Source organism: Engystomops pustulosus, chromosome 9, assembly GCF_040894005.1.
Source record: "Engystomops pustulosus chromosome 9, aEngPut4.maternal, whole genome shotgun sequence".
Lineage (NCBI taxonomy): Eukaryota > Metazoa > Chordata > Amphibia > Anura > Leptodactylidae > Engystomops > Engystomops pustulosus.
In genome coordinates this window covers 89896128-89960806 of record NC_092419.1, presented here as the reverse complement: position 1 = coordinate 89960806, position 64679 = coordinate 89896128, and the positions used below count along the sequence as shown (strand labels likewise).

Below are 64679 nucleotides of genomic sequence, written 5' to 3'. Positions count from 1 at the left end.
CCTCTGTAATCACCGTACACACACAGCACTGCTACATGCACATGACACACACCTCTCAGCTCTGTACACCTCCCCTCTGTAATCACAGTACACACACAGCACTGCTACATACACATGACATACACCTCTCAGCTGTGTACACATCCCCTGTATAATCACAGTACACACACAGCACTGCTACATACACATGATACACACCTCTCAGCTGTGTACACCTCCCCTCTCTAATCACAGTACACACACAGCACTGCTACATACACATGACACACACCTCTCAGCTGTGTACACATCCCCTCTGTAATCACAGTACACACACAGCACTGGTTTATACACATGACACACACCTCTCAGCTGTGTACACATCCCCTCTGTAATCACAGTACACACACAGCACTGCTACATACACATGACACACACCTCTCAGCTCTGTACACATCTTCTCTGTAATCACAGTACGCACACAGCACTGCTACGTTCATATGACACACACCTCTCAGCTCTGTACACATCCTCTCTGTAATCACAGTACACACACAGCACTGGTACACACACAACACTGCTACATACACATGACACACACCTCTCAGCTGTGTACACATCCCCTCTATAATCACAGTACACACACAGCACTGCTACATACACATGACATACACCTCTCACCTGTGCACACATCCCCTCTGTAATCACAGTACACACACAGCACTGCTACATACACATGACATACACCTCTCACCTGTGTACACCTCCCCTCTGTAATCACAGTACACACACAGCACTGCTACATGCACATGACACACACCTCTCAGCTGTGTACACATCCCCTCTGTAATCATGGTACACACAGCACTGCTACATACACATGACACACACCTCTCAGCTGTGTACACATCCCCTCTGTAATCACAGTACACACACAGCACTGCTACATACACATGACACACACCTCTCAGACCTGTACACATCTTCTCTGTAATCACAGTACACACACAGCACTGCTACATTCATATGACACACACCTCTCAGCTGTGTACACCTCCCCTCTGTAATCACAGTACACACACAGCACTGCTACATACACATGACACACACCTCTCAGCTGTGTACACCTCCCCTCTGTAATCACCGTACACACACAGTACTGCTACATGCACATGACATACACCTCTCAGTGTGTACACATTCCCTCTGTGCTGTGTGTACTGTGATTACAGAGGGGATGTGTACACAGCTGAGAGGTGTGTCATGTGTATGTAGCAGTGCTGTGTGTGTACTGTGATTACAGAGGGGATGTGTACACAGCTGTGAGGTGTGTGTCATGTGTATGTAGCAGAGCTGTGTGTGTACTGTGATTACAGAGGGGATGTGTACAGAGCTGAGAGGTGTGTGTCATGTGCATGTAGCAGTGCTGTGTGTGTACTGTGATTACAGAGGGGATGTGTACACAGCTGAGAGGTGTATGTAGCAGTGCTGTGTGCACTGTGATTACAGAGGGGATGTGTACAGAGCTGAGAGGTGTGTGCCATGTGCATGTAGCAGTGCTGTGTGTGTACTGTGATTACAGAGGGGATGTGTACACAGCTGAGAGGTGTGTGTCATGTGTATGTAGCTGTGCTGTGTGTGTACCAGTGCTGTGTGTGTACCATGATTACAGAGGGGATGTGTACAGAGCTGAGAGGTGTGTGTCATGTGCATGTAGCAGTGCTGTGTGTGTACTGTGATTACAGAGGGGATGTGTACACAGTTGTGAGGTGTGTGTCATGTGCATGTAGCAGTGCTGTGTGTACTGTGATTGCAGAGGGGAGGTGTACACAGCTGAGAGGTGTGTGTCATGTGTATGTAGCAGTGCTGTGTGTACTGTGATTACAGAGGGGAGGTGTACACAGCTGAGAGGTGTGTGTCATGTGTATGTAGCAGTGCTGTGTGTACTGTGATTACAGAGGGGATGTGTACACAGGTGAGAGGTGTGTGTCATGTGAATGTAGCAGTGCTGTGTGTACTGTGATTACAGCTACATTCACATGACACACACCTCTCAGCTGTGTACACATCTCCTCTGTAATCACAGTACACACACAGCACTGCTACATACACATGACACACACCTCTCAGCTGTGTACACATCCCCTCTGTACTCACAGTACACACAGCACTGCTACATACACATGACACACACCTCTCAGCTGTGTACACATCCCTTCTGTAATCACAGTACACACACAGCACTGCTACATACACATGACATACACCTCTCAGCTGTGTACACATCCCCTCTGTAATCACAGTACACACAGCACTGCTACATACACATGACACACACCTCTCAGCTGTGTACACCTCCCCTCTGTAATCACAGTACACACACAGCACTGCTACATGCACGTGACACACACCTCTCAGCTGTGTACACATCCCCTCTGTAATCACAGTACACACAGCACTGCTACATACACATGACACACACCTCTCAGCTGTGTACACATCCCTTCTGTAATCACAGTACACACACAGCACTGCTACATGCACATGCCATACACCTCTCAGCTGTGTACACATCCCCTCTGTAATCACAGTACACACAGCACTGCTACATACACATGACACACACCTCTCAGCTGTGTACACATCCCTTCTGTAATCACAGTACACACACAGCACTGCTACATGCACATGCCATACACCTCTCAGCTGTGTACACATTCGCTCTGTAATCACACAGTACACACAGCACTGCTACATACACATGACACACACCTCTCAGCTGTGTACACCTCCCCTCTGTAATCACAGTACACACAGCACTGCTACATGCACATGACATACACCTCTCAGCTGTGTACACATCCCCTCTGTAATCACAGTACACACACAGCACTGCTACATGCACATGACACACACCTCTCAGCTGTGTACACATCCCCTCTGTAATCACAGTACACACACAGCACTGCTACATGCACATGACACACACCTCTCAGCTGTGTACACATCCCCTCTGTAATCACAGTACACACAGCACTGCTACATACACATGACACACACATGTGTACACAGCACAGAGGGAATGTGTACACACTGAGAGGTGTATGTCATGTGTATGTAGCAGTGCTGTGTGTACTGTGATTACAGAGGGGATGTGTACACAGCTGAGAGGTGTATGTCATGTGTATGTAGCAGTGCTGTGTGTACTGTGATTACAGAGGGGATGTGTACACAGCTGAAAGGTGTGTGTCATGTGTATGTAGCCGTGCTGTGTGTACTGTGATTACAGAGGGGATGTGTACACAGTTGAGAGGTGTATGGCATGTGCATGTAGCAGTGCTGTGTGTGTACTGTGATTACAGAGGGGATGTGTACACAGCTGAGAGGTGTGTGTCATGTGTATGTAGCAGTGCTGTGTGTGTACTGTGATTACAGAGGGGATGTGTACACAGCTGAGAGGTGTGTGTCATGTGTATGTAGCAGTGCTGTGTGTGTACTGTGATTACAGAGGGGATGTGTACACAGCTGAGAGGTGTGTGTGTCATGTGTATGTAGCAGTGCTGTGTGTGTACTGTGATTAGGGGGGATGTATACACAGCTGAGAGGTGTATGTCATGTGCATGTAGCAGTGCTGTGTGTGTGTGTACTGTGATTAGGGGGGATGTGTACACATCTGAGAGGTGTATGTCATGTGCATGTAGCAGTGCTGTGTGTGTACTGTGATTACAGAGGGGAGGTGTACACAGTTGAGAGGTGTGTGTCAAGTGTATGTAGCAGTGCTGTGTGTGTACTGTGATTATACAGGGGATGTGTACACAGCTGAGAGGTGTGTGTCATGTGCATGTAGCAGTGCTGTGTGTACTGTGATTATACAGGGGATGTGTACACAGCTGAGAGGTGTATGTCATGTGTATGTAGCAGTGCTGTGTGTACTATGATTACAAAGGGGATGTGTACACAGCTGAGAGGTGTGTGTCATGTGTATGTAGCAGTGCTGTGTGTGTACTGTGATTACAGAAGGGATGTGTACACAGCAGAGAGGTGTGTGTCATGTGCATGTAGCAGTGCTGTGTGTGTACTGTGATTACAGAGCGGATGTGTACACAGCTAAGAGGTGTGTGTCATTTGTATGTAGCAGTGCTGTGTGTACTGTGATTACAGAAGGGATGTGTACACAGCAGAGAGGTGTGTGTCATGTGCATGTAGCAGTGCTGTGTGTGTACTGTGATTACAGAGCGGATGTGTACACAGCTGAGAGGTGTATGTCATGTGTATGTAGTAGTGCTGTGTGTGTACTTTGATTACAGAGGGGAGGTGTACACAGCTGGGAGGTGTATGGCATGTGTATGTAGCAGTGCTGTGTGTGTACTGTGATTACAGAGGGGATGTGTACAGAGCAGAGAGGTGTGTGTCATGTGCATGTAGCAGTGCTGTGTGTGTACTGTGATTACAGAGATATATTATAAGTATAGATAAGTAAACCGTTTTATTTCAGGTTTGGCCACGCCACCCGAATGTATTGCCAGCGGAACAGCCAATCTGTCAGTTTAATTCCCATAGCAGCTATGATTGGGCATAGGAGTCCCCCTGGCCTATCATAGCTATGGCGAGCAGGAAGGGGCATCAACTTGCCAGATTTTTCGGGTTGCATCAGTATTTTTAAAGGGAACCTACCACCACGAATCTACCTATAAAGGTAGATCGGGTTGTAGGTGGATGTATGGGACGTGAGGATAGCCCTTTTTAGAGCTAATCCTCACGTCCCCGCTAGCGCAGCATAAACTTTATTGCCCTAATATGTAAATTTAATTAAGCGGCTACCGGGGCGTGGAGTAGCCGGACACGAGGCTACACGGCGCGGCTACTCCACGCCCCAGTAGCTGCTTTCCCCCGCCTACCCTGTGATCTTTGGCGCGCAGCTCCTGGCAGCTGCGCGCCCTCGTCTGAGAAGCCGGAGTTCTGCGCATGCGCAGTAACTCCGGCCTCGTTCCCGAGATCGCGCATCTTCGGGCGCGTTCTCGGGAACGAGGCCGGAGTTACTGCGCATGCGCAGAACTCCGGCTTCTCGGACGAGGGCGCGCAGCTGCCAGGAGCTGCGCGCCGAAGATCACAGGGTAGGCGGGGGAAAGCAGCTACTGGGGCGTGGAGTAGCCGCGCCGTGTAGCAGCCGCGCCGTGTAGCCTCGTGTCCGGCTACTCCACGCCCCGGTAGCCGCTTAAACTTTATTGCCCTAATATGTAAATTTAATTAAGCGGCTACCGGGGCGTGGAGTAGCCGGACACGAGGCTACACGGCGCGGCTACTCCACGCCCCAGTAGCTGCTTTCCCCCGCCTACCCTGTGATCTTCGGCGCGCAGCTCCTGGCAGCTGCGCGCCCTCGTCCGAGAAGCCGGAGTTCTGCGCATGCGCAGTAACTCCGGCCTCGTTCCCGAGAACGCGCCCGAAGATGCGCGATCTCGGGAACGAGGCCGGAGTTACTACGCATGCGCAGAACTCCGGCTTCTCAGACGAGGGCGCGCAGCTGCCAGGAGCTGCGCGCCAAAGATCACAGGGTAGGCGGGGGAAAGCAGCTACTGGGGCGTGGAGTAGCCGCGCCGTGTAGCCTCGTGTCCGGCTACTCCACGCCCCGGTAGCCGCTTAATTAAATTTACATATTAGGGCAATAAAGTTTATGCTGCGCTAGCGGGGACGTGAGGATTAGCTCTAAAAAGGGCTATCCTCACGTCCCATACATCCACCTACCACCCGATCTACCTTTATAGGTAGATTCGTGGTGGTAGGTGCCCTTTAAAAAAGATCCCTTCCTTGGTTAAATTTGATAGACACGCCACATGTATCACAGCTTTTAGGGCCAGTTTTCTTAAAGGACATCGATCACCAGATCAAGGATTGGAACTGGTGTGTGCCCGCTGCGGCAAGATCTTCTCTTTTATTATCTTGTGCCCTGTATTTTTCTAAAAAAAAGGCTTTTAAAATTATGCAAACGAGCCAGAGGGTGTCTATGCTCCATAGGAGTTAATGTATCCTGGAGCCCCCCAGGCTCATTTGCATAATTTTTAAAGCCCTTTTTTCTTAAAAACAAGGGCCTTAGAAGCTAGAAGAACAGCAGATCCTGCCAGAGGAGTACACACCAGTATGTACCATATACTTGGTTTACATTCCTTGATCTGGTAGTAGATGTCCTTTAAGGTTTGACGCATTTCTTCAGGTGTACATCGCCTTACAGCAACTCCACAGCAAGTGGGCATGGTGGGGGTTCGTGCCAGGTGATGGAGAGGCAGGACCTGGTGTAGAATTGCCCAAAAGTGCAGTCGGACTATGGATTTATCAACAGAGACGCCGTGGGAAGTGCAAAGTTTAATTGGATGTGAATGCACAATGCACTTGTGTCATGTAAGAGAGTTCATACCAAGCACAATCCCATGATGAATTGGACTGCACTTGGATGCTTGTGGGCGCGAGACCCAAGTCACTGCCTACTTATGCCTGAATTCACCATCTCAGTGCAGAAGTTCTCTTTATTACTCCGGCAATAAACAATGCAGGGTTAATGGCATTGGTCTGATGGTAGGAGACCTGCTAACAAGGGAGGAGAGTTACCAGTCAATTGTGTTATCTCCACAGTATTTTATTAAATCTAGTCATTATGCAAATGATTTGACAAAGCTATAAGACATGATACATCCAAAACCTTTAGTGTTAATGTGGCAGGAAATACAGCCCCGCAAACCTGGACTAAGGGCTCGTACCCACAACGAGGTATTTTCTACAGCTACAACATCTCCATTCACTTTCCCAATCGTCATTGCACGTGAGCAGCCGTCATAAGGACATAAACCACGATCCCTTATAACTGCAGGTCAATTTTAGCATATATATCTGCACGTATAATGGTGTGGTTGTGTTTGAGCTTATGCCTCATTCACACAGCCGGTGAGGGACGTATATACATTGGATATATGTCCTCCATAGACCGGCAATGGGGGCACGGCCCGTACAGTTCCATATCAGGGAGGACACGTTTCTCTTTGGTGAGCGGCGCTCATCCCCTTCTCCTCTCCCCGGCACAGACGTGTTACCGCCGTACTACAATAAGACAGGCACAGCCTTAGGTTGTACAGAATGCAGCAATTTTACATTTTAAAATGAAAAAATTAAAATGTTACCTTTTTTTTTTTTTAATCTCCCTAGGGTACTTAACCATTAGCGGAGGGTCCTCATCTTTTTGACCTATTGTATTTGACCATAGGTGTTTGTTCCATCAAACTGCCTCTATAGGGGAAATTTATCAGTATTTACACCAGAAATTCTTGCACACTGCAAAAAATTGTGATTATTCTGGCAGCCCCCTTCACGCTATGCGAGGATGAAGGGGCGTAGCAGCCCGCGAGATGGGCCAGCGTGAGGCGTTCCAAATATCTGCGAATATTCACAGCTCAATGTTTGCAGATTTTTACTCACAAGTACACCATCATGAGATCTAAGACTTATAATGTATCCGTCAGGGCAGCGGGTTTTATCATACGCCACCGCACGCTATATGTTGTAAAGCTCGTCCTGTTGTCATACATCATACTATAAAATAAATTGCTTTAAATCTAGTAGTCTGTGGAGAGTGTTAGTTGCTGCTAGTAGATGACCAAAAATAAAATACATAATACATCCTAGGAGTTGAATGCAGTAGTATTTTCATGCCATAGTAGTGCAACATGACACAAAGTACCTGGACTCCTAGATTTCTTAATCTACGGGATGGCAGATTATTTGTTAGTGGTCAGGAGAGGAGGGTCCTGGAATCACTCCTTCAGTTCTATTCACACATGAGCCTCCGAGCCCTATATTCCCAGAACTACTGGGAATTCCTTTAATCGGACATTTTTTTTCTAATCCGGATACATGTGGTCATTTTGTGATAATTTTTTGGTAATATAGCTGTATGAGGGCTTGTTTTTTTTAACAGTATAAGCTGAAAGTAAATCCATCATCAAAATCCATCATGATAAACCAGGGGCAATCACAGATCCAGGTAGCGCGACTACAGTGATCTTCTTATATTTGTTATCCATGGCCTCCTCCTTTCTAAAAATGTTTAAAATACCGCTAATGATCCTAAAGGGATCTGCAGAGTGTTAGCAGAGCCCCTCCATGTTGCAGATTCACAGGCTGTTACACAGTCCCCCCCCCCTGCTTCCCAGTGTAACAGCATATAAAGCATAGCCTCTCAGGTTCATTAGTCTAATTCTAAAAGTTAATTTTAGAAGGAAGAAGGCAATGGATAACAAATATAAGAAGATCTACCTGTAGGTGGCCTTAGTTTATCATGCTTGATTTTGATGGTAGATTTTCTTTAAAGGGCATCTACCACCAGGATGAAGGACTGCATGCAAATGAGCCTGAGGGGCTCCAGGCTCCATAGGTATTAATGGAGCCTGGAGCCCCTCAGGCTTCTTTTCCATACAAGTCTTTCATCCTGGTGGTAGATGCCTTTTAAGTTACAACTGATGCGGTTTCAGCCCATATAAAATATGTACAATAAATTCTTAAATGGGGTAATTGAAAACCCAGTGACAAGCTAACATTTTTTTAATGTTTTAGCCACGTGGTATAAATAAGTTAACTTTATCCAATGCCTCATTACCGAGCAGAAATACCCCCTAAAAAAATGTCATGATGTAAGTCTGATTTAACCTTTCTGTCCCATCCCTGTGTATTAGTATCATGTCGTATTATTTACCATCAAATGCCAACATGACAATTTAAACAGTATCTTATTGCTTCCTGTTCTCCCACAGCATTCAATCGTATCGGCCCCCTGAGTACACCAATATAGTTGAAAGCAAGAGGGCTCCTCAATACAGGAAGAATCATGGGGCCAGCAAGGGGACTTCAAAAGATAATCGGGCCCTGTTCACACCTTCTCATTCTTCCTGCAGTTCCAATCAGTCAAGGATGTGTCATCTCAAGATGTCTGGAACCGTAGGAAGATTTAAGTCCCGTCTGGTGAACTCAGTCCTGGGGTGACAGCCTGGGTGCCCACAGAAAGGGCTCCGAGTGCCATCCGTGCCATAGGTTCGCCACCACTTGCCTAAGATCTTATGATCATCTCTTCAGGAGGTATCCCCCCACATCCCTAGATGATGTGTTAGGATATAGGAGGATCATGGATGTTGATCCACACCAGGAGATTGACTTAACATTAAATGGGTTGTCCTGAGGTTGCAAAACCATAGCTGATTTCTTCTAAAGACAGCACCACATCTGACCATAGATAGTGCGTAGTATAGCAGCTTCGCTCCATTCATCTCTATACAGCTGAGCAACAATACCGGCACAAACCACGGTCTGGCGTGGTGCTATTTTTGGAAGAAAGCAGCCATGTTTTTCAACCTCTAGGAACTCCTTTAACTACATACCTACAGATCGTTGCCATAAGAGCACATAGGGCATTAGAAGTAAAGGACCAACCTAACGATGAGTGTTGCTGTTGTGTTCTGTGTAGTACAAGCAGCCTGGCGATGATGGTAGCAATTCTACACTACACCAAAAACTGATAGGATACCAAGATATGACGCCAAACTAAAAAAAAACTAATTTGCGGAAAGCATAGCTGCCTAGAAGTTACTATTAAGTCACTCAGTTTTTGGGTTATAAAATGGCAAGATTGGCCAATAAAACCACATTGTACATATTAAAAACTGCTAAAAGGTCTCAAGATTTGAATGAATCCTTATTCTGGGCACCAGCGACATGACCCAGGTCCACCTAGACTTTGGGTTGTAGAATACTTTGTGCCAGTCTATGTCTGGATGGAAATGCTGAATCCATACAATACGACCCTTTCCGTTTTACTTATGTAAACTCTGAGTGATCATTTCACTGCCATCGTGGGCAAAAGAGTCAAAGTCCAGACTGACGTCCTGGCTGTTGCGCTCGTGGGCATTGTCAAAGCTGTTTTTACCGTGCAGTTGCTTTAGGTGTTTCCGTAATACGGGTTTGTGCGCAAAGACCATATCGCAGTAGTTGCATTTGTGGGGCTTGTCTCCGCTGTGCAGGTTGAGGTGGTCCTGTAAGGAGCATTTCTGGGAGAAAGTCTTACCACATATCTTACACTGGAAGGGCTTGATGCCCGCGTGTACCCGCATGTGCCTGTGCAGGTTGCCTTTCTGCGTGAATGTTTTCCCGCATAATAAACACATAAACAGCTTGTGCATTTTTAAGTGGTTGGCGTAGTTTTCCAAGTGGCGAAACACTCGCGTACACTTGGGACACTGGTGATGCCACTGCAGCGTTTTGTCTAAAATCCTGTTGTTTGGACCAAATGTTTCCTTAGGCGACGGTCCCATATTGTCGCTGCTGTTGTCGGACACTGTGTAGTTGTGGATAGGATTGTTGTCCGCCTCTCCGGCTCGGTTTTCCACGGTGGAATTGATAAGGGAGTGCTGAGGCTCCAAGGAGTGCAGAGACGTCTGGTCAGAAGACATGAACTGGCTTTGGGTTACTTTGGCTTTGTCACCGGACATGTCACCGATGGACTCGACTTTGACAATCTGGATGTCATCTGTATCCGAGCTATCGTCAGAGTTGGTGGTCACTGGGGAGTCTGGTTGTAGGGCATCCCCCATCTCCTCCTCAGGTTCCACAACCTCTGGAGCTTCTATGGTTTCGTCTTCTTCAGTTTTCCGCTCGGGGTCTTGTCTGGGTTTGATAAACTTCCACAAGGCCTGAGTACATCTTTCTACCACGTGACTCATCTGCAGGAAGCTGGCGGCCGTCAGGTAGTTCACAAGCTCCATCTCTGGGAACTCCAGGACACCGGTGTAACAGGACAGAAGAAGGTGCTTCCCCGCTTCGGAGTTCTGTAATATGGAGATGTGGACCTCCTGGGTGTTACTGAGGAGAAACTGATCCCTGAGATAAGGGGAACCGGCGGCAAACACCACCTTATGCCCCGGGACCTCCACCTCATCAATGTACACCGTGACATCACAGAACTTGTTCTGCTCCCTCAGCCCATTCATCCTCCCCAGCATGGAGTCCCCGTGGTTATCCAGCGTGAAGTGAAGCATTTCCGTTCTCTCACACATCCTTGTTCTCGTACTTCTAAACCCTGTCCGAGAGTCCAGACATCATCCAAAGAAACGGACTTCTGAAAAGCAAGCAGAATGGTCAAAACACTGCAAAATACTTTATGGTACTCAGAGCATTCTATAGATAAATACCCGGTGCCCTCTGGTCCTGGGGTAATTCTATAGATAAATACCCGGTGTCCTCTGGTCCTGGGGTAATTCTATAGATAAATACCCAGTGTCCTCTGGTCCTGGGGTAATTCTATAGATAAATACCCAGTGTCCTCTGGTCCTGGGGTAATTCTATAGATAAATACCCAGTGTCCTCTGGTCCTGGGGTAATTCTATAGATAAATACCCAGTGTCCTCTGGTCCTGGGGTAATTCTATAGATAAATACCCAGTGTCCTCTGGTCCTGGGGTAATTCTATAGATAAATACCCAGTGTCCTCTGGTCCTGGGGTAATTCTATAGATAAATACCCAGTGTCCTCTGGTCCTGGGGTAATTCTATAGATAAATACCCAGTGTCCTCTGGTCCTGGGGTAATTCTATAGATAAATACCCAGTGTCCTCTGGTCCTGGGGTAATTCTATAGATAAATACCCAGTGTCCTCTGGTCCTGGGGTAATTCTATAGATAAATACCCAGTGTCCTCTGGTCCTGGGGTAATTCTATAGATAAATACCCAGTGTCCTCTGGTCCTGGGGTAATTCTATAGATAAATACCCAGTGTCCTCTGGTCCTGGGGTAATTCTATAGATAAATACCCAGTGTCCTCTGGTCCTGGGGTAATTCTATAGATAAATACCCAGTGTCCTCTGGTCCTGGGGTAATTCTATAGATAAATACCCAGTGTCCTCTGGTCCTGGGGTAATTCTATAGATAAATACCCAGTGTCCTCTGGTCCTGGGGTAATTCTATAGATAAATACCCAGTGTCCTCTGGTCCTGGGGTAATTCTATAGATAAATACACAGTGTCCTCTGGTCCTGGGGTAATTCTATAGATAAATACACAGTGTCCTCTGGTCCTGGGGTAATTCTATAGATAAATACCCAGTGTCCTCTGGTCCTGGGGTAATTCTATAGATAAATACCCGGTGCCCTCTGGTCCTGGGATAATTCTATAGATAAATACCCGGTGCCCTCTGATCCTGGGGTAATTCTATAGATAAATCCCCGGCGCCCTCTGGTTCTGGGGTAATTCTATACATAAATCCCCGGCGCCCTCTGGTCCTGGGGTAATTCTATACATAAATCCCCGGTGCCCTCTGGTCCTGGGGTAATTCTATACATAAATCCCCGATGCCCTCTGGTCCTGGGGTAATTCTATACATAAATCCCCGGTGCCCTCTGGTCCTGGGGTAATTCTATAGATAAATACCCGGTGCCCTCTGGTCCTGGGGTAATTCTATACATAAATCCCCGGTGCCCTCTGGTCCTGGGGTAATTCTATACATAAATCCCCGGCGCCCTCTGGTCCTGGGGTAATTCTATACATAAATCCCCGGCGCCCTCTGGTTCTGGGGTAATTCTATATATAAATACCCGTTGCCCTCTGGTTCTGGGGTAATTCTATACATAAATACCCGTTGCCCTCTGGTTCTGGGGTAATTCTATACATAAATCCCCGGCGCCCTCTGGTTCTGGGGTAATTCTATACATAAATACCCGGTGCCCTCTGGTTCTGAGATAATTCTATAGATAAATACCCGGTGTCCACTGGTTCTGGGGTAATTCTATACAAAAATACCCAGTGCCCTCTGGTTCTGAGATAATTCTATAGATAAATACCCGGTGCCAAAGAGGAGTTACCCGTGCCCTGTGTGTCCTCCTCCTCCCCAGGCTGCAGACACACGGAGACCTCTTCCTGCCTGTCTCCTGTCCTCCAGGACAAGGTATGAGCCTCCCCCTGTGAGCAGCGCCCCCTCCCCGGTAACGTCTCTCACCTGTAACAAGGCTCCGCACACAGATCACCCCCGGGCCGGACACTACATCCACACACTGGCCGCGCCCACTATGACGTACACACACGGGGGAGACACCGGATCTCGGGGAGACACGGGACCTGCGAACGGTTTTCAAGGCGGAAAGGACCTGTGGTGACGTCACGAGCATGTGACCAGTCATGTGTTTGTGGGAGGAGCCAGACTCTATCGCGCGTGTCATGTAAATACGAACAGAAAAAACCTTGGACCTTCTGCCATAAGACTTGTACGTGCAGCACATGGAGAGATCCGAATTGTAAGATCAACACCACAAAACCATAGTTTCATCTTATATGGAAAAAATGTAAATGAATCTCCAAAATAAAATTGCATTTATGTTACAATAATTTACTATTTGAAGTCATTTGAAATTTTGAAGCAAAAATTCTATATGAAGGGCAGAAAGGAGCAACAGGACCTTGTACAGGGGGGTATTGGAGGCCCCAATAGAAGACACAGAAAGCAGAATAATAATCTTCATCTCATTCTCTTTTATTAAGTGCAGCGATAAATAACTTTGTAACACCCTAGAAAATAAAGGCATTCCCCGTGAAAGGTTAAAGGTTACAGGATTATATTTATTGATCGCCTATATACTAAATTCTCACAATAAAGATCATTTTAACCCTTTAATTTACAATTTTACTCAGTTGTATTGCTGTTTTAGCTCTTATCACTCCCGAGGCTGCTCAGTGCAAAATCCAAGAATGGGGGGAAGGGGGGGGCTATTTAAGCAGACAAATTGGGGCTCATTTACTTACCCGGCCGTGGAGTTCACTGAAAGTGCATTGTCCGACGATAATGCGTTTTTTAACAGACTGCTTAAAAACGGATCAAATACGGGTTCAAAATGCCATCTGTGGCATCACCCTAAGGGTGATGTCAGACGTGCTGTCTTGGCTGCGTTTGCAAACGCAGACCAAGCTGCACCCACAGGGGCGGGCCGCGGTCTGATCGCATCGCCGTTTCTATGGAAACGCCTGCGATCGGGAACGAGCTGCCGGTGTTTTGCGTTAATTTAAACGTCCTAAAAACGCCATGTGTGACATCACCCTAAGGGCGGTGACACACATGGACATTTTAGGCCGTTTTTAGTAGTGCGTTTTCCGATCGGAAAAAAACGCATGTGTTTTTGACCAGTTTGAATTAAGATAATTGGTCAAACCTGTCAAAAATGCATGAATGCAGTTCATTAAAAAACGCATCCGTTTTTGACCCGTTTTAATTAAAATTAGAAAACCGGTCAAAAACAGATACGTTTTCAAAAAACGCATTGGTTTTTTTAACGGACTGGTTAAAAAGGGCCCAAAAACAATAATAATGAACCTAGGTGTCACAGCAATAAAACAGAAACCAACTGATAAATTAGATGAATGAATAGATAGATATCTTCCTTCCACACATGGGTCACATGATCACAGTTTACGTTCTGTTGCTATGCACACAACTTGAGGTTGTTAAGCAGAGGTCACATGACCAGGAAATCGGATTCTCGTGCGGTGACAGTGATGATGCTGGAAGTCTCTGCACAGGAGGAAGTGATTTCCTGCAGGAGACATTGCTGTCACTTCTCCCCCTGATCACCATGGCTGAAGGGGGCGCTCTGCCAGCGCTGGAGTGGAGCCGGTTTGAATCTGCTATTATAAATGGCTTCAGACAACTGAGAGATCGATATCTGCACAGAGTGAGGGGAGAGGGGACACTGGAGGATGGGAGTGATAGTCTGGAGCAGGGCGGCAGTGACAGCCTCCGCGACATGTTACCGGTAGGTACCTCTGCATAGACAATGTATATAGATTTACATGATGGGGATAAGATCACTGGCATCGAGCTGCTATAACTGAAGCTATTAGCAGCACAGCTATCCCAGCCCACTCCCCCTTGTACATGCATGCTCGGCTACCTGTAGGATTGCATGTTTAGTGTATCCGAGGGGCATCAGCTGCTTAGCACCATATTCAGAGCTGGAAAAAAACGTCTCTTTCTATATTGGAGTGGCCACCTGGGTGCACTGCAGGCACAGCTCTCATTCACTTCAATAGACTTTGCCCTGAAAACCCCTTTAACTACTCCTTTAGTAAGTTCTTCTCATTTTCCTCCTGAAATCAGTCTTAAGAGAGAGGTTGGAGACCTCATACAAGGACTGATTCGCTCTGATGTGGTAGGTCCTTGAATCACGGATTGTGAAATGTCACAGATATGATTACAGTTCATATCACTATGATGGAAGGAGTCCTGTCCTGGACACTGAGGTCGATCTGTGAAACAAAAACCACGTGAATCACGGACTGACCACGACAGTGTGACCCTGCCTGAGATCTGAGGGTACTGCAGATACACTCATTTATGAGACTGCACCAGCGATGGATCAAGATGGTCATGGGCCCTGAGCTGTATCCAAATTGTGGGGCTCCACATGTAAAATTTTTTAAATGGCATTTATTTCCTGCCTGTGATGCTAGAATCAAGTTACTTTGGAAGGAGGAAGGGAGCTTTCAGTCCGCTTTCAGTTCTGCAGTTTGAGGACCTTTGGAGAGCCTTCAAAAGGAAATTGAAATAGCTTTTTTACACATGTGTGTTGAGAGCAGGAACAAAAGTATGAGGATTTCATGACAGGAGGCCCCTGTCTCTTTATTATATTTAAAAGCCAGATTTATATTTAGTCATTGGCCCCCTAGAAGCTTTGGGCCCCGGTGTTGCAGCCCAAACCGCCCATATTATAATCCGCTCCTGCGCCCTATCTAAATTCAGTTTTATCACACTTTTTCAACTCTTCCATATAATACTTTGGATTTCTCTGCATTTATTTTTATAAGAATGAAGCTGACTTTAATAATACTGTCCTCTCTATGTCTGCTTAGGTTGACATGCAGCTGTATATCCTGACATTTCTTACACCAGAAGACTTGTGTAAGCTGGGGATGACAAATAAATACTGGCATTCATTCGTACAAGACCGGCTACTGTGGAAGTACTTTCTGCTGCGAGATCATCCGACATGGTCCTCCATTGATTGTCACAGCTTGCCAGATCTAGACGTCCTGAACTCCTGCTTATGTGAATCGCCCAATGGGAAGGAGTGTAATTATATGTCCATGTGAGTAATGTGATGATGAGTCTAGTATGAGCAGAACTTGGACATGTGGGAGTACAGTGGGGCATCATATACTGTAAGTAGGAACTATAGTACAGGGCATGTATGTGATCTATAGGGAGTTTACATCAGAATGATATTGAGGTCATATCCATAGGATATGTCATGAGCGTCATATTAATGGAGAAACAAAACTCATGGATCTGCTGCCTCTGGCATTTAACTCCCAATAGAACTCACTCTCAGAGCTGTCTCAGTCCTGCAGTTTCCACAATTGGACATTACATTCCAGCCGAAATATATTTATGTCTTATCTAATAGTCAATAGCATCAGCTTTTCCCTGCTCTCACAATGCTGCCCTCTGCATTTATATATATATATATTTAAATATATATATATATATATATATATATATATATATATATATATATTCAGTCCTTATAGCACCCCCACTGTATCAGAGACAGAAAAAAGGAGGGAGCAGGAGTTATATTCTCCCGCTACAGCTCCTCCTATTCAGCAGAGCTCAGACATGTAAACAAAGAATCAGGGAGAGTCTGCACACAGCACAAAAGTAAGTAGCAGGACTGTTGAATCACTTGATGAACATACAGGGATTATCCACAAGGCAGTAAAGGCACATGGTCATCATATATAACAGAACGGCTAACCTCTATAATGTTTAAACCCTTAATGACAAGGCATGAAAAGGCTATAATGACTGGGCATTATAGCCCTGCAATCACCGCAGGAGCAGGAAAAACTGCAGTGACATCATTCAGCGACCTACATCACCCATTGTCAAAAGACAAGAAGCGGTCAGGAATGAGTTCATTTGAGACCTTTTTGCCTTTAAATAAAGACCAGTTCTCATCTCTTTCCATCAGTTTTTGCATCAGATGAATATGAATGTTCTTGCGGGATATATGCAAGCCTCTGTATTTGTGGCTAGCATACGCCCCCATGTTGTTTTATGGGCATGGATGTGGTTTCCATGGCCCGTGTATGAACTGATTGCCTCAGCACAGGTGACACACGGGCTGCACCTCAGGCCCCTTGTTTGCAGCCTGTAAAACACACAAATTTGTGTGCAATAAACCTTATTGTAAGCCAAAACCATGAATGGTTGAACACATAAGCAAGTGCAAGTCTTTCCATTATTATTATTATTTATAGAGCACCATTATATGTGTATCTGAGGATGCCTACATTTGTCTCACAATAACTGATGCAAACAACTGAAGATACAACTGAGAAGTGAACCGAACCTAACTGTATTGCCTTTTCTCTGGTTTTAGGTTGTTTAGATTGTGAGCCCCATGGGGACAGGGACCAATTTGTCATGCATTGTGCATCATTGCGTAATCTGTAGGCGCTATATAAATAAAGAATTATTATTATTATTATTTTAGCTACTTGAGAAGCTGCCCGAAAACCAGAAGGTCCATGCGGTCCAGGAATCCCATTTATGGAGCAGTGACCTCGTTCCTGCAGTCTCTTGTCATGCAGGGAGAGCCCCGCTTTGCTATGTTTGGTCCTGGTCTGGAGCAGCTGGATGACTCCTTGGTCACGCGGATGATGACCTCCCCAGATCTTAGACCTGTTGTCAGCATAGTGCAGAGGCAGATTGATGGTAAGTGGGGTCACTTATTTTATCCTGTGATGGAGGTGCAGATCCGCACATCCTCAATGAACAATGATGTCAATGGAGATCAAATACTATATTTATGTCTTCTGCTCTTCCACACAGGGGTTGGGTCTGGCGTCACATTTCAACTGAAAGAAGACAAATTTAATATTTTAACCCTGTATTCCACAACACGGTAAGTGATCAAAAAACCCATCTTAATTAGTTCCTTTCTCTTTGTGCAGTGACAGTATTCAGGGGCAGCTGAAGGCTAGGACCAGTGTAGCCGGCTTGATTGTGACTATGTTGCAAAAGTCAAGGGGGCCTTTGGTCCTAAAGTAGTCCTCATCCGCACCCAACCGGCCAGCAAGATGAAACAAGAAAGTAGGGAAGCCACATGACTATGAAAGTTCCCCCTTGGGTGCTCCCAGTGTAGGTGACAAATCCCTCGTAAATGCTAATGATAATGGAAGCGGCAGACCAGGGACACATGAAGATCTTGAAAATAACTCGGAGGACTAGCATGACTGTGAATTGGCTGGTGGTGGCAGTAGAAGTCCTTGGCTTGCAGGAACCTCCGCCTGGATCAGTGGTCAGCTTGGCTAGTGAGCCTGGTTGGCTCTGCTGCATCAGCAGCACGGCAGCAGACTCTGTAGCACAGTCTCAGGAGGGAGACACAAAATCCAAAAGGAGAAAGTCATCTCAGGAATCAGACTGTGTCAAAAGACTCAGAGTGCTAGATAGAGCCCATATTTATAGGTTTACTCTGTCTAAACACTCTGGGGTGCCAGACAATGAACTGCCCGCTAAGCATCAGGAAGATACAGTTAGTACATATTTAATGTAAATAGAACATTTAAAGGGGTTGGCCACTTTTCAATAAATAAGTTCCATTAGACATATCTCTGCATGAATATGTACATTTGCATCCTTTGAGAGCTTCAGCCTTTCCCTGTTATCACTATGTTGCCCTCTGCATATCGACAAAACTTCTTGTTTCTCACTCCTCCCATCCGTCACCCACTGTGCCTCTTTCTCTCACAGCCTGCCTCACTGACAGACACAGGAAGAGGGGAGGGAGCAGGATGAGTCATAACTCTCCTGCTTCAGCCCCTCCTATTCATCAGAGCCTAAATATGTAAAGAAAGATGTGCAGAGATTACAAGTCAGTAAATACACATGGGCAACTTATATAAAAAAAAGTGGCCAACCTCTTTAACCCTTGGTGATAACAGACATACAAATATATAACAATGAGCTTGTAATGCTCTTTTCCCACCACTTGGTGGCAGTGTTGTTCTATGCAGCCTAATGAGGGGAATTACTATACAATTAAGAGGATTGTGATTGCTAATGAGGCCCAATATACCTGAATTACCTGGGTTGATGAAGCTAATGGGGTGATCAGTCATGCTAGAATTCTAGCGATAAATTTAATAATGGCCCAACTTCAGACTACTTGTAGTGGCCATGACAGGTGATTGCAGTTGAACTATTTACTTAAAAGGAAGAAGCTGCAGTACCTACTTCTACCACTACATAGAGATTGGAACTGTGTTCTCTGTGTCATTTCCAGTGGCATCAACATGAGCAGTCGTCTTCCCTTAACATTCTCTGTCTGTTTTACAGCTTTGTCCCTATATACAATGATAGCGAGAATGTGGCCAGGGAGAAGTTGGACCGCTATATCTCAGCACTTACACCCTTTAAGCTTCACATTTTAACCTATTTTTAAATGTGCTGCATTATATACTTTTTGCTGTGTCGGATAATCAAAGCTGTGACTAACATTTTCTAATAAAAATATTTTTATAAAAATCATTTTCTTTTAAGTTCGGAACGTGATAGAGCTCGAGCGGAACAGAATGCGTCTGTCAACAAGATGTTTATCTCGGAGGGTATGGAACATGGAGAGCTGAAACCTGTGTACAGCCTCATCCCGCAAGTAAAGGAAGTGTGCAAAGTGGTGGACGGATTCATCTATGTGGCCAATGCTGAATCTCATAAAAGTAAGTAAAGGACACGTCTCTGGAACTCCATAGTAATAGATGAGAGACCTCCAGTCTGCCAGAGCAAAGCTCCATTTATGAAAAAATAAAAAAAGTTCAGTATTTTTAAAGAAGGGGAGCAAAAACTGCAAATGCAAAAATGAAAAAGGGCATCAGCGGGATGGGGTTAAAATAATACCAATGAGGCTGAAGGGTTACCAGAGCTCTTCTATACTGCAACTTCACAGGCTGCTACACTGTCTCACTCTCCCCCTGCTTCCTCAGCACTTCCCTCTGCCTCATGTAATCTCACTGCAGCAAAGGATGTTTCAGCACTAAGTGGGAGGGGGAAGAGCTGCTCTACAGTGTAACAGCCTGAGAACCTGAAGCCCAAAGGGGCTCTGGCAATACCCCCAGTAGCCTTTCAGGCTTGGTAGCATAATTTTAAAAGTTAAGTTGATTTTAGAAGGAAGGAGGTCAAGGATAACAAATTCATGATTACCATAGTCACGGTGCCTGGATCTATAAATAAGCGTCCCTGGTTTATCCTGATGGATTTTGATGGTAGATTTCCTTTAGATGGACACCTGGCAGTACCTTGTCCTGTAGTGGCCACCGCAGACGACATGATTGACTACATGGTGAAGATCATCTGTAATAGTTGTTGAATTTCTTAGAAAGTGACTGTGTTTTAGATGAGGGAGACAATTCTGTGCTGACATTTGTCTCTGTTTTTGTGCAGGACACAATCGTGGAGAAGAGGTGGCTCAAATCCAGGCCATGATGGATCCTCTTCTAGGGGCGCAGAGGAGACCTATGTTGGTTTTATCTTGTGTGACAAATCCTGAAGACAAGAGGATCCCCTGTGTCTACATTGCTCATGAGTTGTGTCTGAACAATCTAAGTCGACAGTGGATGGTGAGAGTTGTTGTTGTATTGATGTAGATTATTAACAGACATCTGCTACATGACATTAAAGGAAACCTACCACTTGTAGTGGCAGGTTTCTGATGGAAATACCGGGCACAAGCTCAGGGTGAGCTGGTGCCGGAGCTTATTTTCATTAGTGTTTTAAACCGCGGTATCGCGGTTTAAAACACTTTTTAAACTTTATAGCCGGCGCAGGGAGGTACGCGCTCGGCGCTTACCATGCGCGCGGCTCTCCTTCACTTCCTCTGTAGCCGCGCGCATGGTAAGCGCCGAGCGCGTACCTGCCTGCGCCGGCTATAAAGTTTAAAAAGTGTTTTAAACCGCGATACCGCAGTTTAAAACACTAACCAAAATAAGCTCCGGCACCAGCTCAGCCTGAGCTGGTGCCCGGTATTTCCATCAGAAACCTGCCACTACAAGTGGTAGGTTTCCTTTAATGACTTATCCTTAGCATCGGTCATTAAGATCTGATTATTAGGGTGTCTGACACCAATCAGTAGTTTAAAGAGATCACAACTTTCAGATGAGACTTGCAATTACTTCACTGCTTTCCAAGCACAGCACCGAGCAGTGTATAGAGGCTGTCCCTGGTATTGCTGCTCAGTCCCATTCATTTATATAGGACTGAGATTCAACCTGGCCACGTGATTGACAAACATAACATTGTAGTAGGATAAGAGCAGCACTTTAAGCAGATGAGTGGTGGGGGGTCACATTGATATTTTAATTTCTATAGTCCTGCATTATTGGCTTTGCCCAATGGAGGTATTGGGATGAAAATAATTGACTGGGAATTTCTTTATATAGACTTATGGACTGTGTTTTTTTATATTTAGATCCCTTAAAATATAAAAAATAAGACCATCCCATGTGTATTCACCATTTTCATCTCAATGTAAAAAAATTTCATCCTTTACAGGTGCAGAATACGGTGGCCTCAACACTGTCCGGGTTATCAGAAGGCGTCGCATGGATTCTGGCTGAAGTTGGAAAAAAAATGTGAATTTTGTCCAATTATTTGTGCTGCACTTTTACTTATGGATCCACAGTGAGGCTTACACTAACTTTTGGCCACCCTTGATCCATATTAAACTCTTGGCCTCCCTGCTCTGCTGCCTTTACGTTTCCCTATGGGAGGCAGGGTTGCAGACAACCTTGTATTTTTCGGACTATAAGGTACACCTGAGTATAAGGCGCACCATCAATAAATGCCTGCTAAAATGTCTAGGTTCATATATAAGGCGCACTGGACTATAAGGCGCACCTGATTATAAGGATGAATGACCAGCAGGTGGCAGACCTGTGCACAGTTCAAGGCAGCTGTTGTCTGTAAGTAAGTTTCATATAAAAGGCGCACTGGACTATAAGGCGCATAAGACTTTTTGTGCGCCTTATAGTTAGAAAAATACGGTAAATGTACAATTGTATCAGGATACATAGGAATATGTGTGTTGTTGCATTTGTCTGTTTTATAGATATTCTCTGAATGAAATGTATGATGTATTATCAAGATTTTTTTAAAGCTAATTTTGTATATTAAAACAAATTTTTACCAAATTGAAACACATTTTCTCGATTTTTGCAGATGTTCAACCATAGAAATCCATCTCTTGAATCTCTCAACAGAGAGATGTTGATGTATTGATGTTTAAGATATTTCATAGACATGTACAGTGGGTACGGGAATTATTCAGACCCCTTTAAGTTTTTCACTCGTTGTTTCATTGAAGCCAATTGGTAAGATCAAAAAAGTTATTTTTAGTCAATGATGTACACTCTGCACCCTTCTTGACAGAGAAAAATAGAGATGTAGATATTTTTGCTAATTCTAATAAAAGAAAAGCTGAAATATCACATAAGTCATAAGTATTCAGACCCTTTGCTGTGATACTCACATTAAACTCACATGCTGTCCATTTCCTTCTGATCTTCCTTGAGATGGTTGAACTCCTTCATTGGAGTCCAGCTGTGTTTAAATAAACTCATTGACCTTGCTTAGGAAAGGTACACACCTGTCTATATAAGACCTCACAGCTCACAGTGCATGTCAGAACACATGAGAATCATGAGGTCTAAGGAACTGCCCAAGAAGCTTAGAGACAGAATTGTGGCAAGGCACAGGTCTGGCCAAGGTTACAAAAGAATTTCTGCTGTAGTAAAGGTTTCTAAGAGCACAGTGGTCTCTATAATCCTTAAATGGAAGAAGTTTGGGATGACCACAACTCTTTTTCGACCTGGACCTCTAACCAAACTACACAATCGTGGGAGAAGAGCCTAAAGATCACTGTAGCTGAGCTCCAGAGATGCAGGAGGGAAATGAGAAAAAGTTCCACTATCACTGCAGCCTCCACTAGTCGGGGCTTTATAGCTGAGTCTATCGACAGAAGCCTCTCATAAGTGCAAGATATATGAAAGCCGCATACATTGTGCAAGAAAATTACATGAAGGACTTCCAGACTATGAGAAATAAGATTCTCTGGTCTGATGAATAGAAGATTGAACTGTTTGGTGTTAATTCTAAGCAGTATGTGTGGAGAAAACCAGGCACTGCTCATCACCTGCCAAATACAATCCCAGCAGTGACACATGGTGGTGGCAGCATCATGCTATGGGGGCAGAGACAGGACAACTGGTTGTAATTGAAGGAAAGACAAATGCGGCCAAGTACAGAGATATCCTGGATGAAAACCTCTTCCAGATGCTCAGGACCTCAGACTGGACTGAACCTTCCAACAAGACAATGACCCTAAGCACACAGCTAAAATAACACAGCAGGGGCTTCAGAACATCTCTGTGACCATTCCTGACTGGTCCAGCCAGATCCCGGACCTAAACCCAATTGAGTATCTCTGGAGAGACTTGAAAATGGCTTCCATCAACATTCACCATCCAACCTGAGGGAACAGGAGAGGATCTGCAAGGAAGAGGCAGAGGATCCCTAAATCCAGAGTTGAGAAACTTGTTGCATCTTCCCAAGAAGAGTCATCTCTATACCAGCTCCAAAGCTGCTTCTACTCAATACTGAGCAAAGGGGCTGAATACTTATGACCTTGTGATATTTCAGTTTTTCTTGTACAATAAATTTGCAAAAATATCTACATTTCTGTTTTTTTCTTTCAAGGTGGGGGAACAGTGCACATTAAAGGGGTATTCCCATATTAACAAGTAATTGTAATTGTTTGAATAATGAAAAGTTATAAAAATTTCCAATATACTGTACTTTCTGTATCAATTCTTCACGGTTTTCTAGATCTCTGCTTCCTGTCTTGCAAGAGTTAACACTGTGGCTCTGTAATTGTTGCTCCTTCCACCTGTGGCAGGGCTGAGTTCCCTATAAGTGTCCAGTGTTGCTTTGACTCCTTGCTGGTCAAACTGCTATGTTGCTGTGTTTCTAGCTCTCTTGTATTTCTGATTTCTGACTTCTGGTTTCTGAACTCTTGCCTGTTTACTGACTCGTCTATTTGGATTGTGATTTGGTTATTGATATTCCCGCTATTGCCGACTCGGATTGTTTACCTCGCCTTATTGTGTTTGTTTGTCTGTATTGTTACGTGTTCACACCTTACCCAGGGAGGGAACGTCGCCCAGTTATTGGCCTCCGTTTAGGGGGGACCCAATAAGTAGGTAGGGACAGATTGGGGGTCTCAGTGTCAGGGCTCACTGTCCTTGTTTGTGTCCTGCCATTACACTAGCCCATTCTCCTGGGGTTTTATGTCAATTTCCACACAATAAAGACAGGGGGCAGTATGTACAGGGACTGCGGTGTAAGGGAAGGCAAACAATGATGAAACCTTCCTGCAACCTAGAGCCTTCATGGTGCCAATAGTAGTCCACCGATGAAGCTTGAAGGAACTGAAAAGAAGATCCCAATATCTGTCCAGTGTATCCAGGGGTGTACCAGGCATGTGGCGAGTTGAGCCTCTTGCCTCAGACAGCACTAACAGCAGCGAGATGGAGGGTAGCATCAGGGCACAGTCACCTGCTACAAGGCAGAGAATATACTTTCTTTTCACAGCTGATGTCAGCATGGGTATGAGACATAGGGCGCTGTTCTATAGCTTGTCTCAGGCAGCAGAGAGTTTACATTCACCCCTGCTACTCCCACCACAACTACACCACCAAACACCAACAAGGGTCTGCTATCCCAGAGGACAGGGGCTTAACTAGGAGAGGCAGGGCCCCATAGCAGACTTCTGATAGGAGCCCCCTAAATACTACACTCATATATATACTCACATATTTAAGTACCTATATACAAAAACACACACTTACATACTCTTCCACACATACACATACATATAGAGCATATACACAGTGCCATATACAGACGTACAGCATATATACACATATACAGTACACACATTATGCTGTACAATGTGCAACATAATTTGTATATAATGGTGCACTTCCTCCATTCTTTAGTGTCAGTTCAGTTGATGGGGCCCCTTGACACTATGGGCCCCTTAGCTGCTGCTAACACTGTAGTTATGCCCCTGTCAGAGGGAGAAACACAAAAACTTCCTCATAAATTACAATTTTTTTAAACTGCATGGGGTCCGAATGCCGCATCTACAATATGGGCCCGAAAAAAAAACGCATCTGAAAGGTTTAGCGAATAATCACACAAACAGATTATTTTCTAGTCATTTTTTAAACTGTCCCTTTCAGCTATACACATGCAGGAGGACATGCCGCAGGGTTTCATACACGACAGAAACAAATTTATTAGACATTTATAAAATAATCATTGCTGAGATGCAGAGTATTTTATTAATTTAATTATACTGGATAAAGATGCCCAAGCACATTGCTATATGTTATCTTTCACAAACCCCAGGGTCCCCACTAGTAGGAGCCACTCAATATTCACCAAAAATGATCACAAAACATCTAACTTCCCAAATGTTCTTCATGTTTAGACATTCAGGTCCATCATCACATACTATAAACCTTCACATGGACATGCAGGGTTCATTTCATTATTTCCAGCAGTTAAAGGGAACCTGTCATCAGTAATAAACCACTACCGTTATATATTGTCAAAGAGAGTAATACCTTCTAGTTTTTGGGGCAGATTTACTTACCCGGTCCATTTGCGATCCAGCAGCGTGTTCTGTGTGGAGGATTCGGGTCTTCCGGCGATTCACTAAGGCAGTTCCTCCGACGTCCACCAGGTGTCGCTGATGCGCTGAAGTTCATCCGAATGCACTAGAGTTCACCAAGCCGGGCCGGGTGCAGGTAAGCGCGTGTCAAGCGACACTTTTTTTTTTTTAAAGCGGCGGTTTTTCCGAACACGGCGGGTTTTTGTACAGCCACGCCCCCGATTTCCGTCGCGTGCATGCCGGCGCCAATGCGCCACAATCCGATTGTGTGCGCCAAAAACCCGGGGCAATTCAGGAAAAATCGCCGCAAAACGGAAAAATTCGGGTAACCCCCGTAAAAACGTGATTCGGGCCCTTAGTAAATGACCCCTTTTGTGTCTGTCACGTCCCAGGGTGGCGGCATCATCCAGAAAATCAGCTTTGAAGTGAGATGTAAATTGGTTGTATAAAGTCAAAGAGGAGGAGAGTTTAACAGTGAAGTAAAGGTGGGAGCCCTGAATGTCTCCTCCTCTGTGATTGATACCCCACATCGGACTTCAGAAGATCTGGTTAGTGATGTCCCTGGATGCAGAACCATCAATTACAGTGAAGGGGGTTTGCCGAGAAATAGAGAGCTTGACTTCAGTATTAAAATCTCCGCCTACTTTGACTTTATACAACCAATTTACGTCTATATATTTTCTGGATGATGCCACCACACTGGGCCATGAAAGAAACATCATCTGGAAGGTGTTCAGCTGCTTGGCAGCACTGTTAGACTTTTATTAGGTCAATTTCTGCTGACAGGTTCCCTTTAGGGGGTTTACAGGACTTATTATATAGAATAATTATTATTATATTATTATCCAAAAAGGAGCAAATGATCTGTGATATTTTTGGAGAATTGACTTTAACTGGTTGATTATTTGTAAGAGCATTGAATTTACTATACTCAATAAAGGGGAATACCAACACTATGGCATTGTTAAAATTGTAGGAGAAAAACCTAAGTTGGGTAGGATAGCGGATCAAGCCATTGCCTATCTCATTACAAGCTACATCTCGTATTACTTTAGGAGAGACTAGTTAGTTGAGATCACAAATAAACCAACATACTTTCCAAAATTCTACTTTGCTTGGCATTGATGATGATGGTACTATAGATCTTTTATCTAGAGGAAGGAGCTGGGGACCAGGTTTACTTTTTTCCTTTCTCAGCGTGCTCAAATTCTTCCACCTCACTCGATTCACCAACAATCTTCCCATCCACAAGGGTCTGTGTAACTATTTTCACAATTTTTTTGGTTCTGATATCTGGCTCTGTAAAAAGAAACAAAATTAAGAGGTGATGCGATGCTACTCTGTGTAGCAGAAGATCTTGTTTTTGCAGCTGTGGAAATTTAGAAGTCTACTGGAAAAAATAGTGAGATAGAAGGACTCTTCATGAGCCATTCCCTCTATCCCAGTCTGTGATTCTGTATCACTTTCTCTGTCTTTATGCGCCTAAAGCTTAATCATAGACTTTTCACCCCCTCCCCCCAGCCTCTGCTCTCCAAACACTTTCTACACCGCGATGAAGCTGAACCCTTAGGCCCCTTCCCCACTTGCGAGTGTGATGCGATGAACTCGCATCACACTCGCAACGCAAGCTGTCGGGAACGCACGGCCCGAACGCTGCACCGCGGGAGTGAACTGACATGCTGAGTTCACTCCCGCGGTGCAGCGTTCAGGCCGTGCGTTCCCGACAGCTTGCGTTGCGAGTGTGATGCGAGTTCATCGCATCACACTCGCAAGTGGGGAACGGGCCTTAGTGCTCACAAAATGCAGTCCAAACTTCATGCAATGACTTCACTGCTGGTTTCTACTACTTATGCCTGCTCCCTCTAATGAAAACTACCAGGCTATTCACTATATAAATTTTGTATGTACACATGATGTGAGAGAACACAAGGTTTTATGGAAACTGTGGGCAGCTTATAATTGACTCAACTTTAGGGCAAAGACAGGAAGAGGGTATAGACTAACTTCTTTTGACATTTAACATTTTACTAAAAGTGCTCACAAAATGCATTCCAAACTTCATGCAATGACTTCACTGCTGGTTTCTACTACTTATGCCTGCTCCATGCTCCACCCTCTAATGAAAGCTACCAGGCTATTCACTATATAGATTCTATATGTATACACAATGTGAGAGAACACAAGGTTTTATGGAAACTGTGGGCAGCTTATAATTGACTCAACAACTTTAGGGCAAAGTCAGGAAGAGGGTAGAGGCTAACCTCTTTTCACATTTAACATTTTACTAAAAGGCTATATTAATAGTTTATTGGTAGATATGAATAGAGCACAGACTAATGATTACTTCTGGCATATAAAGTGGAGGTAACTAAGAACAACAGTTAGAGAAGAATTTTACATTAAAAGAGCTGTACAACTATATACATATAAGAGCTATTAAACTACATACATCTATATTTGGATGTCACTGTATATTATTAGTATGGCGGTTCTCATCTTTGATTCTCTAAAGCAGCACATTTATTCACTGATCTGATTGTGTATTGTTATATATAGAGGACTTACGTCTTGGTTCAGGTATGATAATCTTCTCTCTGAAAAGTAATTGGATAAACTGTTAATACCAACTCAACTAAACAATATAAAAAAAGATAGCTAAATACAAAAAACAGTAGTAGAGGTGTCCCCTTGGTCAATAACAGCCATGGCTAGTAGCTAGGGGCATTAATTTGCCGGATTGGCTGTTCGGCAGCCAATCCAGCAATATGTCTTGGTCACACAGGGCACGCTTGAACCCCGATCCTGAATAGGAAGTTCGGATCCTCTAATCTCTGATGGCAAGTAATTGGTCACTAGTGGGACCCCTACCATTCAAAAGGATACAGGTCCCAAACCCATTTTGGCAAAAATTTAAGTCTACTGATGGCCAAGTACATAAAGTAATTTGCTTATCCTCATCAGTCCTATAGACTATGGATGTAGCAGCAACAAGTATGTACGACCTCCACTCCATTCAATTTGGGGACATTAGAGTCCCTGTTTCATGTTAAGTGGGGGTAAAATGAAGAGAAACTGTGGGGGGAGCAGAGTACTTGCTGCAATGTTCACCAATGGCTAATGGCTGATTTAGGGGGCTCTCATTAGGGAGACTTCTAGTAGTAGATCTCCTTTTGTTTCCTGCAGTAGAATAATTCATTAGGACAAGCTATTAGGCATTACACTTGTCTTCTTATTTCAGGGACCTGTAACGTGGAAGCTATAAATTAGAAGTAGTCATAATAGTATCTTAGCTGTGAAAATCTACCCAAAGTACGAGAAAGAACTTGTGTAGAACATCTCACACTCACATGAATGTCAACTAGAAGCTCCCACACACCAAGGACAGCTATGGAATGTAGGGCCCGTGTTTACTGAGCGGGGGGGCCACATATTACACAGTCTTGTGACATTCCCAAAGTGTCGTCATTAATCACTGGCTCCATTCAGCTGATCAAATGCTGAAAACTTTCACCACCAAACACTTACTCTGGTTCTCCTTCCAGTAGACGTCTGTACTCTGCAATTTCAGCTTCCAGGGTCTCCTTGATCTTCCATAGTGCCTCATATTCCAGTTTGTTGTTCTGGATAGTCTTCAGTATCTCGGACAGCTCCTGCTCTACTCCAATGATATTGCCCTGCAGTCTCTCAAGCTCTTTCTTGTACCTCAGCTCTGTTTCATCAAGGTTTCCTCTTAATGCATTCACCTGCAGAACAGTTTAGTCTTTATAACCTTTATTCTACATTCTAGATGGAGAAGCCATTAAAGTTGGTATAAACATTAGCAAAATTCTCATCAGTGAATATATACAGGTGCATTATTAATATGTGTGATAATGTGCGCTCCCAACGTAAAGTGAACCTGTCATTAAGGATGTCATTTTTAACTGGTGATAGGTTCCAATACCCTATGCTATGCTGATTTTGAAATCCCTTTGTCAGCATTCTGAATCATTTCAGTACTTTATACAAGTTCAATTCACAATACCTGGCTCCCTGCCTGCAGCGTGTGGAGAGTCCTGGGGGCGGCAACTGCAGCCTGTGAGGTGCCTGTGTCTCCTCATGCATTCTTCCTCTCTTTCACACCAACCCCTTCCCTCCCTTGCCTGCTCAAAGCACAAGACAGGAAAGTGATAGGTGGGATGAAGCTGGATGAGTGTGGAGGAGAGGAGACTGGCACAGGCACACACAGGCTGCAACTGCCCTCCCCGGAGACTCATCACATGCTACTGGCAGGGAGCCAGCTAATTCTTCTTTACAGAATAAGCCATTATAGGGAATATGAACATTATGGGGCAGATTTACTTACCCGGTCCTGTCGCGATCCCGCGGTGCGTTGTCCGACGATGATTCACTAAGTTTGTGCGCCCGAGTTCCTGCATCCGTCGCTTCTGCGCCGAGGTCCGCCGGAGTTCACCTTCTTCTTCCGGATGCTTGTAAGTGCGTGTCTTGTGACACAATTCTAAATGTTAAATCCTGCGCGTTGTCCGAATCCATCGGGTTGTCCACCCCACGATTTCTTTTGCGTGCAAGCCGGTGCCGATGCGCCTAAATCTGATCGCGTGCGCCAAAATCCTGGGGCAATTCGGCACAAAACAGAAATAGTCGTGAAACCTGATGAAAATACGTCCGACGGACCCTTAGTAAATGAGCCCCTATGTCTTCATAATACATCATCCTTAAGCAGTAGGAATAATCCAATTAAACCCAGAATCACATCTCAAATTTCTTTTTGCCACCAGGAAAACCCATTCGATTAGAATGTAGGAAATTTTACATTATTTAAAGTCTTTTGATCATTTACCATAAAAGGGACCTATTTGATATATCTGAGGGAGATGATGCAGTATTTCTCTCTTCTCTTCTTAAAGGGAGTCATTCATATGGTAAAACCCAAAATCTCATAATAGGTTATGAGGTGTGAGCAGGTATATATCACTGATACTAACCTGGTTTCCTGCCGTCTCTAGTTCCAGCTGTAGTCCCTGTAGGATGCTCCTCTTATCTCGTACTTCGTCTTGTGACCGCTTAATGTCTTCATCATCTTTTGCGATTTGCAGGGACACAGCTTCATACTATAATGAAATATTACATCCTTCTATTACATCCTTGAAGAACATAAAAATAAGTTGTTGTTCTAGGAACATGACCTATATCAATTACTAGCTGTAGCTCCTGGCATTGCCTGGGATAGTAAATAAGCTATAACAAAATAGAATGGGTTAAAAAAATATTTTATATGTATCTATGTCTCTCTCTGTCTGTATCTGACTGTGTCTGTCTTGATTCTGTGTCTGACTCTCGGTCTCTGACTGTCTTAGTCTCTGACTGTTTCTGTGTGTGACTGTCTCTCTCTGTCTGTCTATGACTGTCTCTCTCTGTCTCTGCATTTGTCTTTGACTGCCTCTGTCTCTGATTGGTTTCCATGGGCAACTGGAACAGTTTTATATTTCTGATAAATCTCCCCCCTGTATCCCTATCCATATTACATCACACATAAGCTGTCTTATACTCATTGCTGATAGTAACCATTAAAACTCAGAGCTGGCAAGAAAGCAACCAATCACGGCTCAGCTTCTAACTATCACAGCAGCAGACAATGGCTCCTGTATGTGGTGATTAATTAGTGTATTTTGGAAACGCAGGATGAGTATTTTGGCTTAAAACCAAATCTATGAGTCACAGTGAGCGACTGATTGGTGATTGTAAACACGTCGGAACAGATTCCTTTAGCAGACCTACATAAATACACACATACATACATACGTACATACATACGTACATAAATACACACATACATACATACGTACATACATACGTACATAAATACACACATACATACATACGTACATAAATACACACATAAACACACACACATAGCTTTACATGTTAGATACCTGAGTCTGGAACAGAGCATCTGCCTCCTCTTTGTTCTTCTTCATGATATCTTCATACTGGGCACGAACTTCAGATAAGATGGACGTGAGGTCAGGCCCCTGGACCGCATCAACAGCAACTTCAACTTTTCCACTCTCTAGTCTCTCCCTGAGTGCAGCAAGATCCTGCAGTAAAGCATATACAGTATATCAGGTCACATGTAATTCCTGTCTTCCTCAAATCATCTCTACTTTTAATTTATGTAGCACAATCCTAGAAATTGGGCTGCAAAGGAATGGGTTTCTTACAAACTCTTCCCAGAAGTAGAAGTTGTTATTCTAGCGCCTGCAGTGGGGTATATTACATTCTCCTGCTGTGCACGGCCTCTGGACAGATGCTACAATGATAATCCAAACTTTGGCGTTGTGCTGAGCACAGCGGTTAGAAATAAGCTATTGTTTAAATTATCATGTTGGAACTTTATGATAAATAAGTGGGCTTTCATTGTAGTTCACACACTCGAGGGCACATTTACTGACCCGGTCCTATCGTGATCCCTGATCTGGACTGTCCGACGAGGATGAAGTCTGGCGCGATTCACCACGATCGTGCGCCCGATATCCTGCATGTGTCACTTCCCCGCTGAGGTCACCATCTTTTTCCCGGTGTATGTGAGTGCATGACTTGCGACACAATTTTAGTTTTAAATCCCGCACTCAGTCCGAATCAGTCGGGTTGTCCGACGGCCACGTCCCCTAATTTGTGTCTCATTAAAGTCGGCAAAATCGGAAAATCCGATCGTGTGTGCCAAAAACCCCTGTTAAAAGTAGTGCAAATCGGAAATAGTCAGGAAACCTAATGGAAATGCGGTCCGCAGATCCTTAGTAAATGTGCCCCACGGTGTCTAAAAAGTTCACCATCACTGGTATATATGAAACAGATTAAGTATGTGGTATCTTTTAAATATATTGTTGTGTGAGGGGGTCCTGCATTGGCCGACGAGCAGGGGGGGCTCCATCTTAAACGAGGCGCTCACACCACTGGGACCCTTTTCTGGTCCTGGCTGTACAGATGGATCATGATGCAGCAGTAATGCCACGAAAGTGTTGCATCTAATCCTGCACCATCTGATTGCCCGCATTAGTCAAATTAGCCAAATTCTGACCATTTGTCAACAAATAGTAGTAGGGTCACTGGTGCATCAGTTGGGGGAACCCACAGCTTGTTTTTTGAAGACGTTCGGCATGTACGCCAGGAAATTTCCCAGTGTATACATTGAACATATACATAGATTTAAACTGGCAAGACAGTGGCATCCTTTTTGTCTCCGTCTGCATCCAGAAGGAGACACTGGATGAAAAGCACAACAGACTGCGCATTTTAATCCTGTTTCCTGCTGCAAAGAGCAGTATATGCCCAGCGGAGGGTATGGGGAATAGAGGTGAGGATATGTTGGGAATTCTCTTGATGCTTCCTTACAATGGACAACAAAAAATGAGGTATGAACGCAGCCTACACAAGCATTATCTTACTGCTGAGGCCAGTCAGTCTGTTTGTATACAGGTGTGCAGCAATATTGAGATCCCACTCCTCCTTGGGGGTCTACATACCACTATTATTTACTTTCATTTAACTCTGTGGCAATTGAGGGAAATTCAATTTTCTAAACATAAAATAAATGTTCACCTCTGCTAAAGAACCACTCCAGAGGTGTTGGCCCCAGTCCCCAGAACTTCTTCTTTCTATTCCAGCAGTAGTGTATTGTTCACAGGAGTGCTGAACCCATCATTGTCATCAGCGGTCACATGCTATCCACAAGGGCTCGTCCACTTTAATTGATTTTATTTTCTTAAGGAAATGTTTTACAGTTTTTCAATACACTTTCTGTATCAATTCCTTACAGTTTTCAAGATCACTGCTTCCTGTCATTCAACAGGAAGCTTCATTGTTTACTGTGTGATGTTACACAGATGCACGTCACATAATATCACAGCCAGTAATCAGAGCTGTATGTTTAGCGAGCTTATAGTGACATCACATGACTATCTCCTCAGGTAGTAAACAATAAAGCTTCCTATATAATGGCACCAAGCACAGGAGGAATTGAAAATTATATGACTTTTTTCTTTTCTTACACAAACTGTATCAATTATTTATTGAAAGTGAACAACCCCTTTAAGATGTAACTAGTAGTCAAGGCCAGACACGCATTACAAGAATGGGATAACCTTTTGTGTGAGGTTTTATTTATGTTTATAAGGACTTGTTGGGATATCCCTTTAATTTTTAGCAGAAAGTTGGACATATTGGGGCTTATTTACTAAGGGCCCCCACAGAGCGCACTTTCGTCGGACATCCCGACGATTTCCGTTTTGGGCCGCTGGAATAGGGATTTAAAAGGAGTTTTTGGCGCACGCGATCGGATTTTGGCGCCGGCTTTCGTGTGACAGAAATCGGGGGGAGTGGCCGTCGGACGATCTGACGGATTCGGACAAACCTAGGATTTAACTTCAAAATTGTGTTGCAAGCCATGCACTTACATACACCGGGAAGAAGAAGGTGAACTCCGGCGGACCTGATCGGGGAAGCGACACGCATGGTCTTCATGAATCGTTGGACAATTCGGATAAGGGATCGCGCAGGGACAAGGTAAGTAAATGTGCCCCAATAAGTAATTATACACACAGAAATAGAAAGAAATTAGTATTCAATGTTTCCCAATGACTTCGAGGTCTATTTGTTACGTCTTTGCCTGTATCGTCTTCTGTCCGCGGTATGCGGCTTAGAAGGCGTTGAGGTTGTTCAGTGTTCCTGTGTGTGAACTGAGACTGAGATTGCTGCAGGGTTGATTGTTGCACCACACCCGCTTCCCTGCAGTCTAGCAACAGTTAACCTGCTGTGAATGACAGATCCCTCCTCCAGTCACCTTGAGGGGAGGTTCCCCAGTCACCTATATTACTTCCCAGCACAGGTTTCCCAGCGCTGGTAATACTCGTATTTTCAGCTCCCCAGTCCTTTCAGCGGTTTGTTCTTATATTGACTTCTCTGGCATTCTGACTTTTGGCTTTCGTTACTGACCTCGGCTCTCGCTTTCTGATTCTGCTTATATATTGCTCTCTCCGTTGTGACCCGGTTTACCTGACTTCGCTACCTTTGTGTATTGTTTGTTTGTCGTGTTCTTTGTCTGCACTGTGGCCTAGGAAGGGATCGTCTTCGTGGTTGTCCCGTATCAATAGGATACCGGAGGCAAGTAGGCAGGTGACAGCATTGGGGGGCTCAGACTTAGGGCTCACTGTCTGGTTTGTTGTCCCTGTATCCCCGAGCCATCATTACATTATTACCAGCCTATTAAAAATCCTTAGTTTGCTACGTCTTCCGGATCCGCCAGGATGAGCTCCATCCCGGATCTTGTGCATCGCATTGTGGCTGATCTGGCTAACCAGGTCCATGTTCTAACTCAGTTTAGAGCAGAGACCCCTGCCACGTCTCCTGCTGCTCCGCAACCTCCACTCCCCAGTATTAACAAGGTAAAAATGTTACTCCCGGATCGATTCTCAGGTGATAGAGAGAAATTTGAGACTTTCAGGGAATCCTGTTTGCTTTATTTTCGGGTTAACCCGTTATACTCCCAAACTCAAATGGTGGGGGTGGTTATTTCCTTACTCCAGGGGGATCCCCAGGCATGGGCCCTGAAACTACCTCCAGCCGCAGAGGAGTGGTCCTCTTTGGAACGCTTTTTTCAATCCTTGGGGGCCATATACTCAGAACCCGATCATGTTGGGCTTGCGGAGTCCAGTTTGCTGTCTCTTTCGCAGGGTACCCGCTCTGCGGAGGAATACTGCATGGAATTCCGCAAACACTGCGTAACCTTGAACTGGTGTGAACCGTCCTTGAAAGCCCTTTTCAGAAAAGGCCTGTCAGAACCTGTAAAGGATGCCTGGATTGGTCATCCTGATCCAAACTCATTGGAGCAAACCATGGCCTTAGCAGTCCGCATTGATCGTCGCCTACGGGACAGACGAAAAGATAGAGTAGATGCGAGTCACTCCTCCGGGTCACCTTTACTTTCTCCTAAAAACTCTGTCTCTCCTATATCTGAACAAGAACCTATGCAGTTGGGCACGGCGAGAGCCAAAACCCGGAAAGAGCATCGCCAGAAGAATCGTCTTTGCTTTTACTGCGGTGAATCTGGACACTTCCTGAGAGGCTGCCCTACCAGACCCAGGCCACAGGCGGAAAACTTCAGCGCCTGAGTGATAATCGGGAGTGTCACTCAGGCGCACAGGTATCTTCCGACTCTGTATCTAAAATTTTGTTGCCAGTGTCTCTGTTTGCTAATGATAAGTCTATATCTGGACAAGCTATGGTTGATTCTGGATCCGTTGCTAATTTTGTTGACTCTGCTTTTGTTTCAGCCCTAGGGCTGGAGTTGGTTAACCAGAATCCTCCTGTCCTGGTTGTGGGGGCAGATTCTACCCCTTTAAGGGGGGGTAGAGTTTGTTTCAGAACTCCACAGATAACCATGCAGGTTGGTGCTATCCACACCGAACGGGTAGTGTTTTTTGTTTTAAAAAACTTGTCCGCTGATGTCATTTTGGGGTTTCCATGGTTATCTGTACACAATCCTGTATTTAATTGGACCACTGGAGAACTGGTTAAATGGGATCCGCTGTGTTCCTCCCATTGTAATACGCTGTTCCTCTCTGAATGTCAGTCAGAGGAAGAAACTCTGCCTGAATTTATTTCTGATTTCTCTGATGTTTTTGATAAAAAGACTGCCGAGTCCCTGCCTCCACATAGGCCTTATGACTGTGGGATCGATCTCATTCCCGGGTCTAAATATCCCAAGGGAAGGATTTTTAATTTGTCTTCCCCAGAACGAGAGGCTATGCGAGAGTATATACAAGAGAGCCTTCAAAAGGGTCATATACGATCCTCGAATTCCCCTATGGGGGCTGGTTTTTTCTTTGTTGGGAAAAAAGATGGTGGACTTAGACCCTGTATTGATTACCGTGAACTGAATAACATCACTGTCAAAAACCAATACCCACTTCCTCTTATCCCTGATTTGCTTAACCAGGTGGTGGGTGCCCGCTGGTTCTCCAAAATTGACCTCCGTGGGGCCTACAACCTGATTCGCATCAAAAAGGGGGACGAGTGGAAAACTGCTTTTAATACCCCCGAAGGACACTTTGAATATTGTGTGATGCCCTTCGGGTTGTGTAATGCACCAGCAGTATTTCAAGAATTTGTGAATGATATTTTTCGTGATATCCTGGGTCAATATGTGGTAGTCTATCTGGATGATATTCTGATTTTTTCCCCTGACTGGTCAACCCATATCCGACAGGTCAGGGATGTTCTCTCTAGATTACGTAAGAATTCCTTATGTGCTAAGTTGTCTAAGTGTCTGTTTGGGGTCCAAAAGATTACTTTTTTGGGTTATATCATCACCCCTAAATCTTTTTGTATGGATCCACTCAAGGTCACGGCTATCGAGAAATGGGAACATCCCAACACTCTTAAAGCCCTTCAGCGGTTTTTAGGGTTTGCCAACTATTACCGCAAATTTATTAAGAATTTTTCTGTTGTGGCTAAGCCGTTGACGGATCTCACTAAAAAGGGTGCTGATCTGACCAATTGGACTCCAGAGGCGGAGCAAGCATTTGCACAGCTTAAAAGATGTTTTGTAACCGCGCCAGTTTTGACTCAACCTGATTTGAATCACCCTTTTGTAGTTGAAGTTGATGCATCCGAAGTAGGGGTGGGAGCAGTGTTATCTCAGGGATCAAAGTCTCTCACTAACCTAAAACCTGTAGCGTTCTTCTCCAGGAAGTTCTCCTCTGCCGAACATAATTATGATGTGGGTAACAGAGAGCTTTTGGCCATAAAATGGGCATTCGAGGAATGGAGACACTTCCTAGAAGGAGCTAAACATCCCATAACTGTGATTACTGACCATAAAAACCTGTTATACTTAGATAATGCTAAACGACTGTCCCCCAGACAAGCTCGCTGGGCACTCTTCTTTACTCGTTTTAATTTTGTTGTTACTTACCGTCCAGGCACTAAGAATATCAAAGCTGATGCTCTATCACGTAGCTTTGGTAACGACAATACCCCAGAGGTTGTCCCAGATAAGATTCTATCGCCTGGTATTGTGTTATCTGCTATTGACCATGACCTCGCCACCGCTATCTCGAACTCTCAAGATCTTGCGCCTAGTAATCTTCCTATGGGTAAATTGTTTGTGCCACATAATCTCCGGCTCCGGGTCTTGGAAGAGATCCATTGTTCTGTGCTCGCCGGACATCCTGGTATTGCCGGCACTAAGTATCTCTTAGAAAGGTTGTACTGGTGGCCCTCGTGGTCACGTGACGTTCAGGAGTTCGTAGCAGCATGTGATATATGTGCCAGGTCTAAGGTGCCCAGAAGAGTACCAGAGGGACTTCTCCAACCTCTCCCTCTGCCTAAAAAACCCTGGACTCATATCTCCATGGACTTCATAACTGACTTACCTGTCTCTCAAGGGAAAACTGTCATTTGGGTGGTTTGTGACCGATTCTCGAAAATGTGTCATTTAGTACCCCTCAGGAAATTACCCAGTGCTAAATTATTGGCCTCATTGTTCATAAACAATATTTTGCGTCTTCATGGTATACCAGAAAATATTGTCTCTGATCGGGGGGTACAGTTTGTCTCTAAATTCTGGAGAGAATTTTGTGGTCAATTGGGAATCTCTCTTTCGTTTTCTTCCGCTTTCCATCCTGAGACTAATGGGCAGACAGAGAGACTTAACCAATCGCTTGAACAGTTTTTAAGATGCTTTATTTCCGATAACCAGGAGAAATGGAGATCCTTCCTCCCGCTCGCCGAATTTGCCTTAAACAACAGGGTTAGTACCTCATCTAAAATGTCGCCGTTCTTTTGTAATTACGGGTTCAACCCAAAGTTTTCGTCCTGCCAAGACATTGAGTCTGTTAACCCTTCCGCTGAAGCAACGTTCCAAAGGCTGAGCTCAGTCTGGGCACGGGTTCTGTCGAACCTGGTGAAAGCCCAAGATACCCAACGGCGTCAGGCTAATAAAAAACGATCTCCCGGTCCTGAATATAATGTGGGGGAACGAGTGTGGCTATCTACTAGAAATTTGCGTCTCAGAGTGCCATCTGGGAAATTTGCTCCTCGATTCATTGGGCCATACACGATTAATGAAATTATTAATCCCGTCTCTTTTAGGTTACAATTACCTAGCTCTCTTCGCATTCATAATGTTTTTCACAAATCTCTTCTGAAAAAATATATCCCTCCCGTGTTACCCGTGACTAAACCACCAGCTCCTGTGGTGGTCCAAGGTGAACTAGAGTTTGAGGTAGAAAAGATTTTGGATTCCCGCAGGGTACAAAACTCTGTCCAATATCTGGTCCATTGGAAGGGTTATGGCCCGGAACATCGTACCTGGGTCTCTGGTAAAGATCTCCATGCTCCACGTCTCCTCAACATATACCACCGCCAAAATCCTTCTGAACCAGGTGGGAATAGTGAGGGTCCAGTGGCCCCTCATAAAAGGGGGGGTACTGTTACGTCTTTGCCTGTATCGTCTTCTGTCCGCGGTATGCGGCTTAGAAGGCGTTGAGGTTGTTCAGTGTTCCTGTGTGTGAACTGAGACTGAGATTGCTGCAGGGTTGATTGTTGCACCACACCCGCTTCCCTGCAGTCTAGCAACAGTTAACCTGCTGTGAATGACAGATCCCTCCTCCAGTCACCTTGAGGGGAGGTTCCCCAGTCACCTATATTACTTCCCAGCACAGGTTTCCCAGCGCTGGTAATACTCGTATTTTCAGCTCCCCAGTCCTTTCAGCGTTTTGTTCTTATATTGACTTCTCTGGCATTCTGACTTTTGGCTTTCGTTACTGACCTCGGCTCTCGCTTTCTGATTCTGCTTATATATTGCTCTCTCCGTTGTGACCCGGTTTACCTGACTTCGCTACCTTTGTGTATTGTTTGTTTGTCGTGTTCTTTGTCTGCACTGTGGCCTAGGAAGGGATCGTCTTCGTGGTTGTCCCGTATCAATAGGATACCGGAGGCAAGTAGGCAGGTGACAGCATTGGGGGGCTCAGACTTAGGGCTCACTGTCTGGTTTGTTGTCCCTGTATCCCCGAGCCATCATTACACTATTGCTCCAATAGTCAGACAATATGGCTAACAATTCCACGCTGGGTTAACTATAACAGTAGTTGGAATGTGTTTAGTCAATTATTAATGGTACCTGTTTGTGGTCATTCTTTAAGGTGAGGAGCTCGTTCTCTAGGCTGTCTACATCTGCTCTCAGGCTCTCATTAATAACAATGTGATCTTCCTTGGCTTTCCTCAGCGAATTCATATCCCGCTCCACAGACTGACGTAAGGCGGATTCCGTGCTCCACCTAATAAGAAATACAATGTTTGTATTCATGGTGATGGTATAATGCATCGCTGTGCAGATTATCATGACTTCAAGGCATACTTTATGAGGATTAAAAGGAATTTCCCTTAATAAAACAAGTCTTCTAACTTTGTAGCTAGTTTGGTACGGGGCCATGTACTTAATAATGTTATTAGAAGACGCTTAGATCCAGCCTTTCTACTGTGAGCTAAAAATATAAAAATATGTCTTATAGATCACGGAGACAAAATCATGAGGAAAGTGGTAATAAATCGGAACATTGCTGTGTCGGCGATCAGACCAGCGACAGGTGGGACTGGCTTGGGATGGGCAGAAAGGGGCGGCCTTAATAAATGTTGGTGCTGCTGTCTTTCCCGGGCCCCTATGCAGTGCAGGCCCCGTAGCAGCCACTACGGCTGTGAGTTGCAAGAGGCTCAACTCACCTCATGGCTGGTGCACCCCTGGCATGGTAAAGGGCCATTGCATGCAATAAAGTTCATCCCCTGTTTCGGAATATCATCACTGGTCCAGAAAATACACAGATATATTTGGGAAATATACATTAAATGGTAATATTGTGTGGGTTGCATATGGCAGTATCGGTACTTAATATTTTAGTCTTATGCTAGACCTTACAGGTAAAATTGCTCAAGTGAAAGTGGGCAGCTTGGATGCATAATAATTCGGATCTGTTGTATCTGCCTTATACTTACTTCTCCTTGAAGTCATCTGCTGCCAGTCTGCTGTTATCAATACCCAACAACAGCTTTGTGTTCTCAGAGATCGCATCTGTAATCTAGAGGAATAAGAATATCATACTCAGTAGTAAACACAACATACACACTACAATTGCTACACTGCAGGCTCTCCCTCTAATTCTTAATACCTGGGCTGCCATATGTTTATGGTGAGTAGAAAAATACTGACAGATAAGTGGAAAAAAGTTTTTTTTTTCTCTCGCAAGACAAATAATAGCCCTGTACTGTTTATATATAAAGCAGGAGGAACTGAGCAGATTGTACATGGTATCCCATCTGCAGACAGCATATTATAGAGCAGGAGGAACTGAGCAGATTGTATATAATGTCCTATCTGTTGACAGCATATTATAGAGCAGCAGGAGCTGTGTAGATTGTATATAGTGGGACTCATTTACACAGGGTCGCGCTCACTCTTTTCTTTTTTCAGGGCTTAAACGGCTTGCACAGGTATTTAAGAAGTGTGTGCGCTGGGACTGTGGCGCAGCTGCACTGGCCTTCATGTGACACAATTTAGGGGGAATGCCGGCGGACAGTCCAACTGATTAGGACCGAGCGTCGCAATCTTAGTGAATCGCGGCACACTGCATTATAGACTTTCTGGGAACTCCAGTGACTGGGTAAGTAAATGTGGCCCAATGTCCTATCTGTTGACAGCATATTACAGAGCAGCAGGAGCTGTGCAGATTGGACATAGTGACCAATCTGTAGAGAACATGAGATAGAGCAGGAGGAACTACGTAGATTGTACATAGTGTCCTCTCTGCAGACAGAATGTTATAGAGCAGGAAGACCTGAGCAGTTTCAACATAGTGTCCTATCTGCAAACAGCATTTTATAAAGGAAGCAGAGCTGAGGAGATTGTATATAATGTCCTATCTGTTGAAAGGGTATTATAGAGCAGCAGGAGCTGTGTAGATTACACACCGTGTCATATTTGCAGGCAGCATGTTATACAGCAAGAGGAGCTGTTAGTCAAAGGGATTATCTACTTTCACGAACTAATTGAGATTGTTTGCGTATTGAAATGTTATCCAATTTTCAATACACTTTCTGTATGAATTCCTCACAGTTCTTTTAGATTTCTGCTTGCTGTCCTACTATAGAAAGCTTCCATGTTTACTTCCAGTGAATAGGAATTTGTCCCTGGTCTTTGATACTGAAAGTATATTGGAAAATTGTATAACTTTTCCTTACACAAACCATTTCAATTATTTGCTGAAATAGGACAATCCCTTTAATCTGACCCTATGCATGTATTCTGTAAATGGACAGAAGAGGGGAATTGTGCTAATGACCGCTAGCAAAGGACATCAGTTCTCCTCTACTGAGAATGTATAGTACAAATAAGTGGCGTAACTGGGAGAGACAGGGCCCCCTAGCAGGCTACTGAATGGGGCCCCCCTTCCCACTTAAAAAAATATACATATTAGTATACTCACATATAAATACACTCATGTGCATATACACATACATACAGTGCCATATGCAACATACTCCCATACAGTGTATACAGACACCATATACACATCACAGTATATTTTATATGTCCAGCATATATTATGGTGCACATCCTCCATTCTTTATTGTGTCAGGTCGGATGATGGGCCCCCTGACACTGTGGGCCCCATAGCGGCTGCTATGGCTGGTACCGCTGTAGGTACGCCCCTGGTACAAATCTTATAATCACAAAAGTTATTTCAATGAAGAAGACTGTCTGTTGTAATTAATACTTGTGTTACACATGAAATTACAATTTTGAAGCATATTTGGTTATGTTCCTATGCTGTACTGTTGCTGGTCCATAGAAATGCAATGATTTCATGATGACACAGCAGAATACATAGTATAGAATATGTATGAATATATTTATATGACTGTCGAAATGCATCCTAATAAATGGAGTCTAAGATAAAGAGTCACAGCGGTCAGACGTTATTGTACTGAATTTAGAATTGTGGCTTAATGTGTCACACTATGAAATATTCAGCCGTCTCTCTTACAATGTGCACAATCCTCAGTAAATACAGATAAAAGTCATCTTTTAGGGCAAGTTACTGTTTGTTTTCTCAGCTTAGTAATTCTGGGGTGTTGGAGTATTTCCGTTGATACAAAAAGGTTCCGTCAAATATTTGCTTTCAGACCCTGATCATTGTTCTGTGCTAATGTTAGATTGAAGGTAGATTCTATGTATCTATAGAAAAGTAGTGGAGTAGCTGCAGAGGCTGTGGTCATACCTAAGCCCTGGTGCTAGGTATTACAGAGCACTACTACTATACATTACACATGAGACTTGTGCGTTGAACTGTTGCATTCCCCGTTTGCTTTGCTTTGAGTATTGCAGCAGTCACTCAGAGCAGTAGAAAGGGGCTGTGGAGCAGTTCAATTGACATAACTAAGTAATATAAGGCAAATCCCTATTGCACTTGAAAACACCAAGTTCCTGGAAAACAAATAATTTTGCTTCTACCAATTATTGAGGTAAAGAAACTCAAAAAATACCTAACACTGTCAGCAATTTCTACATAATATAGAATCCTGTGTGGAACTTTACATTAAATATTCATCCTGGCACTTTGTTGTCCGCTATTAAATAAATTATCACGAAACTAGATAAAAATGACATTGTTTTAATAGGTTACCATTTACTTTCATATAACGCATTATCCAGGAAATAACTTTCTACACTGAACTGTTAGGGCACGCGGGGCTTTTCCCATGTTTCATTAAGGATTTTTGTTCAGAAAATGATACTGTACGTGAACGGTCAGGATGGTCTGGATTGCCAGATAGAGACAGTGGGCCCTGAGACTAAACCCCCTTTCCCTGCCCAATAATTGCCTGGCCTACCATAAACAGTAGGAGACAACTGGTCGACGTTCCTTGTCTACACCAAGGTGGAAAAACAGAGGTAGGGACAATAATCAATACTAACAGAAAAGGATAGCTGCTAAATACGAAAACAAAATCACTAGGCAAGCGGATAATCATTGAATCACTCAAAGGATCAAAAATCTGAGTACAGTAAAGCTGAGTACAAGACAATAGCAGACAAAGTCACTAGTTCATAAAACCTTATATTATATACCAGAGGTCCAGTCCAGAAGATGATTGGATCAGTTCTCTGACATCAAACTGGGGAGCAATGGGAATTGGGAGAGAGTCTGTCAATTACTTAACCAGAGCAGAGTTCACAGGAGACAGAAGGGTGCTAGGAAAGGAGTACACCAGTGTCCAGACTAGCAGACTAGTCAGAATGGAACAAAATGACACTTATCAGTGCAACCACAGCTATACTTTGCGGACAGAGGATTTTGCACGGGCACATATGTTATAGCAAAAAGATTAGTTTAATCTCAGTGAGACTTCTTCACATCTTACCTGCTTTCTGAGTGTATTAATAAGAGTGAAGTAATCGCTGTAGTCTTTCTTCACTGCAGCGCCCTCTGATAATTTCTCTCGAATTTGGATCTCTAATTGTTGATTTGCCTTTTCCAGGGCGCTGACCTTCTCCAGGTAACTGGCAAGTCGATTGTTCAGATTCTGCATGACTTCTTTATCATTAGGTCCATCGACCAGTGGTGAACTGAGAACTGGAGCCGAAGAGACAACCCAAGGTCTCCCATTATAAGAGACACTAGCTGAGGAGGTTCTTAGCTTAGCTGGACTTCCACGGAGAGACACCAGGGTAGCCATGAGAGCTTGTAGGGTCTAAAATATAGAAGAGTGAAAGTGAAACGTATTAGATAATAAAGGATAAACAATCAGAGATTCCCAGAAAGTATGTAAAGGAAGGATGCAAGGAAACCGAAGGGGAATTCCAATGCCACTTAAAACCGGTTGTCCCAGCCTCTAATCCTCTGAAGAAAAAGACATAACTGTCAGTACCACTCAGTACTAGTTAAAGATCAAGCACTTCTGTAGAAGCTCCATAGATGTGAATGATACTATTACAAATGCATAACAAGTGCCATTAAAATTAATCGCAGTTCAAAGGAATCTGGTGTCTGAGATCTGGAGTTACAGACATTGTGGAGTCACTTTATTCTGATAACTAATGCTCCCAGCCCATAGACCTCCCCCAATATTATTAGGTGACCACAAACAATGAGAATTTTTGTAAAACATAGTGGGGGAGATTTATCATCAGTCTCTTAGAGCAGAACTGTTGTAGTTGCTCATGGCATTTTCCCACAGCTGTTTATAAAATGAAAGCTGAGCTCTGATTGGTTTCCATGGGCAACTAGAACAGTTTTACCTCAGAAACTCATGATAAATCTCCCCCATTATATGCGTTATATTATCCATACTCACAGGAATATATAATAGGTCAATAAAAAAATGAACCTGGAACCCCAAATATAAAGCCTACATCACTAACACCAAGCAACATTGGCAGTACTCTCAGTTGTTGTAGTATGATTTCCTTTTGTTTATTTGATTACAAATATATTTCACATGATAGATATTACAAGAAAACAAGGAACACACATAACAGCAATATGGTGGATAGCCTCGAGCTGCGTTTACACGTGGAGTTTACATTGCGTTTTGAAATACAATATAACAGCTGAGGAGAGGAGATTTGCATTGTTGTTAACATGTGTGTTTGCATTTTGTAAACAAAAATGTTATGAGCAATGTAGTTAGGGAAATCTCCTCTCCTCAGCTGTTGTATTGTATTTCAAAACACAACGGGGCTTATTTACTAAGAGTCGCGGATCACGCTTTCATTGGATTTTCCGATTTTTTCGGGATTTGCGCCGCTGTGACAGGTATTTAAATGGGGATTGTGTCGCACGCGATCGGATTGTGACTTGGCTGCGTTGGCTTTCATGCGTCAGAAATCGGGGGGCGGCCATCAGACAATCCGACTGAGTTAGACTGAGCGCAGGATATAACTTTCAAATTGTGTTGCAAGATCAAGCACTTACATGCACCAGGAAGAAGAAGGTGAACTCCATTGGACCTGAGCGGGGAAGCGACACATGCAGGATATCTGGTGTATTATCTTAGTGAATCGCGGCACAATTTGGGCGGACAATGCACTTTCGGGGAACGTGACAGGACGGGTAAGTAAATGTACCCCAAGGAGTTTACATTGAATTTTGAAATGCAATACAACAGCTGAGGAGAGGAGATTTCTGTTGCTGTTAACATGTGCGTTTGCATTTTGTAAACAAAAATGTTAACAGCAATGTAATTAGGCAAATCTCCTCTCCTCAGCTGTTGTATTGCATTTCAAAGCACATATTGCACATCTGTTGCGTTTTGCTTCCGTTTGGTCTCAGCGTCCGCAAAAAAAACCTGAAGGTTTAACATTTCGTTTTAAAACATAACACCTGGTTTCCCAATCTCATCAGTGAATAAAACCTGTCATTGTTTTTTTTTTATTGCGGACCCCTGCTGTAATCAGTGAAAAAACGGACTGGTTTCAAAATTTTTCATGGATCAGTAAAAAAAAAAGCCAATCCCATAGAAATCAATGGCTCAGTGAGGCACCAATGAAAATCACTGCAGCACGAATGTGAAAAACAACGCCAATGTGATAAACGCTAAGTGTCCCTGATTTATCATGCTATATTTTGATAGTAGATTTAATTTAGGCAACAGCAGAGTGAAGCTGTATCTTCTATTGTCATAGTTCTGATTGTCCTTCCATCGCGTGGTCAGATTATATGACATTTGGGTGTTAGGCCTAGGCTGTTACTATGGTTACTTATTTTACCACGTGAATAACGTTACACCAAGGCATCCCATATGCATTTATGATCCTTCCTTTTGTTGAACGAGACAATGAATGAGACTCCTGCATTCTGCAATTGTGACGTGTGTCAAAGAAGAACTTTTACTAGGCGAAGAGGAAGGACCTACAAACAATGCCAATCATGCTGCCATGTTCTGATTGGCCCAAAGGGGAATAAGTAACAATGCAATTTCTTTTGTTAGTCTGCCCGTACCAGTGAGCTGAATAATGGAGTAACCTCAGCCCAATATAGGAATACTAGGCTTAAGGCGTCACTGACCCATAAGGTCATCTTACAACGTCAATGATATCCGAAGTTGTAATTTTAGGACGTAGTAAGGTCCTATTTCACTCTGTTGTCCTCTACAAAACACAAAATATGCAAAAAACTACAGTGTATGTTACCAATGATGAAACATGAGCCGCTCCCTGGTAGACTCCAGGTATGTGGTTTCCCATGCATGGCTTGGCTTACGCTTGGGTTGCACACAATGGCCATTGTAGTGATCTACAATATGTAGGCAGCATATTTCCATAGTAATCTGTTTCTACCTCAAGGGCATCCACCTGTTAATAGCATCAACCGTAACTGTATATGTCAACTGTGACTGCGTGTGCAAACATTTACTGTATATTTCCCATGCTATATTGTTTCACATGTATAAGCAAACTACAGCAAATACAATAGACAGAAAGTCAGGGATGGATGGAAAAATTAAAGACCATGTTCTTTGTTTTATTTTATGCATTCTACATGTTATCCCGGGGGTTCACCCCCCTTACCTATCGAGATATATACAAAGAAACATCCATTTTTACATTGGGGCCGATTTATCAAGCTGTGCAAAAGTAAGAATGTTGGCAACCAATTACAGTTCAGTTTTCATTTTGCTAGTGCTCATGAATATTCTAAAGGGGGGCTGTAATTGGTAAGAACATTCTTACTTTTAGACAGCCTGATAAATCTGCCCCGTGCTGTCATCATGATGCCTCCAGTATTATTCGTATGGTGAAATATTAAGACTGACAATAAGACAATAGATATACAGGCAGTCCCCGGGTTACGTACAAGATAGAGTCCGGAGGTTTGTTCTTAAGTTGATTTTGTATGCAAGTTGAAACTGTATATTTTATAATTGTAGTTCCGGACAAAAAATTTTTTTGCCCCAGTGACAATTGGAGTTTCAAAATGTTTTGCTGTAATGGGACCAAGGATTATCAATAAAGCTTCATTACAGACACCTTACAGCTGATCATTGCAGTCCGGGACTATAGTATAGCATCCAGAGAGGTCACCAGAGGTCACAGGGGGCAGAGGGGTCCGTCTTTAACTTGGGATCATCTGTTAGTTGGGTGTCCATAAGTAGGGGACCGCCTGTAATGCTGTTGTAGGACGGACAAAGAGTTGTACAGTCCCTGTACTTTTTTCATATGGACATGTTAAATGTATGGAGAGATTCTTTCCTAAACCACACAATGGTGGGTGTCAAGTTAAAGCTCAGAAGTGACTGGGGCGGGGGCGGCAGGGGGTTCTTCTTAAATTATTAGCATTCGCTCCTAACTACAGTAACCATCCATGTTATTGCAATAGGAATCCATGGATTACATTACATAGTCCTGGACAAAAGCCATATTGTCCAGGAATTTTTTCTTTTCATTTTGTAACACAAGTCATTGAGAGCCTATGAAGTATTTCAATAAATACCACAGCAGGGGGGGCACTGGTGGCGTGGCAGAAATGGGCAGCGTGACAATAATAAACCAACAGGATTTGAGTTGTAAGAATAAAAAAAGTTGAGGAAACCTTTTGGGACACATAGGTTCTTATGGACTGATAGCTTAGTGTCCTAAATAACCCTATTCTAATGCTGTCTGCATACAGGGATGGATCTTCTTGTACACCCCACACCTCTACATCTGGAGCCCTAAAGATCAGTTAGGACAGACAGTAGTGATATCCTGGTTGCCCCTTTTACAAAAAAAGAGCTGGTTTAAGGTGAGGTGGGATGGAGACCTACACCCCTCCGTTTAATGTAAACTGTATCAGTGTCCTCAAGATGCAGATACAGGGGCTCATATACTAAGGGTCCGTCGGACAAATCTTTGTCGGGTTTCCCAACGTATTCCGTTTTGCGCCGAATTGCCCCGGGATTTTGGCGCACGGGATCGGATTTTGGCAGATCGGCGCCGGCTTGCACGCAACTGAAATTGAGGGAGTGGCCATCGGACAACCCAACAGATTCGTACAAACCGCGGAATTTAAAAAAGGATTTGTATCGCAAGATAAGCACTCACATACACCAGGAAGAAGAAGGTGAACTCTGTGCGGAAGCGACGGATGCAGGAACTCGGACGCATGATCTTAGTGAATCGCAGCAGACCCAAACCCTCGTCGGACAACACACCGCGGGATCGCGACAGGACCGAGTAAGTAAATGTGCCCCACAGTGTAAAGCTATAGGAGAGCAGTAAGGAATAAAGTCCGTGATTTTGCATTAGGGGGTCCTAAAGGAAATCTACTATGAAAATCCAGCATTAAAACCAGGGCCACTTACTCGTAGATCCAGGCACTGTGAATGTGGTAATCTTCTTATATTTGTTAATCATGGCCTCCATCCTTATAAAATCAACTTTTATAATTATGCTTATCAGTCCGAGGGGCTCTGGATTTTTTTTCCAGAGCCCATAAATCAGTGATGGCGAACCTTTTAGCAGCCGAGTGCTCAAACTGCAACCCAAAATTAAAGCAGTAACTTATTGCTCCCTGTTCAACAACGTTCAACCATACTGGCCTCCTGAGGACAGCAACACAGTATAAAGATTTTCATCATTTTAGCTTCTTTCCAGTGTCCCTCTGTACACAGAGAATCGTGGGGCCAGCAGGAGGACCTCCAAAGATAATTTGTCCCTGTCTACTCATTCTCCCTCTTCCTACAGTCCCTAGTAACAAAGTTAGTATCAAAATATGACTGGAAGCAGCATCTTTTAAGTTGCTTGGAACTGCAGGAAGATTCTTTTGGTCCTGTCTGGGTGCCACCTCTGGCACCCGTGCCATAGGTTCGCCACCACTGCCCTAAATGCTATATCTTCACAGGCTGTTACAATGAGGTGAGAAAGCGTCTCCTCCCCCAGCACTTCCTGCTGCTGCTTGATTACAGGGGGATTGTAAGACATGTTCTGCTCATTGTAACAGCATGTGAATCTGCAGCAATATGGGGCTCTCTAAACGTCCCCAGAGCCCTTCAGGATGATTAGTATAATCTAAAAGTTGATTTTTAGGAAGGAGGCTATGGATAAGAAAAACCCCAAAATGACAAATCTTTCCAGTTTGCATTGAAATCATAAAAACAAAACAAAAAAAAAATACATAGAGGCTCATCTAGTCTACTGCTAGTGCCTTTTGGTCTCAATCATGGGAAGTACAACTTCAAGTCAGTATAGTTGTAAATTATAGTATAGTTGTTGTTACAGACAGTGGGGCTCATTTACTCACCCGGGCCTGTCGCGATCCCGCGAATCCGTCGGGTTTTCCGAAGGCCACGCCCCCTGATTTCTGTCGCGTGAAAGCCGGCGCAATTGCGCCAAAATCTTATCGCAAAACGGAAAAATTCGGGAAACCCGACGAAAGTACGCCCACGGAGCCCTTAGTAAATGAGCCCCACTATTGGGTTAGGGCTATTATAAATACTAAGCCTCTGGTCCATAAGGATCTAATTGGGCGTTCAGTGTCCCAAAACCCTGTGAGAGGTTCCCTGTCAGATTACAATTTTATTTTAAGACATTTGCATAGACTTGTAATAAAAGTTACACTGAAGACCACCAGAAAAATGACCAGTTTTTAATACAAAATGGTAAATCTTTTTCTTATTAAATAAAGGTGTAGCCAGCGGTCTACGTAAGTGATGCCTCCCTATTGTGCAACAGGATATGTTGGCTCTAAATTCTCAAAAAAATATCAATATTACAGTAAAATACAGAAGTCCCAAAAAGATTTGACTATAATATTTAAAAAATTAAAATATCTGATAAATACATTATAATATTAAGCAAGTGCAAAAAAATACATACAAGATCATGTAAATATCTAAAGAATAAAATCAATAATTGTCTTACTAAACAGAAATCTGAAAAGGATCGGTGTGAGCGATGCTTCTGTATAGTGCAACAAGTTACGTTAGCTCAAAATGAGCTAAATAATAATAACAATAATAATAACAATTCTTTATTTATATAGCACACACATTACACAGCGCTGCACAGAGCTGTCATATCAGTCAAAAATATCAATATTACTATAAAATACAGTCACCAAAAGATTTGACTAACATATTCTGCTAGTTAAAGATATAAATAAGCAATTGCAAAAAAATCAGGTAAATATAAAAGTACTGTACCGTAATAACATGAAAGTTACGTTTATGGGAACTTCCAATCAATGGCATTAGTAGATTGGTGGTTGTATAGGAGTTTGAGAACTACTACTATTGAAAAGCCGTAGTAATACACTCATGCGACACGTCAATAAAACAATCATTCATTATCTATAAGGTCAGGTATTATGGCATTACGCCATGACACACCCCATAGGTGTTGTAGACAGTATATCTAGGAACGTCTACCCTACCTTCTCCAGACAGATCCTTGGAGCGTACTGAGCAGCTGTCTGGTATCCCGTGCCCTTTATATAGAGACGGGAGGGGGTAGCATCACACCCACAGGAGGAAGGGAGTTTATTGAGGTCATTTACAGCTACCTGCAACATGTTTTTCTGCAAAGTCTTATTTGGCAACTTTACAGTAACAACTACCCCTGACAGAATGATGGATGTGAATGTATATAGGTATAAATTATATACAGTGTATGAATGGACAGAAAATGAAATATCAGCCTATATATATCTCATACTAGAAATACTGTACGCAGCCTTCTGAGCACATAAGATAATATCTAAAAATATAGATATGCACATAGAAAAGACAGAGAGCAGGTTGTATTCACAGTCTGTGACACCCTGGGGGGGATTTACCAATTTTGGCGCCAGCACGACTGTCGGCATCTGAGATCAGTCTCCGGAAAGCACAACCCGATGTATTAAAGAATCGCATGGCTGTAAGTAATTAATGGGTAGGGGGAACTAATCTGTCGTGCACCATAAAAATGTCGACATCAATGAGATGTGCGCCAAAATCTTACAGGGACTGCGCCTTAATTTTGCTCTCTGACCATTTTCTTCCTAGTCTATTGTGCGCCAAAATTTGCACCAAAAAAGGCCGACAAAATACACATGTGACGGATAATGTGGATAATGTGGAAAAGGTAGGCCACACCCACTCGCGGAAAAAACTCATTATAAATGATCTGCAACAATTCTGCGCCAAGTTACAATAATGTCCCCCCGAAGTTTCTGCCTAGCCCTGGGATGCTGGACATCGGGATTGATAGCATCTGAGACCAGATTACAAGTATTGTAAAATGAATGTCATTAGAAGTCTTTAATGTGGCATTGACAATTCTGAGGCTATAGTCCCTTTATAGGGTCACTCAGTTTATGGGGTCTCATATAGTTCTGGGACATGTTATCTATCACTGTGTGGCATATAGGAGCACATTTACTAACAACAAGATTCAGGATTTCTTGTGCACATTCTTAATGAATGTGCCGCCCGCTGCACAGCTTCGACAGAGTGCACCACTTTTGTTTGTACACCTTTAACATGGGGCGTGCAACACAATTCTGTTGGACTTGGCATGTTAAATCTGGCGCACGGTCCGCCTGGGCACCGGAAGGCCACCTAATTTGTGTCGCATGATGCCTAGTGCAGCTGCGGCACAAAAGGTCGTGCGTGACACATATGTGGCACGGACCCTTGTTAAATACCTGTGCAAGCGGTGGTCGGCTCCAGGTTTCAGGAGACCCCTGGGTGACAGCGCCTCAGTGGGCCCCTTTGCAGGATGTGGCAGCATTAAAAATTTGGAAACTGAAACAGTCTCCTGTTTCCATGAATATTCCCTAGTTTATTATATAAAAACAGCCCCCTCAAGGTTATTTTATGTAAGCCCCTCATGCCCATTTATTAGAAACAGCTGTCCTCACCCCCATGGATTCCTTATGTACAGCCTCATGTGGGCCCCCCTGCAGTTCTGGGCCCCGACACGTGTCCAGATATGCCCATTGCTGGCGTCGGCCCTGAAAGCAGTTTGCACTGAAACAAACGTGCAAAATCTGACAGAAAACTGGTGCAGGCACTTTAGTAAATGTGCCTCATAGTCTTCATCAGTAGAAGAGCTACAATATTATCACTTTGTGAAATATACGGCTATAATAATGTAATACTTTGTGATGCCATGCCTCAGTTTATGACAAAAGTCACAATATTAGGTAAACTGTTGTATTTGTGGCAAAAATTCGGTATTTTTTGCCCCTAAAAATGTGTTGGAATAATAGGTAGTGCGCTTCAGATTAAATATTATTTGCACCACTAAACAGGTGCACCACTAATATTGTCACAAATCTCTACTATAGATTTGGGTATCATTTTCTGAGGAATGGACCACTAGAGATTAGGCAAAGTAAATAAAAGGAAGTTTTCCAACCCTAAACTATTAATGACCTATCCATTGTATAGGCTATTAATAGGCGGCGTGGGTGTGACAGCTACCTTTGCATTCAGGTTTTTAACTAGAAGTTTACATACAATAAAGGAGAAAAAACATATGCATTTTTTCTCACTGACATTAAATCAGAATAAACTTCTCCCATTTTAGGTAATTTATGATTACCATAATTATTTTATATTTGCCAAATATCAGAATATTGAGAGAGAGAGAATTTTTGAAGGCATTTTTTCAACTTTCAGGAAAGTCAAAAGTACACATACACATTACTCTGCCTTTAAACAATTTGAGACAGCCCATGTGATGATGCCATGTCTTTGGAAGCTTCTGATTTGTTAGCAACATCTGAGTCAATTAAAGACACATCTGTGTATTGTTTTTTGAAGGCACACCCGAAACACACTGCCACCTTTGTGTAACATGAGGGGAAAGTCTAAAGAAAGTGGCCGACCCCTTTAATGGAAACCTAAACACACTAAGCTTTCTCACATATAATATTCTGTAGTGAATCAAGATCAAAAATTGATACTACCATATACTGTAGTATGGCAGTATATGGTAGGATCAATCAGACAACCTAGTGTTAAAGTTCTCTAGGGGGTATGAAAAATAATTACATTTAAAAAAAAAAAAGTACAAAACTACAAGTTCAATTCACCACTCTTTCCCTACAACTGATATAAAAGGAGTGGTGAGCGCTCTTCACCCTTTCTTCCTACATAGACAGATGCCGTACGGCCACATGACTCGGTCATGGTGTGGTTATGCACCGTGTTCTCATCACAGCGTGACCGGGACCATAGAGGTCTATGGGGGACGTGATCTGGTCACAAATCATGTGACCAGATCACTGCCTCCAGTATGGCCATGTGAATAAAGCCTGTGATCCTGACATGTTGCCTCTCGTGGCATGGATTCTAATTTTTAGCAAGATAAAGTTCCCCCACGTAGAGTGGTTTCCAGGGAAGTCTGGAACAGATTGTAACACTTCCTGTTCCTGCCCATTCATATTTATTGATGTTTAGGAATTTTATTATGTTTATGAATTCTGATCATGGTTCCTTATCTCAATGGTATACACATGTATTTTTATTATCCATATTATATTCCCTTCCCTCTTTGTATTTGTTGGACCTGACGAAGGGGCTGATCCGCCCCAGACATGCGTTGTCTGATTTTGAAAACCCTAATTAAAGGAATTCAATCTACTCCCATGACTTCTTCTTATTGGTAGCAGCACGCAATCTAGCTGAATTTTTTATACTGTGTGCACATGATGGCATTTAAATGCTGCCAACTTTGGAGTTATGGTTTGGGTCCAGTACTAAACCCAAACTTCCATGGGTCCCTAATCACCTGTCAATTATTTATGGAACAAGCTGGAATATGAGCTTCAGCAGGATGTAAATGCCTGAGCTATTACATACCCAGCTTCAGCATCTATCGGTAAATGTGACTCAGGGAACCATAAGGAACCTGTATGCCTCCATGCCCAACCGTTTCAAATCCTTCATCTAGGCTACTGGTGGCAAAATACTAGATACTTTCAGCTTTCGGTCCCATGTACACGACCATCAGGGGGGCATATGTACGGTTGCAAGCTTGCGAGCATAAATACGTCCCCCATAGACAGCAATGGGTGCACATGCGGCACCATACCGCTTCGCACATGAGGAAAAGATAGGACATGGATCACCCCTCCTCCTCTCCATGGCGTCGGACGTGTGCATGTAGCCTTACAGTTTAAAACAGAAGGTTCTCGGCCCCTGTAACATTGTAATCACTCGCATAACATCATTAAATATAACGGGGCACATTGACTTACCCGTCCACGGAGTTTACCGAAAGTGCATTGTCCAACGACATTGCACTGTGCCGCGATTCGCTAATATCGTGCGCCCGATATCCTGCATGTGTCGTTTCTCGCCCAGGTCCGCTGGAGGTCACCTTCTTCGTTCCGGTGCATGTAAGTGCATTGTCTTGTGACACAATTTGAATCATAAATCCCGGTCGGAATCAATCGGATCGTCCGACGGCAAAGCCGCACAATTCCCGAGAACAGTGCACAGTCCAACAAAAGTGAGCAGTGCAACCCTTAGTAAATACGCCCCAAAATGTTAATTGATCCCAACTATTAAAAGTATTTTCCTATATCTAATATTTACACAGTGGAATAACCTGATGTAACATAGATTATTACTTTATTGCTATATTACTTTATTGTTACTGCATTGTTAGGAGCCTTTGTTAGAAAGGTAATAATAGAATTTCTTATCTGGTAGCAGGGCTGTCAGCAAAGCTGTGTGTGAACAAGGAAAAGGAAAATCCAGGCTCCTGCTATTTGCTATTCCGATACTAGTAAGCAAATGTTAGTATATTGTCAGCACATTTGTAGTTTGTCAGTCAATATCCCCAAGGCCCCCATAAAACCGGCTTCAGCATCAGCTCTAGAAGAGAAGAAACTTTTTCTGTTTTGGAGGCTTAAGCAGAGATTGTTCTTCTCTTTTATTACTTTCTGCTTGACAGCGCAGCATGTGCACAATGCACTTTTATGTGACCCCCATGACCTCTAGCTGGTGCAGGCTTCCCAGTAGGTCTACATTATAATAATATTAGGACGCTGTAGTCAGGGTTTCCTACATCTAATGTCTAGAAGATGTAATCCATGTTTACATTGCATTTCCTTTTTGCCACTTTTTGTATTCATGGAAAAAAAGAATTTAACCCTTTCACTTGGGGTTTCACTAGTTGGTAAGTAATTTAAGTAATTAAGTAATTGTATATACAAGCAATAAGTGAGACTTAGAAGTTATCCACAGAAAAAGTGATAATTATATGGGTTTGACAGGACCTGGACCCTGGCAATTTATTTTTACTGTACACTGTATACCTGTATACTGCTGGGGACTGGCAGGCTGTATACTGCAGGGGGCTGGCAGGCTGTATATTGCAGGGGGCTGGCTGTATACTACAGGAAACTGGCTGTAAACTAAATGGGGGCTAGCTGGCTATATACTACAGGGGGCTGGCAGGCTGTATACTGGGGCAGGGGGCTGGCTGGCTATATACTACTGGGGGCTGGTTGGCTATATACTACAGGGGGATCACTGGCTATATACTGGGAGGCTGTGAGCAAAGCATTTCCCACCCTCGGCTTATACTCGAGTCGATAGGTTTTTCCAGTTTTTTTGTGTTAAAATTAGGGGTCTCGGCTTGTACTCAAGTATATACGGTAGGTGCGCCAGGATTTTGAAGGAGTAACATATGCAGTATATATAACCTTATCTCCAGCATGATAATGTAACTCATTTCCATATCACTTTACTGTGAAGGAGTTACACACGGCTGACAGTGACTGCTATTTCATGTATTTCTACTCTTCCATGTGAAAATCCATGACATTGAGTAAACAAGAGAACCTGCAGCAGAAGTCGATGAGTCAAGTTAAACAAGAACACATTTGCAAGATTTTTACTGCTCAAAATTTGCGTGTGTAAAAAGCGGAACAAAAGACCATGAGTTAAAAACATAATAGTTAGGCTTCATTCACACAGACGCTGGACGACATATATATATGGCAGATACATATACATCGTATATACGTCCCCCATAGGCTGGTAATGGCCGCACGGTGAAGTACGGAGCGCCTCCGTTCGGTACCCGGTAGAAGGATAGGACATGTCCTTTCTTTCCCGGGAATATGGCACCGTGTGCCATACATCGCTATGGACAGGGGCGGAGGTGAACAGCTCTTATCCCCTCTTTTTCTCCCGGTTGCGCTGTCTGCGGGGAAACGTTCATGTGAATATATGCTAAGACTGCATTCACATCTCGGTTTTTCCTTGTTGTAAGGCTATGAGGAGAATTAATGACATCTCCTTACAATGCAGGGCAGCAGCGTATACCAGTGAAGGTTCATATAGTGGGATACGTGGTGCAGTTCAGCTCCCTGATGAAAGCGGAAGATGGAGCAAATCTCGACAATGTTTAGTTTGTATCACAAGGGACATAACTGTCCTTCTATGGACAGTTACATCACTGAAGAAACACTCACAACATGAACTCAGCAGAGGCCGGGGATGGATGCTATACTGTTGCATCTGTATCCTATAGCCTCCGCTGAGCATATATTGCGCTCTCAAGCAGGAAGCAGGATGGGAAAACACCACCTGTTCCGCTTTATCATCCAATCTATCCTGCAGGGACACTCTGAGATGCAAACAACCTGAACGTATCCAAAGACTGATTTGACACGCTCTGTGCAGCGCTGCGTAATCTGTGTGCGCTATATAAATAAAGGAATTATTATTATCAATTGGTTACAATAAATTACTAACAATAAATAATTTCCCCTCCTATTCCCAGATTACTTCTATTCCTATAAGATGACCATTCGTTTATATGTGAGACACATCCCCTATTTCATATAGTATAGAAAAACAGGTGGGATGTGTAAAAGGACAACTATATTCAATAGTATATAGCAAGAATTGTCAATTTATTTATACAAAACACTAAACACTTACATTTAAAAACATTTAAAATGAGCACTCCAGGAATAAAGTGCTATCTACAGTGCATGAAAATAACATGTCCTGTTCTCCCCCTTCTAGAGATTTGTGTTGTATCTAAGCTTGGTGTTGGTATGAATAATAATGTAATCAGTAGTAGACTGTGCATAGATTATCAGTATGGTCAAAATATAGAGAGTTTCCCACAATCAATGTGTGAAATGATGCTTTGAATAGGACCAGACAATGCCATAAAGTCTAAATATGAATGAAAAAAGGTTGATATCACGCGTGATCTCCCCCATCTTACAACTTGGTGATATCAACCTTTTTTCATTCATATTTAGACTTTATGGCATTGTCTGGTCCTATTCAAAGCATCATTTCACACATTGATTGTGGGAAACTCTCTATATTTTGACCATACTGATAATCTATGCACAGTCTACTACTGATTACATTATTATTCATACCAACACCAAGCTTAGATACAACACAAATCTCTAGAAGGGGGAGAACAGGACATGTTATTTTCATGCACTGTAGATAGCACTTTATTCCTGGAGTGCTCATTTTAAATGTTTTTAAATGTAAGTGTTTAGTGTTTTGTATAAATAAATTGACAATTCTTGCTATATACTATTGAATATAGTTGTCCTTTTACACATCCCACCTGTTTTTCTATACTATATACAATCGCTAGGGATGTGTGACATGTTGAGTCACCCATACTTAACATAATACATCCCCTATTTCTAAATGGATCAACGGAGAGTAGTCTCAGACTACGAGAGCATAGTGTACGAAGAATAGACTGAGGAGCTGGTACACATCTTACAGAAATAAAAATCTGAGAATAGACAGTGACACAAATTGTACTTCCAAATATTGCAATCATTAAGTCTTAAAATAATCAATTCAATAATTGAATGATAGCATCTTTTCATCTGTCTCTGTCTTGACTACTTAAAGATTTTACCATCAACATAGACAAAGGTTCTTTACTGTACGAGCAGTGAGACTGTGGAAAGTTCTGCTGCAGGAGGTTGTTATGGCTGACTCTATGTACATGTTCAAGAGGGACCTGGATGACTTTCTGGAGAGAGAAAATATGATGGGTTAAGGGGAAAAAAACTTGTTTAATTCTTAAAGGTTGGACATGATCCAATGGTCATACTAAAGAGCTCAGGGGTTTAACATGGCAGCAGTGCCTTCTAGCAGACATAAAGACTTAGCCATACAATGGCAGACCATGCAAACTTGGATAATTCTTAGTATGGCATCCATCCCCAGCCTCTGCTGAGTTTATGTTGTGAGTGTTTCTCCCGTGTTTCTCCAGTGATGTAACTGTCCCATGCTCTGGCTTACAAATGGGGTCCTCAGCAGTGGAACACATGTCTTATGACAAAAAAAGCAATGCAGAGATGGGTCATCACTTGCTGATTGTAGGGGACAGATTGTCAAAATGACTTTGTATTTGGAAAAACTGCAGATGCAGCACAGCAGGCGAGGGTCATAGCTTGCTTTTGTGAACCTCGCTTTTGCCCTTTTCTGAGTCTGAGAGAAAAAATCCCCAGGACACCATGCACTATAATATTAGTAGTAGGCCTGAGACATTAAGAGTTTTCCCGGTTAGGTAGTGGGGCAGGCTAGGTGAGCACTGATAAAACAAACAACTGAATAATTATCTTTAAGAATGCAAAAAACTTGAACCACCAGAGAGAGACGGCGCAAGAGGGAACACAGAGTGGTAAGGTCCGTCAAAACCACAAAATCCAAAGAATAAAAATTATTATTGTTTTTTAATTTTTATTCTTAGGTGAGCACTGATACTAATCCCCCATCGTGTCCCTGCCAACTTGCCAACTATTCTAAAATATGGCCCTCAACTGGACGACATTCCCTACATTGTATAATGTGAAAGATGAGGAAAAAGGGAGCCAAAACTGTAATCAAAAACCTAGTCAAAACTGAAAGAGTGTGCGACAAAATGATAAAATCACGAGCCATAAAAGAGCCAAAGTTTAAACCATAGTCAAAACAAGATGGCAGCCATGTACAAAATCAAAGGGATAGTCAAAAAACAGAGCAAATGTCAGGGACCATTCACACAAAGGAAGGCTAACCAATAACTGGCAGTGAATAAAAGTCTCAAGGTGGCTTTATATTTGGCTAAGGAGCTCAATAGGAAGCAATTGAAAAAAACTACCGTACTCAAGGTTTTAACTCTTGCCTACCCCTTAAGCCTATCACAGCCAACAGAAGAGGTGTCAGGGTTTCTATGATGAAATGCTCACAAATTGGATCTTCCTGTGATATTCGTTGTTTGCTTTGATTTTTGGAGTGATTTGGAGTCCGGACTTAATCCATAGACATCCATACAACATTTTGTTTTCAATTACTTAAACAATTTCAAACTTCGGATCATTCTGATCCAATGGGTTGCTTAATCTTTCCTTATTTTGTGGAGCACATAAATATGCAGTTATGTTATACAGCATTTTAGGGTGTGCTATTATACAGATTGCTGTAGGGGTTTGTCATTTGTTAATAGATGTGATATTTCGCCGATGTGTCAGCTTGCCATGTGTACGTGGAATGTTTCTCCGCTTGTGATCTACCCGTCATGTGTACATTCCCTGTTTATATATTATTTCTGCTAAGCGCCTCACGACAGCTTCATTAATCTGACCTGTCATTCACTTCTGTTCATCACGTCTCACACCGAGGCAGAAAGCATGCTTTTAGCTTATGGAGTTGTAGACAGTTACAAGTAAGAGAGAACATATTCTTCACTATGTAGGAGAAAAATGGCTCTGGGTTGTTTTATATCCTTTGTGTTCCAATATTGGTAGTGACCAAGCTCCCCATAAAGAATGGCGCCGATACTGTATGTGTTAGAGGTGCTGTTACAGGTTAGGGTATTGTTGGGGGTGCTGTTACAGGTTAGGGTACTGTTAGGGGTGCTGTTACAGGTAAGGGTACTGTTAGGGGTACTGTTACAGGCTAAAGTACTGTAAGTAGTACTGTTACAGGTTATGGTACTGTTATACTGTTAGGGGTACTGTTACAAGCTACAGTACTGTTAGGGGTACTGATACAGGTAAGGATACTGTTAGGGGTGCTGTTACAAGTTAGGGTACTGTTAGGGGTACTGTTACAGGCTAAAGTACTGTAAGGAGTACTGTTACAGGTTATGGTACTGTTATACTGTTAGGGGTACTGTTACAAGCTACGGTACTGTTAGGGGTACTGATACAGGTTAGGATACTGTTAGGGGTGCTGTTACAGGTTAGGGTACTGTTAGGGGTACTGTTACATGTTAGGGTATTGTTAGGCGTGCTTTTACAGGTTAGGGTACTGTTATGGGGTACTATTACAGGTTAGGGTACTGTTAGGGGTGCTGTTACAGGTTAGGGTACTGTTAGGGGTACTGTTACAGGTTAGAGTACTGTCAGGGGTACTGTTACAGGTTAGGGTACTGTTAGGGGTGCAGTTACAGGTTAGGGTACTGTTAGGGGTACTGTTACAGGCTAGGGTACTGTAAGGGGTACTGTTACAGGTTAGGGTACTGTTAGGGGTACTGTTACAGGTTAGGTTACTGTTAGGGGTACTGTTACAGGTTAGGGTACTGTTAAAGGTGCTGTTACAGGTTAGGGTACTGTTAGGGGTGCTGTTACAGGTTTGGGTACTGTTAGGGGTACTGTTACAGGCTAGGGTACTGTTAGGGGTACTGTTACAGGTTATGGTACTGTTAGGGGTACTGTTACAAGCTACGGTACTGTTAGGGGTGCTGTTTCAGGTTAGGGTACAGTCAGAGGTACTGTTACAGGTTAGAGTACTGTTAGGCGTGCTTTTACAGGTTAGGGTACTGTTAGGGGTACTGATACAGGATAGGGTACTGTTAGGGGTACTGTTACAGGTTAGGGTACTGTAAGGGGTGCTGTTACAGGCTATGGTACTGTTAGGGATACTGATACAGGTTAGGGTACTGTTAGGGGTGCTGTTACAGGTTAGGGTACTGTTAGGGGTGCTGTTACAGGTTAGGGTACTGTTAGTAGTACTGTTACAGGTTAGGGTACTGTTAGGGGTGCTGTTACAGGTTATGGTACTGTTAGGGGTACTGATACAGGTTAGGGTACTGTTAGGGGTACTGTTACAGGTTAGGGTACTGTTAGGGGTGCTGTTACAGGCTTGGGTACTGTTAGGGATACTGATGCAGGTTAGGGTACTGTTAGGGTTGCTGTTACAGGTTAGGGTACTGTTAGGGGTGCAGTTACAGGCTATGGTTACAGACAACCCCTAGTTACAGACAGACCCCTGTGACCTCTGGTGAAGCTCTCTGGATGCTTTACTATAGTCCCAGACTGCAATGATCAGCTGTAAGGTGTCTGTAATGAAGCTTTATTCATAATCCCTGGTCCCATTACAGCAAAAAATGTTTAAACTCCAAATGTCACTGGGGCCAAATTTTTTTTTGTCCGGATCTACAATTATAAAATATACAGTTTCGACTTACATACAAATTCAACTTAAGAACAAACCTCTGGACCCTATCTTGTACGTAACGCGGGGACTGCCTGTACTTCAGTTTGGTATTTAAAACAAATTCTTTGTGCCGTTCAGATTACTTGTCAAGAGTCAAGAAGACATACATTGAATTAAGGGGTTCTCCCTTTAGGGTTTTTTTTCTATAGCATAATATTGCACCCCTGCCCCCCTTTTCCCTTTTACCCTGTTAGTTCATCTTTTTTCTTACCTTCCATCTTCTCGTCTTGATTGAAGATCCAAGATGGCCGCAGCGCACTTCCTTGGGACCTCAAGTCCCATGATCCTTTGCGGTACGCGCCTGTGCTCTCTTCTGTATCCAGCGTGTGCAGGGTTGCCGGTAAGGAGGAAGAGTTTTCAAGAAGTTGAAAAGACTAGAGGTCGCTTCCTAGGAGATTGCCACGGGAAGCAAGCCAGGTAAGTATACACCTATGTAACTTGTAGACGGCTAAACATAGCAAATTGGTTTAACCCCTTATCACCGACACTAGTTTTCAGCTCAATGACCAGACTTGATTTTTCAAATCTGACATGTCTCACGATAATTGGTTATAACTTCGGAACGCTTTAACATATCCAGGTGATTTTTAGACTATTTTCTCGTGACACATTGTACTTCATGTTAGTTACCAAATTTAAGTGATAAGTTTTGTGTTTAGTTCTGAAAAAAGTGAAAATTTGGCAAAAGTTTGTAAAAATTCTTCATTTTCCAAGTTTGAAATGTTCTGCTTTCCAGACAGGAAGTAAAACTACCCAACAAGCTTGGTAATTAACATTTACGGAATGTCTGCTTTATGTTGAGATGATATTTTATGCATCCTCTCATTTTTCTAGGATGTTATGAGGCGCAGAACTTTAGGTGCCATTTTTCTCATTTTCATGAAAATTGCCAAAACTCACATTTTAAGGGACAACTCAGCTTCCAAGTGACTTTGAGAGTCCTAAATAATAGTAAAACCCCATAAATTACCTCACTATAGAAACGTGACCCCTCAACGTATGTAAAACAACTTCTATTAAGTCCATTAACCCTTTAAGTGTTTCACATGGGTTAAAACAATATGGACCTGCGATTTAGAAACTTTCACATTTTTTTGGAAAATACATTCATTTAGGCCAAAACTGACAGTTTCAGAATAAATTAAATGATGAAACGCTCTGCAACATTTGATTATTTGCATTTTATGTGTAAAACTGGGGAGATTATGGGCTCTTATTTTATTTATTTATTTAATTATATTCTAAAATGACTAAATCTTTTTTTTTAAACTTTTTTACATTTTCTATTTCTTGGCTTGATCAAGCGATCATCCGATCACTTGTTCAAGCCCTTACACTGCAATACACTTGTATTGCAGTGTATACTGTAAGTAACTGAACATGCTGAGTTACAAACAGCCGGGTCCTGCCAGGAGGCGGAACCCGGCACAGAGAGGAGCCGTCAGCCTCGGGTCACTCGTCGGAACCCAGGGCTGAGGCAGGAGTGATCGGATCCCCCAGTAAGCACACCGGGGGGGGGGGGGGGGGGGACACAGGGGACACACTTTCGTGTAAGGGGTTAAACACCCGGGAGTTTTTCCGGTCCCGGGTGTTAGTGCCGGGTCTGGGCTGTGATATCACAGCCCGACACCGGCACTTGCAGGACCCGATGTCCCAAAATCTTCTTCTGACGCGCCGCCGTAGAAAGGCGTACGCGTCAGAAGAAGTACCCTTAATGACCACCGTAAAAAGCCGATACGGCAGTCATTAAGGGGTTAAATTAACAATTTGCTATATTTAGAAATGTAAAGCTTATTAAATGTAATGTTAACAGCTGGAAAATCCCTTTAAAGGACATCTTTCCCCAGATCAAGGATTGTAAACCAAGCACACTGACATACTGGTGTGAGCCATCTCTGGCTGGATCTGCTCTTCTTTTAGCTTCTTATGTCCTGGTTTTTACAAAAAAAGGCTTTTAAAATTATGTAAACGAGCCTTAGGGGCTCCAGGATCCATAGGAGTTAATGAAGCCTGGAGCCCCTCAGGCTCATTTGCATAATTTTTTAAGCCCTTTTTTTCTTGAAAAGAACAACAGATCCTGCCAGAGGGGGCACACACCAGTATGTCAGTGTACTTGGTTTACAATCCTTGATCTGACGATACATGTGCTTTAAGCAAAGTATATTAATTATTTCCACCTTGACAATACTTATCTTACGACAGACCTTCATAGAAGCGATTGGGGGAGATTTATCATTAGACGTCTCTTTGCGATAGTTCTGTATCTGCTTTTGGAGCTTGGCTGCTCTTCAAGTGGTGTTGGCCCTTGAATAAATCTCTCTGATTTGTTTTAAATAATTGCAAGTAGAGTAAAATAATCGCAACAGAACATACGCTTATTGTAGAGCCACTC

The 64679-nt window shown here is 43.4% G+C and overlaps 3 protein-coding genes across 5 annotated transcripts; 1 reads left to right on the top strand and 2 right to left on the bottom strand.

Moving 5' to 3' along the window:
• Positions 1-6370: 6370 nt before the first annotated feature.
• ZBTB26 (zinc finger and BTB domain containing 26) lies at positions 6371-13171 on the bottom strand. The gene is made up of 2 exons (XM_072125858.1): positions 12994-13171; positions 6371-11125 (listed from the first exon to the last, which is right to left on the bottom strand). Exon 2 carries the CDS (start codon positions 11061-11063, stop codon positions 9825-9827), a length of 1239 nt encoding a protein of 412 aa, XP_071981959.1. The 5' UTR covers positions 11064-11125; positions 12994-13171; the 3' UTR covers positions 6371-9824.
• A 1320-nt stretch (positions 13172-14491) lies between these two features.
• On the top strand, positions 14492-22205 carry FBXO4 (F-box protein 4). The gene is made up of 7 exons (XM_072125859.1): positions 14492-14797; positions 15894-16129; positions 17540-17760; positions 17878-17950; positions 19588-19763; positions 20485-20660; positions 21592-22205. The coding sequence occupies exons 1-7, from the start codon at positions 14618-14620 to the stop codon at positions 21673-21675; spliced, it is 1146 nt and encodes a 381-aa protein (XP_071981960.1). The 5' UTR covers positions 14492-14617; the 3' UTR covers positions 21676-22205.
• A 3184-nt stretch (positions 22206-25389) lies between these two features.
• On the bottom strand, positions 25390-51292 carry LOC140076832 (keratin, type I cytoskeletal 18-like). Of its 3 annotated transcripts, none has more exons than XM_072123573.1 (9): positions 47019-47123; positions 44249-44578; positions 40823-40905; positions 39954-40110; positions 31708-31872; positions 30760-30885; positions 29300-29517; positions 28340-28368; positions 25390-27073 (listed from the first exon to the last, which is right to left on the bottom strand). In XM_072123573.1, exons 1-9 carry the CDS (start codon positions 47070-47072, stop codon positions 26952-26954), a joined length of 1284 nt encoding a protein of 427 aa, XP_071979674.1. In that variant the 5' UTR covers positions 47073-47123; the 3' UTR covers positions 25390-26951. The 3 variants fall into 3 exon arrangements, with proteins under 3 accessions (XP_071979674.1, XP_071979675.1, XP_071979676.1); XM_072123574.1 differs by lacking the exon at positions 47019-47123 and adding an exon at positions 51238-51292 and having other exon boundaries at positions 25391-27073; XM_072123575.1 differs by lacking the exon at positions 47019-47123 and adding an exon at positions 47166-47199 and having other exon boundaries at positions 25391-27073.
• Between the last annotated feature and the right edge of the window lie 13387 nt (positions 51293-64679).

Coding starts and splice junctions, on each gene's coding strand:
- FBXO4 (XM_072125859.1), top strand. CDS start 14,618: ATGGCTGAAGGGGGCGCTCTGCCAGCGCTGGAGTGGAGCCGGTTTGAA. Junction 17,951..19,587: donor ACCCTGTATTCCACAACACG/GTAAGTGATCAA, acceptor TTTTCTTTTAAG/TTCGGAACGTGATAGAGCTC. Junction 19,764..20,484: donor CAATGCTGAATCTCATAAAA/GTAAGTAAAGGA, acceptor GTTTTTGTGCAG/GACACAATCGTGGAGAAGAG.
- ZBTB26 (XM_072125858.1), bottom strand. CDS start 11,063: ATGTGTGAGAGAACGGAAATGCTTCACTTCACGCTGGATAACCACGGG.
- LOC140076832 (XM_072123573.1), bottom strand. CDS start 47,072: ATGGGAAACCACATACCTGGAGTCTACCAGGGAGCGGCTCATGTTTCA. Junction 44,579..47,018: donor CGGCTCATGTTTCATCATTG/GTAACATACACT, acceptor TCTATATTTTAG/ACCCTACAAGCTCTCATGGC. Junction 30,886..31,707: donor ATGCTCTGTTCCAGACTCAG/GTATCTAACATG, acceptor ATTTCATTATAG/TATGAAGCTGTGTCCCTGCA.